This window comes from Lepus europaeus, chromosome 11 (assembly GCF_033115175.1).
Source record: "Lepus europaeus isolate LE1 chromosome 11, mLepTim1.pri, whole genome shotgun sequence".
Lineage (NCBI taxonomy): Eukaryota > Metazoa > Chordata > Mammalia > Lagomorpha > Leporidae > Lepus > Lepus europaeus.
Genome location: NC_084837.1, coordinates 26,146,715 through 26,216,216, shown reverse-complemented (window position 1 = coordinate 26,216,216; position 69,502 = coordinate 26,146,715). Strand labels below are relative to the sequence as shown.

General features: G+C 46.7%; 5 protein-coding genes and 1 non-coding gene across 9 annotated transcripts; 3 read left to right on the top strand and 3 right to left on the bottom strand.

The window, feature by feature from the left end:
* Positions 1-27,541: 27,541 nt before the first annotated feature.
* RPS29 (ribosomal protein S29) lies at positions 27,542-28,867 on the bottom strand. The gene is made up of 3 exons (XM_062205190.1): positions 28,758-28,867; positions 28,431-28,530; positions 27,542-27,658 (listed from the first exon to the last, which is right to left on the bottom strand). The coding sequence occupies exons 1-3, from the start codon at positions 28,817-28,819 to the stop codon at positions 27,650-27,652; spliced, it is 171 nt and encodes a 56-aa protein (XP_062061174.1). The 5' UTR covers positions 28,820-28,867; the 3' UTR covers positions 27,542-27,649.
* A 7,867-nt stretch (positions 28,868-36,734) lies between these two features.
* On the top strand, positions 36,735-48,902 carry LRR1 (leucine rich repeat protein 1). 3 transcript variants are annotated; one of them, XM_062205187.1, is made up of 4 exons: positions 36,735-36,992; positions 41,295-41,393; positions 44,219-44,940; positions 47,856-48,881. In XM_062205187.1, exons 1-4 carry the CDS (start codon positions 36,795-36,797, stop codon positions 48,094-48,096), a joined length of 1,260 nt encoding a protein of 419 aa, XP_062061171.1. In that variant the 5' UTR covers positions 36,735-36,794; the 3' UTR covers positions 48,097-48,881. The 3 variants fall into 3 exon arrangements, with proteins under 3 accessions (XP_062061171.1, XP_062061173.1, XP_062061172.1); XM_062205189.1 differs by lacking the exon at positions 44,219-44,940 and having other exon boundaries at positions 47,856-48,902; XM_062205188.1 differs by lacking the exon at positions 41,295-41,393 and having other exon boundaries at positions 47,856-48,884.
* A 1,757-nt stretch (positions 48,903-50,659) lies between these two features.
* LOC133770814 (small Cajal body-specific RNA 13) lies at positions 50,660-50,932 on the top strand. Its single transcript, XR_009867497.1, has one exon. It is a non-coding gene; the product is annotated as a small Cajal body-specific RNA 13 (non-coding RNA).
* Positions 50,933-52,982: 2,050 nt separating this feature from the next.
* Positions 52,983-54,285, bottom strand: RPL36AL (ribosomal protein L36a like). Its single transcript, XM_062205186.1, has 2 exons — positions 54,183-54,285; positions 52,983-53,434 (listed from the first exon to the last, which is right to left on the bottom strand). The coding sequence occupies exon 2, from the start codon at positions 53,405-53,407 to the stop codon at positions 53,087-53,089; it is 321 nt and encodes a 106-aa protein (XP_062061170.1). The 5' UTR covers positions 53,408-53,434; positions 54,183-54,285; the 3' UTR covers positions 52,983-53,086.
* An 88-nt stretch (positions 54,286-54,373) lies between these two features.
* Positions 54,374-56,916, top strand: MGAT2 (alpha-1,6-mannosyl-glycoprotein 2-beta-N-acetylglucosaminyltransferase). Its single transcript, XM_062205185.1, has one exon. It carries the CDS (start codon positions 54,867-54,869, stop codon positions 56,208-56,210), a length of 1,344 nt encoding a protein of 447 aa, XP_062061169.1. The 5' UTR covers positions 54,374-54,866; the 3' UTR covers positions 56,211-56,916.
* Positions 56,917-59,715: 2,799 nt separating this feature from the next.
* DNAAF2 (dynein axonemal assembly factor 2) lies at positions 59,716-66,790 on the bottom strand. 2 transcript variants are annotated; one of them, XM_062205180.1, is made up of 3 exons: positions 65,025-66,790; positions 61,647-61,790; positions 59,716-60,329 (listed from the first exon to the last, which is right to left on the bottom strand). In XM_062205180.1, exons 1-3 carry the CDS (start codon positions 66,771-66,773, stop codon positions 59,826-59,828), a joined length of 2,397 nt encoding a protein of 798 aa, XP_062061164.1. In that variant the 5' UTR covers positions 66,774-66,790; the 3' UTR covers positions 59,716-59,825. The 2 variants fall into 2 exon arrangements, with proteins under 2 accessions (XP_062061164.1, XP_062061165.1); XM_062205181.1 differs by lacking the exon at positions 61,647-61,790.
* Between the last annotated feature and the right edge of the window lie 2,712 nt (positions 66,791-69,502).

The following is a 69,502-nucleotide window of genomic DNA, read 5'->3' as shown; positions in this document are numbered from 1 at the left end:
AGTGTTATGCCGCATCAGGTAAATCATCGCCTGGGACACCTGTGCTGGTTCAAGTCCCGGCTGCTCTTCTTAAATTCAGCTCCCTGGGAAAGCAGCAAAGATGCCCCAAGGGCTTGGGCCCCTGCCACTCATGCGGCAGACCCAGACGAAGCTCCTGACTCCTGGCTTCGGCCTGGTCTAGTCCTGGTCACTGTGCCATTTGGAAAGTGAACCAGCAGATTGAAGATCTCTCTCCCTCCCTACCTCTCTCTCTCTCTCTCTCTTTCTCTCTCTCTGTAACTCTGCCTTTCAGAAAATTAATCTATTTAAAAAAAAAAAAAAAGCAAATGTACCTGGAGACAAGGATGTGTGAGGCAGAGGTGAGAACAAGGCCATAGGAGCAGATGAATTCATTTCATTAAACAAGTGTAGAGATAAGAAACCAGGGGAAAGAACAGAGCTGTAAGAAGCACAAATAATTAACAACCGAGGGAAGGAAATTCAAGTGGGGAAAAACTCGCACAGGAAATTGGTTCCCCAAGTGATGAAAGCGCCGAGAAGCTACATGGATGATGAGGCGACACAGAGAGCGGCACTGGCAGGAAATGATGGCCACTGCTGGGATTGATGAGGCCTAAGAAGGAAACACTGACCCCACAGCCAAGAAGCCAGGACGAACAGTGGGGAGACTGGAGCCAGGACAGAGGCTGCCTTCCCTGCACTGGAGTGACAGGACAAGGACACAGTCCACAGAACCTGGAACCATGGAGCAGGCTGAGCCACTGCCAGAAAAACTGCCAGCTCCTGCTAACAGTCAGATCCACCCAGAATGTGAGTTTGATACAGCAGATCAAGGAGGGAGTAGAGAATGATTCTGGGAGCAACCAGCAAATCAATACGTAGAAATCAGATCTGGGGCAATTTAAAGGGACTCGGAGAATAAGAAGCAGAGGCCACTTAGGGCACACATGTCAGCAGTGCTTGCGTTTCGATATTGCAGGGCAAGCTTTGATTGTTGGCGTTCTTCACTTTTTGTAAGATTTTTATTTATTTGAAAGGCAGAGTGACAGAGAGAGAAGGAAAGACAGAAAGAGAATGATATCTTCCTTACACTCATTCACTACCCTGTTGGCCACCACAGTTGGGGCTAGGCCAGACCAAAGCCAGGACCCAGGAACCCGACCCAAGTCTCCCATGTGGGTCCAGGGGCCCAAGTACTTGGACCATCATATGCAGCCTCCCGGACCATTAGCAGGGAGCTGCACTGGAAGTGGAGTAGCTGGGCCCCAATCAGTGCTCTGATATGGAAAGCAAGCATTGCAAGCAGTAGTTTAACCACTACAATCCTAAGTCTGGCTCCAGCATTCTTCTTATATTCTCAGGATTTCTGAGACACTACTTTCAAAAACCATCTGTTAAAAAGTTCCATTTGGGGGCCAGTGTTGTAATGTAATGGGTTAAGCCATTGCCTGCACCAGACGGATGCTGGTTCAAGTCCCATCTGCTCCACTTCTGATCCAGCTCCCTGCTAATGGCCTAGGAAAGCAGCAGAAGATGGTCCAAGTCGTTGGGTCCATGCACCTGCATGAGAGACATGGAAGAAACGCCTGGTTCCTGGCATTGACCTGGCCCTACATTCCAGCCATCTGGGAGTGAACCAGCAGATGGAAGATATATATAAAACTCTGCTTTCCAAATAAATAAAAAATATACCTTAAAAAAGAAAACACCTCCATTTCAAATTATTTTTCCCAAATGGAATAGCTTTTTCCAAAGTTTCTCCTTCCCCTCTTTCTGCTAAAATTTGTATCTTCTTCATAAACTTATAATTCCAGGCCTGGCCCTGTGGCATAGTGGGTAAAACCGCTGCCTACACTGCCAGCATCCCGTATGGGCAATGGTTCAACTCCCGGCTGCTCCACTTCCGATTCAGATCTCTGATATGGCCTGGGAAATCAGTAGAAGATGGCCCAAGTCCTTGGGCCCCTGCACCTACGTGGGAAGACCTGGAGGAAGCTCCTGGCTTTGGATTGGCACAGCTCTGGCCAATGAGGCCAACTGGGGAGTGAACCAGTGGATGGAAGACCTCTCTCTCTCTCTCTGCCTCTCTTTTTCTCTCAATGTAACTTTGCCTTTCAAATAAATAAATAAATCTTTAAACAACTGATAATTCCTTTTCTTCCAGAAATGTAATGAATATAATAAATAGCTGTATGATTCTCCTCAATAATGTCCCAAATTCTGCCCCTGTACAAGCGCTCTGGATAGAATTTTTAACTCTGTTTCAGTCAGGAATTCAGCGGCAGGATGCTGTTCGTGTTTTTACTTTGCAATCACAAACTGTAAGTCCATTCATTTGAGAAAAAGCCAGGCACTAATTTAAAATAACATCTGAGTAAAGCTGGGGCCACTCCGCTAGTGACTTGATAAGGTTTTCCATTTGAATTACCTCAAGTATAGATAGTCTATGCTTTCCAAGTTATCTGTTCCTAAACTAAGTGATTACTATTTTTAACCACATATTACATAGTCAGTGAAACAACCTGTGCTTGTTTTAAGAGAGAAAGACATTACAGAGAGACAGATTGACCTGGACCCAAAAACAAAGCAAAACAAAACAAAAAACCCTAGATCTGACCTTCAGTTTCCACATTGAACAAATGACAATAATCACTGGTGCCCCAACTACTTTACAGAGCTTTTGGAAGATCAAATAAGCCGTGTAGTGTTCCTTACAAAATGAAATGTAAAAATGGAACTGCCAAGCCAAAATGCCCAGGGTCCAAATCCAATTCCACCACTAATTGTGTGTCCTTGAACAAATGATGCAACTTCTTCTGTACCTAAATATCCTCGTGGTAAAATGGAAAGAGTTGGGAGCCCTCAGCACGGTTTGTAACGAATGAGCAGGAGTCTGGAAGCCTTGCTCCTTCCCTCCCTCCCTCCCCGGTGGGACATGGTGCAGTTTACGATCCAGAGTCCCACCGTGGATCCCACTGAGACCACATCTGAAGTCCCATCCCTGTGTAGCAGCCTCTTCTGGTACTCTCTATCGCGCTTCCCTTGCCAGCTTTTACTAAAAGTATTCTTAGTAAATCTCACGTGCAGTTGTTCCCTCCACCATCCACCATTTCCCTCTCTCTGGTTGCCCAAGGTCAATCTCAGTTTGAAAATATTAAATGGAAAATTCCAGAAAAAAATAACTTGTAAGTTTGAAATTGTACGCCGCTCTGAGTAGCAAAATGAAATCTCATGGCATCCCATTCTGTCTGAACAGACTGTTATTTGTCCCTCTGTACAGTGTTTCCACACAGTACCTGCCCAGGAGTCACTTAGCTGCCACTTTAGATATTAGATCCACCATTCCACTATCACACTGCTTGTGTTGTGCAGGGTGTCGGAATCAAGATGGGATTGTCCGTGTCAGGTCTAGCGAAAAAGAAAGCCAGGAGATCATGAAAGAACAGATTTTATACACGACTGCCTGTTAGTAACCATAATAGACTCTGCTGGAACCACAGCCTTACACAAAGGCACGGCCATGTTAGACGGAAGTGCTTCTGTCAGGATGTCTGTCCAACAACTCTGCTCAACCTCAGACTGACGTCACTCCTGGGTTAACAACTGTGACCAAACATCATAGTTGCGGAATATCCTATACAATCCTCTTCATTTTTTGCCTTTAAAAACCTACGCTTGGGACCAGCGCTGTGGCGTAGCATTTAAAGCTGCCACCTGCAGTGCCAGCATCCCATATGGGTGGCGGTTTGAGTCCCGGCTGCGCCACTTCCAATCCAGCTCTCTGCTATGGCCTGGGAAAGCAGAAGATGATGATCCAAGTCCTTGGGCCCCTGCACCCACATGGGAGACCTGGAAGAAGCTCCTGGCTCCTGGCTTCAGATCAGTGCAGCTCCAGCTGTTGCGGCCAATTAGGGAGTGAACCAGCAGGTGGAAGACCTCTCTCTCTCTCTGTCTCTCTGTCTCTCTCTCTCTTTCTCTCTCCCTTCCTCTCTCTCTCCCTCTGCCTTTCAAATAAATAAATAAATAAATCTTAAAAAAAAAAACCCTACTCTTGCCTCAAACTCTTTGCATACGCCCATAATTTGCACAGCATTCCCATTGCAATGCTATTCCCAAATAAAACTGGATTATGCTTCCATTTTAACCTCTTCATCTTTCTCCCAGTTGACAGTGGCCAAGCAAGCCTTAGGTAGCAGCCTAGTGCTGCATCACAACGCCAAAGTCATTCACCTCACATGATCTCAACAACAGGGACACTGGAGCATCTCACCGCATCACAAGAGGAGCGAGTATATCATAGCAAGGTATTTTGATAAAGGGGCAGAGACTACATTCACACCATTTTTTGAAGTATGTTGCTTTAATCATTCTGGTTTATTATGTTATTAATCTCTTATAATGTCTAATCTTCTAATCAAACTTCACACAGGTCTGTATGATGAGGGAAAAACAGTACAGTTTGGGTTCAGCACTTCGCTGGGCTTCAGGCAACTGCTGAGGGGCTTGGAACACTCCCTCCAGCAGATACCAATAGATTAGTGCACACTAATCTCTGTTGCAGACTCTGCCTGTTGATAACCCAAACTAAGTCAATAATCCAAACTACTCTTCCAGGCTGTTGATAATGGAGATAAAGCACCGAGCAAGGTATCTGGTACATGGTAATCGCTCACAAGGCTGAGCGGAAAATGGGCCAGAAACGTGATAGGATGATCACGATGATGATGCTACAAAACCCCTAGCGCGCGGTCCAGCATGTAAAGTGCTTGGATGTCACCAGTGCATCCTAACAAGTCAAACAAACTCCAACAACTCTCATCAGAACAGTCGGGGCAGTGAGAGCTCAGGGTGTACTGCTGCCCCCCAAATGGGAGAGACAGTCAGAGAGTCACAACTTCTATCAGAAGCCTCCACAGGAGCCAGCGTCAGAGTAGGAAACCTGACTCACTGCTAGAGGCTCGGAGTGGACAGGCATGAGAATTACAACTTCAGGGGGACCCAGGCTCTTCCAGGTTCTCTCAGGGAAGACTCAAGAAGTCTCCCCCAGCTTCACAGCAGAGGAGGGAAAAGTTACCATTCTGCAACCAGAGATTCTGTTCTGACCAAGGCCTGTCCTCAAGAGAAACCATTGCCATTGAAGCCTGACCTACTGGGATTTATCAAACTGAACTGAGCAGTGAAAGGGAACTATCCAACTCCAGCACACCCTAAGCATCTGTCTTCTACCATCTGGAGACCACCAGCAGGAACCTAGCAACACTGAAGCAGGGCAAAGTGCTGTCATTAAGGAAACTGTGAAAACTCAACTTATTCTCCTTGCTACAAACTTTTCTTTAAAATTTTTACTTGAAAGACAGAAAAGGATACAGATCCCCTATCTACCGGTTCACTTCCCAGACATCCACAACAGCCAAGGCTGGGCCAGACCAAAGCCAGGAACCCTAACCTCAATCCAGGTCTCATGTGGGTGACATGGAACCTGGTACTTGAGCCATCGTCACCTACTGCCTCTTGGGGTGCACATTAGCAGAAAGCTGGATCAGAAAGGGAGCCAGGATTTAAACCCAGGAACCCTGTCCCATATGGGATATGGGCATCCAAAATTGCATCCTTTGTTACCAAAAAAATTAATTCTTTACTTATTTTGAAAGTCAGAGTTATAGAGGGGGGAGGAGAGACAGAGAGATCTTCCGTCCACTGGTACACCCCTCAGATGGCTGCAACAGCCAGAGCTGGGTCAGACCAAAGCCAGAAACCAAAAGCTTCATCCGGGTCTCCGATGTGAGTGGCAGGGACCCAAACCCTTGGACCATCTTCCATTGCTTTTCCCAGGCCATTAGGAGGGAACTAGGTTGGAAGTGGAGCAGCCAGGACACAAATCCATGGCCATAGGGGATGCTGGTGTCTCAGACGGTGGCTTTACCCACCATGCCACAGTGGCCAGCCTCCCAAATAGCATCTTAGCTACTATGCCAAATGCCTGATCCAGCTTTTTTTTTCTTTTTGATCAATTTTTACTTTACTCTTTTGCTGCTAGAACAAAGAGTACCAGATCATTCAAACTCCATTCAGAGCTGCTTTTTCTGATCACCTGAATATAAATTAATGAGATGTTCCTGTGAATTCAGTCTTAACTGGGATCATTTCAATAGATTTTCCAAAGTCATTAGACATTAATTGAGTCCTCAGAAATTTTTCAAAATTTCAAAAAGTTCAACTTTTCCAAGATAAACACTATAGTTTCTTTCTCAAAGTTTTAATTATTTGGCGATGACTGTCCTCCTGGCATTACAATAGGAGCAAAGACTCTGCTATAAACTAAGACTTGAGTTCTGGTCTTGGTTTTACTTAACCTTAGTCACTGGACCTCAAATGAGATCTTGTTGATAGGCCGTTCACTGCACTGGGTTATATGCAAAGCCATGGCTTCGGCAGAAGTCAGCTCATGAAGAGCCCTGGCAGCTCTGCCAGCCAAGAGTTGTATCACTGGAAACGGAACTGCTCTGGAGTCAAAGGACACACCCGGATCTGAGCTGAAGACCTTGCTGGCTCTAAGCTGAAAAGCCCTTCACTCCGCTCAGCTTCCAAAGTAACCACCATTACAGAGGGGATGGCCAAGTGGGATCAGCAACATTGCAGGTAGACCTGTGAATTTCCTGTTAGAGATCCCACCACCTGACCAGCTCTCCTCCCAGGCCAGCTGGGTAATGCAAATTGGATGCCTTCCCCAAGGAGGTTCACATCTCCCTTATGATGTATCCCATGTGAAGAGAAAGACGGGTCTGGGCCTCATAACTGGGAAGGCCTTAAAGCCCACCTGATTATTATCAAACCCCTCCCATCAGTTTCTATTTGTCTCTTAATGAGAAAACTTGCTTGTGGTTTAGACAGCACCTTTCTTAGGTCCTCTAGTAATGACTCTGTCCTTTGTTCCAGACCCTGTCTAGCCCACCTGGGGCCTCATTCCTTTGTAATCACACCCTCTGCTCTTACATCAGTGCATCTACTCCTGACCTGTGATATTGATAGTCCTCTCCCTCCAACTTAACATTGCATGATTATCCAGAACTTTTTCTACAGATAAACTCCTCCTCTCTCCCTCTCCATGGAGCCCCCTCACCACTTGGGTAATGCCACTCCTAGCCTACTATTCTCACCCTGGCTTTTATACTACATTGTTTAAGTGTTTACAGGAAGTGATAATGGAATGAACCAAACCCTTTACCAACCAGGTGGTCAACCAAATGCTACTACAGGGATACACTCAGCCCCCCCACCCAGGACATCGTGACTTTAGGCATCGCCCCATGCCAGCAGAGAGTAATTTGTTGTCCCATATCAGCAGGGAGCAGCTCTAGTAGATAGATCAGCGTCCCTCCACCTCTCCTGGACTTTTGGGCCGATGTAATCCCATACAACACTTGCTTTATAAAAAACAAAAGGGGGGAATATTAGTAAAACGGTGCCATCTTCCTAAGCCCAGCCTGGCTTACATAAGTCAGGTGACCAAACGGCCCAACCACAAGTGTCAGCTCCACCCCCACCCTAACGGGATTTGTCGCTCCCACTCCCTTACCTCTGCAAAGCTATGTAAGACCTGTTCTCCCAGGACAGGGTGCTGTTCTCTCCTGCACAGGGAGGCAGCCTGTAGGGTTTCCCCCACCCAACAATAAACCTTAAAAAAAACTTGTTGAAACTTATTTCCTTATTTGTCCCACGGTGCTGATAACGTCACTCTTTGCAGCACCGAGGTCAGATGGAAAAGCCCTTAGCAAACCGTAACTTTCAGTTGCTGCACACCTGAAAAAGGGAAAAGCCTTTTTGGAGCCATGTTTTTCAAAAAAGGCTGCGTCTCAGCTGCTCCCCCTCCATCACTTTAGATCTTTTATTCATAAGAAATGTTTCTTCCCCACATCTGCTCTCCCTTTGATGATAACAATACAGGTATCCTTGTGCTTTTTCACCCTGCGCCCACCTCCTTCCCCTCTCGTGGTTCACGGTTGTTGCTGCCTTGTCTGAGGCTGCTCTCAGCCTCCCTCACACTCCCTCTTTGCTCTCCTTTACGGGGAGACACTGCCCCCAGCCAGAGCTCCAACCCTGTCCTTGAAGCAGCCACAATGCACTCACTGTGCTTTCACTTTCCACAAGGCCACAGCCCTGAGCAGCACAGAACAGCCTGTGGCCCAGGGGTAAATGGAGACTACATCCCGTTCCTCAAGCACCCACGCCCCATGTTCTACGTTCCAGAGCTCACCGCCTACCGTCTCCCAGGGACACAGTGCATGGATAAGAACATGGGTGTAAGTAGCCAATGGGTCACCTGGAAAAGAGAGCTTCCCTCTTGGAGCTTCACTTTTCCTGTGAGGATACTATTAACCCCCTCCCAAGGTTGCAGGTAGGTGTGGGATAGGACAGTGTCCGGTGTGCACTTAGGAAAGTGCCAGGGATCCGCTTGGGGCACTGCAGGTTAAGCCACTGCTGGCTAGGACCAGCCTGAGTCCCAGCTGTTCCACTTCCCATCTCAGAGAAGTTGAAGGCATAATGGTGGTTCCCAGAGCTCCGGGAGGCAAACAGGAAGAGAGGGATAGGAGATTGATTACTGGATGGTAAGTTATGAGTACACAGGTACAAGAAGCTCTCTGGTTCTGGTGCTCAGGAGGGTGACTACAGATACTGTAAAAATACCGCAAATGTCTCTATTTAAAAAACAAAGTGGGGGCCCGTGTTGTGGTGTAGTGGGTTAAGTCGCCACCTGCTATACTGGCATCCCATAGGGGTACTGATTCAAAACCCAGTTGCTCTACTTCCAATCCAGCTCCCTGCTCATTCACCTGGGAAAGCAGCAGAGGATGGCCCAAATGCTTGGGCCCCTGCACCCATGTGGGAGACCTGGAAGAAGCTCCTGACTCCTGGCTTCAACCTTGCTCAGCCCTGCCCATTGTGGCAACCAGGAAGTGAACCAGCAGATGGAAGATTCTCTCTCTGTCTCTCCTTCTCTCTCTGTGACTCTGGCCTTCAAATGAAAAATAAATCTTTAAAAAAAAAAAAAAAAAACCTGGAAGGTAGAATTTGGATATTTTCACCATAAATAAGGTTTGAAAATGAAGATATATTTATACTTAACGGGACACTGCACAATGTGTGTGTGCGTGCATACATATGTAAGAACATTACATGCTATCCCACACTTATGTACAATTTTATGTCTGTCAAAAATGTTTTAACAATAAAAAGAAACAAACGCAAACAGTGCTAAGCCATCTTTCTGAGGTGCATTTGGGTAAGAAGAAATCAAAAAGACTGGTGAAGTACAGGTGAGTCAACCAACTTTGAACTTCAAAGCCAAAGAGGGTTTGTGTTTCAAGTTAGCTTCCTCCAGCCATGTGGGTGTGTAGGTAGGCGGCTCTGGTAGTTAAGACACTGCGGGACTCTACTAAGGTTGTAGACCCTCATTGGCCAGCCCTGGAACTGTGCCACAGAAAACATACCCAGTGTGTGCTAGCGAGAATAATTCTACAGAGATTTTCTCCACACTTCTCAACTCACGTTGAAGGCACTGTTATGAACTGAATATCCCTCTCCCCCCCATCCATATGTTAAAGCCCCAGCCCCTAGTGTGAGAGCCCTAGCTCTCCAAAGTATATCTGAAAATAGGGACTATAAAGAGGTAATTAAGTTAAAGTAAGGTCCTAAGGGTGCGGTCCGAGTCCAGCAGGACTGGTGTCCTTATAAGACAGGAAAGAGACACCAGGAGGACAGGCACACGTAGAGGAAAGGTCGTGTGAGGGCAGAAGGCAACTGCCTGCGGGCCAGGAAGCGAGGCCTTACCGGAAACCAACCCTGCCAGCTCGCTGCGCCTCCAGAACTGTGCGGAAATACACATCCACTAAGCCGCTCTGTTTGTGACATTCTATTACGGTCCCCCAAGCAGACGGAGGTCTAGTTTACAACTGTCTCACACACACAAGAAACCCGGTAGAGAGGGGCATAGCGCCTGGACTGACCTTTGCAGAATTCTTTCCATGGGCTCCAGGATGGAGGATGAAAATCCATGTACACTCTCATGCCAGTAATTTTTATCAATCCCAACAGTTATTAAAATAGGTTAGGGGGCCCGCACCGTCTGTAGTGCCGGCACCCAATATGGGCGCTGGTTGGAGTCCAGGCTGCTCCACTTCCAACCCAGCTCTCTGCTATGGCCTGGGAAAGCAGAAGATGGCCCAAGTGCTTAGGCCCTTGCACCCACATGGGAGTCCTGGAAGAAGCTCCTGGCTCCTGGCTTCGGATTGGCTCAGCTCCAGCCGTTGCAGCCATTTGGGGAGTGACCCAGAGGATGGAAGACCTTTCTCTCTGACTCTCCCTCTCTTTGTCTGTAGTTCTGCCTAAACAGAAAAAAAAAAAAAAAAAAAAAGTGTACATCTAAACACAAAGATACATGAACAGAAGACAGCAGTAAAAATCACTGCCATGAACAAACTGTTAGGCACCAGGGACGGTGATTCTTAGAGGTATAAGAAAAAACCAAAGTGCTTTTCCTATTCTCACATACTCAGTATAACACTTCTGATCGCAGATGTGTGGGGACTTCTCCCATCCACACCAAGCAATCAATTCTTCAGCAGACACCAACTGAGCGTTTTATAATTTGACTGCATTGTGACAGTGTCTGCCTGGAGATGGTGTCAGACTCCACAGGCTAAGGGCTCCGTCCCACAAGGCTGCCCTGACTTCCGGCACTAGTTGCAAGCCCCAGGCTGCAACCTCTGTTACTCACTGACGGGCTGTAAGTCAGGGTTTCTACAACCTCCTCCTTGGGATCAATTAATTTGCTAGAGCAGCTCACAGAACTCAGGGAATCATTTTACTTGTGTTTACCCATTTATTATAAAGGGTATTACAAAGGAGACAGATGAATAGCCAGATGGAAGAGGCATACAGGGTAAGGTATAGGGGAGGAGGTGCAGAGCTTCCACGCACTCTCTGTGCGTGCTACCCACCAGACACTCTATGTGTTCAGCTGTTTGGAAGCTTCTGGACCCCAGTGATTCAAGGTTTTTATGGACGCTTCTTTACACAGGCATAATTGATTGAATCATGGGCAATTGAAGATCAGCTGAACCTTCAGCTCCTCTCCCCTCCTGAAGGGTTGTCTCATCATACAGTTGGTTTCCCTGGCAAGCCCACCTGCCACATACATCTGATGCTATCCAGATGCCCGCAGTCATCAATGACCTTTCTTATACACTATTAATATGCAAGAAGGTACTTACCACTTAAGTGATTCCAAGGGTGTCATGACCTGTGTGCCAGGGACTTGGAATACAGCCCAAACACATATTTCTTAAGATATCACATTATTGGGGCTGGCACTGTGGCACAGCAGGTAAAGACACCACCTGCAGTGCCAGCATCCCATGTGGGTGCAGTTCGAGTCCCAAGTGCTTGGGCCCCTGCACCAACATGGGAGATCTGGAAGAAACTCCCACCATTGTGGCCATTTGGGGAGTGAATCAGTGGATGGAAGACCTCTCTCCATCTCTCTGTAACTCAGCCTCTCAAATAAATAAATAAATCTTAAAAAAAAAAAAGATATCACATTATCACAGTAGTCAATCCTAACAATAACCCTAGAAACTGTATGGCTGGGATACTATTATAATACTAACTTTTGCTAACAAATAAGGAAAGGCTTAAAGAAATTCTACAACCTGGCCAAGGTCACAGCACTGAGAATTTGAAGCTTCATAGCCTGACACCAAAGCTCTAGGCACCTCCTGCCCTTTTATAGTCTCCCATGATTGCATAAGTTTTCAATCAAATACCTTAGGTACTTTCAAGGCATTTGCATTTTTTCAGATTATCATAACATAAAAAGGTAGAAGCATGCTTACCAGATGAAAACTATTAGGAGGAGAAACAAACACAACGGATAGCAATTTAAGTAACAAGCTGATCATCAGAAGGGCTTCGAAAAGATTCCTCATTCAGCCTGTTGACAAGTCCATATCCCTAACTATACCCCTGGCCCTCTTTGAAAGAATATTAACACATAAAGTTGGCAATGATTATCAAATCTCAGGCATACGGGAAGTTTTCCTAACTTTTTTAAACCTTATACTTGTTTCCTTTAAGCCTTCACAAAAAACTATCCCTTTCCTCCCATTAAGACAGGAAGCAAGAATTTCATTTTTTTAATTTGAAGAAAGGTTTAGCTGTTTCCTGCAGCTGCATATAAAGCCTTTTAACTGTGTGATTACTCTGCCATCTAGCTTCCTAAGCCCATATAGCTGTGTGTGAGATTCTCCGGGGGCTTATTAGGACTAAGCACTGTTGGGTCTAAAAGACATTGTTTTAGATCACTTCAACAAATGTTCAGTGATGCTACACAAACACACACACACACACACACACAGAGCAATAAAAGGAAGCATCCTACCTCCACCACAACAGGAAATAGTCCTCGTTTGAAAGGTCAATCCACAATGTTCTAAGAGACCCCTGAGCCAATTGAGAGTTCTTCCTATTAGATAAAGGTCAGATGAGCAGCATTCTTTCTTTTCAAGAATCTGGAAGGCAGTGGGGGTAGGAGAGTGGGAATGATGGGAAGAATCACTATATTCCTAAAGTTGTGCTTATGAAGTCTGTACTCAAGCCGGCGCCGCAGCTCACTAGGCTAATCCTCCGCCTGAGGCGCCAGCACACCAGATTCTAGTCCCGATTGGAGCGCCAGATTCTGTCCGGTTGCTCCTCTTCCAGGCCAGCTCTCTGCTATGGCCCCGGAAGGCAGTGGAGGATGGCCCAGGTCCTCAGGCCCTGCACCCGCATGGGAGACCAGGAGGAAGCACCTGGCTCCTGGCTTCGGATTGGCGCAGTGCGCCGACCACAGCGGCCGTTTAGGGGGTGAACCAATGGAAGGAAGATCTGTCTCTCTCTCTCTCTCTCACTGTCTAACTCTGCCTGCCAAAAAAAAAAAAAAAAAAATCTGTACTCATTAAATAAATGGTTTCTTGGGGAGAAAAAAGAATCTGGAAGGCAGATTTTGGACTTACATTGAGTGAGGTTAACATGAAGGCCAACTGATCACCTATTTAGCAGTTCGACCAGGTCTTATAAACTTAGCTGAAAAAAGGGAGCTTTTTCTGGAGAGTCTATGTATGTCCTATGAAAGGGAGTTTCTTTAATTTGCTACCCTTAAGTTACCAAGAATAGTATTTATTCTAGAAATTGTATTGTTCCAAGGCAATGGTAATACATCCCTCAGGAAATGAGGGGAAATCTCTACCATGGTCTAAACCTGTACTTGAGATTATTTTGAAACACTGTCCTTAAGTGGATTCAACCAATATTAAGAAATAAACATCCTCACCTCCTTCAGGCTAGTGGACCCTGGGACCAGCAGAGTGTGAACAGCAAGAGCACAAATAGAGACAGGCTAATCCTATACAGAATGGGACCTGCCTATTCCAGAGAAATTGCTCCTTCGTTATTAAAGGATTTGTACTCAGTTGTTCTGGAGTTCTTGGTATTCTGTGGTTTTCCGGAGTGGTCCCACAGCATGTGCGTGGCCACACACAAACACACACACACACACACATATTCACTTATGTCTTTCTGTTGAAGCATCCAATTCTAAAATGCTTTCCATTTTCAAATGCATAGGAATAATCATATCCTTCTTATTCCATCATCAGCTTTTTTAAAAAGATTTATTTATTTATTTGGAAGTCAGAACTACACAGAGAGAGGAGAAACAGAGAGAGAGAGAGGTTTTCCATCCGATGGTTCACCGCCCCTCAGCTGCATCGGCCAGAGCTGTGCTGATCCAAAGCCAGGAGCCAGGTGCCTCCTCCGAGTCTCCCATGGGGATGCATGGGCCCAAGGACTTGGGCCATCCTCCACTGCTCTTCCAGGCTACAGCAGAGAGCTGGATCAGAAGAGGAGCAGCCTGGTTTTGAACTGGCGCCCATATGGGATGCTGGCACTGCAGGCAGCAGCTAAAGCTGCTATCCCACAGTGCCGGCCCCCCATCATCAGCTTTTAATGATCAATTGTAATGCAAGAGGCCAGTGCTTCAGCTTACTAGGCTAATCCTCTGCCTGTGGCGCTGGCACCCCAAGTTCTAGTCCCGGTTGGGGCGCCGGTTCTGTCCCAGTTGCTCCTTTTCCAGTACAGCTCTCTGCTGTGGCCCGGGAAGGCAGTGGAGGATAGCCCAAGTATTTGGGCCCTGCACCCGCATGGGAGACCAGGGAGAAGCACCTGGCTCCTGGCTTCGGATCAGCGCAGTGCGCCGGCCGCAGTGCGCCGACCTTGGTGGCCATTTGGGGGGTGAGCCAACGGAAGGAAGACCTTTCTCTCTCTCTCACTGTCTAACTCTGCCTGTCAAAAAATTAAAATAAAAAATAAAGATGATCTTGCTTGGCATTTACAGAGCTATGATGCTACCATTATGACATTAACAATATTTTAAAAAAATTGTAATGCAAGAAAGAAATACAAAGTCATCAGATAAACAATGTGATTTGTCAGGAAAAAAACGTGGAGGACTTAGAATTGAACCCAAGAGTTGTCTGGGTGTTTTCAATGGAAAATATTAGTTGTTTATAATACTCCCTTCTTGATTATCTGGTTCTGCAGGCTTTTGTTGTTTTTGAGTTATTCACTAATTCTGTCAATAATTGGTAATAATGCAAAAAAAAAAAAAAAAAAGTCTTGTCTACAGACATGCAAGCAAACTCTGCCTACTGGAAAGACTGGGTTTCCCTCCACCAGTAATGCTAAAGAAAAAAAGTAGGCAACAATACTTAATCAGTCCTAGTGGTGCACACTGTAGGGGCACAGGGAGAAGAAGCAGCACTGTTGCAGTGGGAGTGTGCAGTAGGAAAGAGACAGAACTCAACTTCAGATATAGCATGGACAAGCCAAAGAGCCAGGTGGGAGGGAGTGGGTGGAAATCACTACGAGGAAACTCTGTGGGTAAGGGGATTCTGGCTAGCCTCCCCTAACACGGTTCATGCTGAAGGCACCATCAGGGAGATGGAGGAGGATGGAGAACTCTCAGCTATCAAAGTTCTTTGCTGATACTGGACCTTCAAGGAAGTACACAGATGGGCCTAGGAGAAGCTTCAGGACCCTGACCAAGTTTGGTCAAGCACAGAATCTCTGTAACACAAAAAGCCAGTTTTGCATCCATGTGTAAGTTCATTTCCTGCCTGTTGCTTCTGCTCTTTGAACTCTGCCTTTAAACTTGAAACATCTTACTGGTCTCTCATCAACGAATGGGCTGTATCTGTAAGAACTAACAAACAGCAGAGGAACTGAACATCAAATCATCTCAAAATTCTTTTTAGTACATTTTATTTTAATTTGGGAGAGAGTGAGACAGAGAGAGGGGGCTCTCGTATGCTGGTTCACTCCCCGAATGTCTGCAGTGCCTGCAGCTAGGCTGGGGCTGGACCGAGGATCCAGGAACACAATCCAGGTTTCCGTAAGAGTGCGAGGAACCTTCCTACTTGAACCATCATCGCTGCCTCCCAGGGTCTGCACTAGCAGGGAGCTGGATTCAGGATTCAAAACCCAGGCACTCCCATGTGGGATGCGGGTATCTCAATTGTTCAGTTACCCAACCACTCCTTTGAGATCCATCATGCCCTGCCCCATTCCTAAGGTCTAGACATCATCATCGTATTGGTATTCCCAAGCACTTTGCAACCTTCTTGTCACCACAGGAAAACAAAATACCAGCATTCTACCTCCATTTCCCTCCAAGGAGTTGAATTCAGGAGTATTCCTAACTCCCTGATAAACTCTGGGGGAATAATAAAGGGAAGACATCAAAACACAGGTAGATTTTGAGAAACTCTTGGGGAAACGAAAGGATGCTTTGAACTAGCGGTGGGGAGGTGGACAGAGACAGGTAGCAGCCCCACGCAGCTGCGGGGAACACAAGGAGGGAGAGAGCTGTCCGAGTCCTCTTCTTGCCTCCCAGTACCCAATACTCTGGGACATTCCAGCCTGCTTCCCTACCAGGACTGATTCACATCGGAATGCAAGCATCCTGAAAAGCAGAATCATGCAAGGAGCCGAGAAAAAAAGACTCAGCAGCCTTGGGAAAGTATCAACCGTTAAGACAACAGTAAGAGAAATCAGAAACCTCACCACATGGAGGAATTTGCCATTGGTGGCTACAGCTGTGCATGGCGTAGCTCTGGCTTTTGGCCTAGGTTTCCAGAAGATGATCTCTAAGCTCCTGGAATACCCAGATGCTAGCAGGGTCTTGGGCCAGCCAGAGAAGCACTACAATTCAGGGTGGGGGCTTTGGACCACACTACAATGTGAAAGGAGTAGGAGCGTTGTGTCCTCTGGTGTCCACTTGGCTTCCTCAAGGGCTGGAGACTGAGATCAGCCATGCAGTCAGTCAGGCCTACATCATGGTACCCCAACAAAGACTCTAAGCAGGCCGGCGCCGTGGCTCAACAGGCTAATCCTCCACCTTGCGGCGCCAGCACACCGGGTTCTAGTCCCGGTTGGGGCGCCAGATTCTATCCTGGTTGCCCCTCTTCCTGCCCAGCTCTCTGCTATGGCCCAGGAGTGCAGTGGAGGATGGCCCAAGTGCTTGGGCCCTGCACCCGCATGGGAGACCAGGAGAAGCACCTGGCTCCTGGCTTCGGATCAGCATGATGCACCGGCCACAGCGGCCATTGGAGGGTAAACCAACGGCAAAAAGGAAGACCTTTCTCTCTGTCTCTCTCTCTCTCACTATCCACTCTGCCTGTCAAAAAAAAAAAAAAAAAAAAAGACTCTAAGCTCCAGGCTCAAGTGAACCCCGCTGGCTGACAATATTCATGGGTGTTCTCACATGCCGATGCTGGGACGATCATGCTGTCTATGGTTCCAAGTGCAAAAAACATCAGAAGTTCTGTATGGTGTATTCTCCTGGACCATGTGCTTCTTTGTTTGGGTGATTTCAATCTGTACCCTTTCTCCAAAATAAACCATCACCCTGAGGGTAAGGATTGTCAATGAGTTCTGGGAGTCCTTCTAGTGAATTATTGAAACTGGGAATAGCTTTGGGAACTTCTGAACTTGCAGTTGGGTGTCAGAAATGGGAGAGATTGTTAGATTCCAGGAGATTTCTCCCCACTTCCCAGAAAAATCACGAATAGTCATCCCTTGATTAGATCATACCTCCCCTTTCATCAAACAACCTATATAACATTAAGTACAGTTCAGGCAGGGTGCCACTGCCCCCACCCCTTGCCCAACCTGGATGAGCCTGCACTCTGACTGTGCTGTGCATACCACTGTTTTCTCAATAAAACACTGAATGCATGCCAATCGCTATCTTACAACTCGCTCCTGAATTCTTTCTCACAGCCAAGTAAAGAACTGGGCTACTGGGCAGTGCTCACTGTCCAGCGCCCACTGTGGCTGAAGTCTCAGGCATCCTGACTCCCAGCCCACTGTTCCTCCTCCTCTCTTTACAGCATGAATGGTCCAAGGACTCCAGCTTGTAGCCAGCGTACAGGAGTATCCCATACACTGACTGTTCAGAAATGACTTTCCCCCTTATTGGCTCTTGTCTCCCAATTGTGTAGGGAAGTGGTAACAGCACCCTGGACACTCAGGCACTACACCTCCCAAAGAAAGGCCTGTCTTTAGGACTGGCCCTTGGCCCACTCTGGGAAGATAACCTCTGAGCCCTGCGAATATCATGCCTGATTTAAAAAAAAATTTTTTTCCTCTTCCTGAGGCTTTGGGCCATGCTGTGTCAGTGGGACCTCTGAGGAGCTGGGTCTGAATAGCTCAGGTCAGTGGGTACTACATGCCGATGTGACTGACCCCAGTCCAAACCTTGGTCCCCAAGACTTGGGTGAGCTTGCCTTGCTGACAATACTTAGCATTTGTTGTCACATAGCCCTGTTGGAAAATTGAGCAATATCCATGTAACTCCACCGGAGGGGACAACTGGAAGTTTCTACCCGACTTCTCAACAGCTGCACCCTATATGTCTTTTCTCGTTGCCAAACTTTACTGTTTTATGTGCTCAGAAAGCAGTACTCCCAAAGACAGGTAGTTTGAAATGCTGGGAGGCCTTAGAAGTTGCTTCAAAGTCGCTCTCTCTCTCTCTGAAATTCCCTCTTTTTTAAGATTTATTTATTTATTTGAAAGTCTGAGCTACAGAGAATAAGATCTTCTACCCACTGGTTCACTTTCCAGATGACTGCAATGGCCTTGGTTGAGCCAGGCCAAGGACAGGAACCAGGAACTTCACCTGGGCCTCCCATGTGAGTAGCATGGGCCCAAGCACTTGAGCCATCCTCCACTGCTCTTCCCAGGCTATCATCAGGGAGTTGGATCGAGAAGTGGAGCAGCTGGGGCAGAACCGGCACCCAAATGGGATGCCAGCATCACCAGTGGCCCCACCAGCTACACCACAACACCAGCCCCTGAAATTCCATTATTTGCATTAAGACCAGAACACAATTGCCTTCCTTTCCTGTCCTGAAATATCATTTTCTGTGAAAGAAAAGAGGACAGAGGATGGACTTAGTTAGATTTTATCTGTCTCTTGGGCTCATTCACATTCCAAAGAGAATCATTTCACAAGCTAATTGCTATCTCTAGATCCATTCATTCCCCTAACAATCATTTATTACTCCTCAAAATTACCCCCTTCCTTATCACCCTCTCCTCCCATCGGAAAAAGTATCTGGACTTCATTGGGTTATTGGGCTATCACACTCTTGTGATTCTCCCCTATATATATGCTGGGTGAATTTGTAAGGTACACATTAAAAAACCTGTGTACCTTTTCTCCTATTTAATCTGTTGTCAGTTCATTCCAGCAAATCTTCAGATGAAGCAAGGGGGTCCTTTCTCTTCACCTCTACACTGTAATAAGCTGTGAAACCTTACAATGGATCATCGGGCTTGAGGATGGTTTTAGGAATCCTGAACTTTTGTTCCTCCAAAAACCCTAAAATAAACACACTATGGAAACTGACCTTTCATCAATACAATTCCAAGCAAAGACATACTCAACAAATTTACCAATTCACACAAAAACAGAGGCTACTACATGGAACAAATATGAATTGCATTCCAAGTTTTGATGCACCCAAACCTTCTGCTCTGGATACATGGCCAATGAGTAGATGGCACCAAACCACTAACAAAGATTCATGACCCCACACCACCTACCCAGAGGAGGAGCCCTTCTCAGCCCATGGTCTTGGGGGAAGTCACCACCTCTCCAGAGTGTTGTATGATTCTCGGGTGTTTTCCCTAGATGGGAGAGCTGACAATTTGTGGTTGGTGTTATTTTCTGTTCGCCACTTTCCTAACCCACTGGGCTAAGGCTGCATGCGCGTGGAGAGCTTTGGCAGCCGTCCAACAGGGTGTGGTCTCTCAACATGGGGTGCTTGGCCTTCGCCTTGCCCTTTGCCCTAGCAGTGCCTGTTTCATAATCATTATGACACGAATTAATGTTCAGAAGTGACTCAGTCAACAGACGTGGAAGTGCAAAAGATAGGTCTCTTTATTGTCCTTATTTGATGTCTTTTTATTCAGAAATGTACATAAAGGTACAATTCAGGCCGGCGCTGTGGCTTAACAGGCTAATCCTCCACCTTGCGGCACCGGCACACCAGGTTCTAGTCCTGGTCGGGGTGCCGGATTCTATTCCGGTTGCCCCTCTTCCAGGCCAGCTCTCTGCTATGGCCCGGGAAGGCAGTGGAGGATGGCCCAAGTGCTTGGGCTCTACACCCCATGGGAGACCAGAAGAAGCACCTGGCTCCTGGCTTCGGATCAGCACAATGAGCCGGCCGCAACAGCCATTGGAGGGTGAACCAACGGCAAAAAGGAAGACCTTTCTCTCTGTCTCTCTCTCTCACTTTCCACTCTGCCTAAATGATTGCATTTTTCTTTTCACTATTTAACTGGTATATTTTTCTGTTTGTGGGAATTACTTAGGATCTTGTGGCATGACAAAACAAAATTTTTTTTTCCAATAAAATGGAATTCTTTTCATTTAATAGGCTTAAACTTAGTGATATGGTTGTCAAGAACAAAGTAACAAGGTGTCATTAACAAGGAGTAAATATAAGTCATTAACAAGGAGTAAATTTATTAGAATATGTACAATGAAAGGCCCAAACAAGAAGCAGGTGTCATGCTTTGTTCTCTTTGTACTAAGAGAGCTATAAAGCTCTCTAACACTCAGGAGTTGTATAGCAAAGGCTCCTGCCTACATAGAAAAATGTTCAAGGAAGCAGTGCAGTGGTGTGGTAGGCTAGGCCTCTGCCTGTGGTGCCTGCATCCCATATGGTCAACGGTTCAAGTCCCGCCTACTCCTCTTCTGATCCAGCTCTCTGCTATGGCCTGGTTGGGGGGGAGGGAGCATTGCTGAGGCCCAAGTGGTTGGACTCCTGCCACCGACATGTGAGATCTGGACGAAGCTCCTCACTCCTGGCTTCAGCCTGACCCAACCCCAGCCTTTGCAGTTGTCTGAGGAGTGAACCAGCAGATAGAAGATCAATCTCTCTCTCTCTCTCTCTCTCTCTCTCTAACTCTGACTTTCAAGTAAATAAATAAATCTTAAAAATAAAAAACTTAGGGGCTGGTGCTGTGGTGCAGTGGGTTAATGCCCCAGCCTGAAGCGCCAGCATCCCATATGGGCGCCGGTTCTAGCCCCAGCTGTTCCACTTCCAATCCAGCTCTCTGCCATGGCCTGGAATAGCAGTAGAAGATGGTGCAAGTTCTTGGGCACCTGCACCCATGTGGGAGACCTGGAAGAAGCTCCTGGCTCCTGGCTTTGGATCGGCGCAGCTCCGGCCATTGTGGTCATCTGGGGAGTGAACCATCGGATGGAAGACCTCTCTCTCTCTCTCTGCCTCTCCTCTCTCTCTGTGTAACTCTGACTCTCAAGTAAAAAATAAATAAATCTTTAAATAAAAATAAAAAACCTAAACAAATATAAAATCCTAATACACAATTTCCTACCTGAAGACTTCTCTCGTGCAAGATCCAAAAAATAACCACTCAGATATTCAGTAGTAGTATTTTTTCCAAGAACTACGAGTACTTTCTGTCCCAACAACAGATGGCTAACAAAGGAAGATGGAGAAATGAGAGAAGTTAAAAGCCGCATCCCCCAAATATAGCCTCCAGTTTCCTATCAGGGATACAAAAGACACCTTCTCACCATGAACCCTGACTGAACGTCAACTTAAACCACCCTTGGCAAAGGACTGGTCACAACCTCAGGAGCTGGAAATATTTCACTGAACTTAGCCTGAGACCAAATCCTGCAATGGTAAAGATGGTCTTCTTTCTCTTATTTTTCCAGAAACCTTTTATTTAAGGAATACAAACTTCATGCATTTCATAAATAAAGCTGGGGGGGGGGGGCGGCGTTCTGGTGCAGTAGGTTCATCCTCCGCCTGTGGCACCAGCATCCCATATGGGTGCTGGTTCTAGTCCTGGTTACTCCTCTTCCGGTCCAGCTCTCTGCTGTGGCCCAGGAAGGCAGTGGAGGATGGATGGCCCAAGTGCTTGGGCCCCTGCACCTGCATGGGAGACCAGGAGGAAGTAACTGGCTCCTGGCTTCAGATTGGTGTAGTTCCAGCCGTTGCAGCCATTTGGGGAGTGAACCAATGGAAGAAAGACCTTTCTCTCTGTCTCTCTCACACACTGTCTGTAACTCTACCTCTCAAATAAATAAAATCTTTTAAAAAATAAAATAAATAAAGCTTGAGGAACATAGTGATTCTTCCAACCATACCCGTCCTCCCACCCTCTTCCTCCTCCCACTCCTATTCCCATTTTTATTTCTTCTGTAACCTTCATATTCTTAGTCAACAACCCTTTGATCTCCCAAGTATCTCAGCACTCTTGGGGAGACCATCTCTCTCATCTCTCTCTCTCTCTCTCTCTCTCTCTCCTGCAGTTCTAAAGATGAACTACTTTTCACAAACTCTATCCTTTGTTGCTCACCAAATGAATACATCATCTGTGCTAGAGGTCCACACTTAATATGCATGAATGTTAGTAAGAGCTAATTACCATCAAAGGCACAGCAGATGCACAAACAGCATCATGAAACAGGATTTGTGGGTTTGAGAAATAAGAACACAACGTGAACCAGACTCAATCTATGAAACTCAACTAAACAGACTATGGGGAAATGGCTTCCATTTCTTTTTATCCTTCTATTGACTTGCCTGTGATGCCGTGAATGTTTATCACTTTGTCAACTAGCCCTTTAATATGTAATCTTGTTATTATATAGAAAATACGAGAAAAACCCCCATTAGCATTAATATAATGACATATTACTCTTTATGGGCAACTGTTAGGGATTTTAGTAACCTACACATCTTTGGTTCCCTAGGTAAAAGCTTATTGATTTTTCCAGCACTTATTGTATCTGATGTTTGGCAATGGCGTCTCGGTCCACACAGGGGAGCTGTTTACACGGTAAGCATAATTATTATTGGGTTGTACAACGTGCATGAGCCTACTGGTACTTACACTCTTACAACATTATTAACCTAAGCCATTTTTTCATTGCTGCAGCAGGTAAGATCATAGACACCTACAGCGATTCCACCGTGAACCCAGGCCACACACAGTAAGAAATTAGTCATCTCCTGAGGGTGGCCTGTCCTAAAACACACTCCCGGAGATCAATGGGACCCTGCATTACTGTTGACAGAACCACTGTAACAAGCCGGCGCCGCAGCTCACTGGGCTAATCCTCCGCCTGCACCACCGGCACCCCGGTTTCTAGTCCCGGTCGGGGCGCCGGATTCTATCCCGGTTGCCCCTCTTCCAGGCCAGCTCTCTGCTGTGGCCCAGGAGGGCAGTGGAGGATGGCCCAAGTGCTCGGGCCCTGCACCCCATGGGAGACCAGGAGAAGCACCTGGCTCCTGGCTTCAGATTGGCGCAGTGCGCAGGCCACAACGCATCGGCCATAGCAGGCACTTGGGGGGTGAACCAATGGAAAAAGACCTTTCTCTCTCTAACGCTGCCTGTCAAAAAAAAAAAAAAAAAAGAACCACTGTAGCACACAAGCAGAAAGAAGCCATCAGCTGCCTCTCCCTCTTCCTCCAGTTCCTTCCAACTCCTCCCCTTCCTCCAGACCTTAGCAACTCCAGCCACAGTCTCTGTGGAAATGTCGAGGGGGGCTGGGTTCAGCTTGTCTCCAACACAAGAATGCAAGGACAAGATACAGGTAAAGATCAGCAAAAAACAAGATTTTTTTCTCACAAAGTGCTACTACACACACCGTCATGAAGGAGTGAGACTATGCTTGGGAGAGCTACTCTCCTCGAGCTTCAGATCCACATTTTTATATGATCCGGAGGCATAGGGGGTGGTGTCTGGGGTGGGGCTTATTAAATATTCAAAGCAGTGGAGTTTGAGGCAGAGCTTAAGGGTGTCCATGTCCTGTCCTTTTTTGGGAAATGGAAATGTCACGGTGTCAGACGCATCCTGGGAGCAGGTGTCTCAGCCATGGTGATTTTATTGTAATGACCTTATAAGGAGCTAAGTCATTGCAGGGACACAGCTGGCAGCCACGTTGGTTATTTTAGTGGTGGGACTATAAACCACAAAACTTCTAAAGCTTCTGTTTTCTGTTGCAAGGAAGTGGTGAGGGAGTTTGGGTGGTGCTAGCGGGGCTGCAGCACAGGTGAGGCTGCAGGGAGGGGCTGGCAACCCCCCTGCCTACATCAGAAGCGCACTGCCTTTCCCAGGTTAGTGATGCTAGTGAGGCCCCGTGAATGTTTTACACCAAACCTTCAGGGGCAGCCTGCCAGGTCTGCTGAGCTGACCAACACCAAAAGCACTGGCTGGGAAGATTCACCCACAAAGGAATGGGAGGGGGCTGAGGAACAGGAATCTAGGAAGCTGACAGAGTCTGTGCTCAAGGGGAAAGAGGATGTTGGTCATTTTGGCCCAGAGCACGGTGTCCCACATGTCTTTTGGGCTCCTGGGACAGAAACCACTGGAGGTCAACACAGCCTGGAGAGTCACGGGCTCTCCATCTTTGAGCAATGGTTCTCAGACCAGAGGCAGGCAGAGATCTCCTCCTCAGCAGAGAGGCATCTGGAGGCTTCAGGCCCTACACAAACAGTGCAGGGGGCAGGCCTTACGGTACTGAGGTACTAAAGGCTTTCAACACATCTGTCAGGGAACCCAGCATTGGTGTCCAGCGATCAGAAGGTTCAGTTTAGAATCCACTTCAGAGGAAGCTGCAGTTGATCCACATGATAGGCTGAATTTAAAAAGGATTTTCAGTAAACAAAGAAAGGCAGTGCTGGCTTTAAATTATTTTCGAATTAATCAAATGACACTAAATGATAATCAGCCCATCTATATTGTTTGTCATATCCAGTCTCAATTCTTCTAAGTCTGAGACAGAAGACACCTGGAACCAGTACCAATGATAATCTAGTCCTTAACTGTAATCCCCACACACACACAAATATACTCAACATTTCAATAAACTGAGCCTTTCATGATCTAGATTAACCCACGAGAAACATCCAGGGGCTCAGCCTTCTCTTTTTCCTATTATCAATTTGTGTGGATATTGAGGAAGTTCAAACACCTTGCTACGCCCTTCTAATCGTACCAACAGAAGTTTGTTTTGCCTATCCAAAAGCGCTCATTGCCAAGGCACTGATGATTAGTTTCCAAGAACTATGTCCTAAAGTGCTTTAAAACTGTTGCTGTCTGAAGGTCAGGATTTCTGGTCTTTCTGTAATGCTAAAAGAAAACCCACAAAAACTGAAGAAGCAATATTGCTCAAAATAAAATCATTACCAGATGCTTATTCATTCATTCATCCAATAAATGCCTGCCCTGTGAAATATTATGTCAGACACTGTCAGGGGCTAGGTGAAGAGTATTCATTCAGAGAACACCAGAGATCACTCTAAAACACATCTTAGAACAGCTGAAATAATCAGGAATGGTTATTCTGAAAATTAGCATCTTCTAGGAAAACATGGAAGAACTGCTACCTATTTAACCCATTTCTTGCGGGGAAGAGATTAAACTTGTTTTGCACAGAATCACAGATTTAGTATCAGTGGGTAGCAATAGAAATCAGCAAAGGGAAGTCACAATGACACTGAGAAATAACTTACTATCCAATTGGTCTAAAAACAGAATATGCAGTTTGGGCAAGGAACAGAGACCCAGCCAGCAACACTGGTACCAGGAAATTATAGTGTGGTCACTGGATACCCTATCCTACATGAATCCTAATCTGACACCGCTCTAGTTCACCCAAAGGCAATCACCACAAGCACTTTTTTACAGCTCTCAAAAGAATCACCTTGGAGAGCATTGTTGTGATACAAGCTACCACCTACACATCCCATATGACCAGCAGTTCAACTCTAAGGTGCTACACTTCTGATCCAGCTCCCTGCTCATTTATCTGAGAAAAACATTAGACGGTTTATGAGCTTGGGCCCCTGCCAGCAACATGGGAGACCCAGGTCCCAGCCCTGGCTATTACAGTCATTTAGGAGTGAGCCAACAAATGGAACATCTGTCTCTCCCTCTTTCAAATCTTAAAAGAAACAAAAACAAAAACCACCTTCCAAGGGTATACCTCCCAGTTAAGTTCCTTCCATTAGGCCTACCTCCTAACCACCTTGATTTAACCGAGTCCCCACCCTCCCAGCACTATTAATTCAAATCAAGACCCCCGAAACTGAGGATCTACAATTAATATACAAGGCATCTTATCCTGTGCTGTGGCAAATATGAAAGGAAACACAGCTTGATACCAGGGACAGTGGGACCAGTGTTATCCTTTAACCTTAGGGTGTGTCGTGAGGGCATAAGCACTGATGTCAAACCAAGTTCCCACCTAGTTTTGTCACTTTGGGAGACTTAGGGGAAATTAATCTCTAAGCCGGTTTCCTCAGCTACATACTGCGGATAACATCCAGCGAAAAGTACTCAGAGTTGAAGCAATGAACCTAAAGCTCTCAGTCTAATGTGATACATAAAAAACTTAAAACAGAATCGTTACCTGGTCATTAGTCAAGGCTAGTAGTAGAGAAGCCAGGCCACCCCATCTGCAGCTTTCCCACTCACTACCATCACACACACACAGGGTCAGGATGGCTTGCAAAGTGCTTCCCTCCCACAAACTCCCTAAGGGATCGCTCATGTCTCAGGAGTGAACAGTTCATCACATTGGCCCAGGCTCCTCCAAGATTCTCACGACCAAGTCAAACAGTTTATCATATAATCCTGATACTCAGGGTAATAATGGCTTCACTATGAAACTCCTGAAACTTAGGCATCTGTATCCCAACCTTCCAAGCACTCCTAACGTAACAGAAGAGCAACACTTGGAATCGCATTATCAAATTCAGGTAACAGAGCCGCTATCGTTAAGTTGCAGTTTCTTACTCCAGCTTCCCTCTCTTACCTTCCTTTCCATCCAATGCAAATTGTCGGGATCAATTCTCCCTTTACCAGAACACAACTGGTGACTCCCAGCTCAAGATTGCCTACTTGGCTTCTAGTACACCAATTTCATGGCTTTCCTCCTTCCACGGAATTTGTTCCCAAATGGTTCCACCCAGGAGGTACTTGGTAATCTCTGCCTAACAAGCTCTTAACCCAGACAGACATGGCTTTCTTCTGGCTTATCCAGCACCTATTTTGAAGTCGTTGAGGTTAACTTTATGCACTAGAGACTCCCTAAGCCTGGAACATCAGGAATTCAAACATTCTTTTCTTAAGAGTCTTGTCTATGAGTGAAAGAACAATACTTCTCAAACATGGATACTTACACCACCTAGATCTTTTTCTTCAGATACCAATTTAGTAGGGATGGGCCCAAGATTCAGCATTCCTAATTGGATCCCAGGTGATGACACTGTGACAAGTCCAACGTCTTTCTAATCATTCAAAACTCATTTCATATTAAACATACACCACCAATGTCAAAGCCACCACACTACAGCTATCTTTCACCTTTTACTAACCTCCCCAGGTAAACACTATCTAGACTGTGACTTAATCTGCACCCACCTACCACTCCAAGTGTCCCAAAAAACTGCTTTCCTCAGAAAATACACAACTGCACTCACATACAGCAGGAATCCTAAACAATGAACACACTTTTCAATGCACTAAAAAATTGCCACCGAGAAAAAATAAGTCAACTATTTTTAAAACAAATGCATTAAGAACACCCAAGTTTCAGGGTCAGGTGTCTGGTCTGGTGGTTAAGATGTCGGCATCCCCTAGCCAAGGGCTGAGTTTAGTACAGCTCTACTACCTACCCCAGCTTCCCATTGACACATACCCTGGGATGCAACAGGCCAACTAGCTAGGTTCCAGGACTGATCTCTCGGCTTTGGTATGCCCAAGTCCTGCCTGTTGTGCACACTTAGGGAGCAAACTGGCAGACAGGAGGACTTGTACTCTCAACTAAACAGAAATTTAAAAATACATAAAAAGGAGTTTTTTCCGTACAATTAACTTGCAGTCACTGAAACAGTCATCAACTGAAGTTCTTTATTTTATGTACAGAGAGCTTGCATGACGTTCCAAGAGTTAGTATGACTTCCGATAGCACTGATGTCTTGGAGGATCCATTCAAGGAAATGACTTAGTCCAACTGAAAAAAAGAAAGCAAACAAAGTGAATTATTTAAATGTTTTAAATATCAACTTGACTCTCATAAAAGGCGGCCAATTTAAGACTGTTTAAACCCAAACTGTCTACCATCAAGATTTAAATAGCTTAAGATGATACAAGGAATAAAAAGTCTACTAAATACTCTATGCATGTCCAATGAAGATTTCATCAAGGAGCCAGCAAGAACAGATGAGCATAGGTTAAATATTCTAAATCTGAAAATAACGAAATCCCAAATAGATTTCTGAGAGCTACCATAAAGCCAAACAGACATCCACACCTGATTTCACATGACAAGATCACAAAAATATTGAATTAAACAAGTCTTCAAGCCACGTGTACCACACAAAGAACTTCAGGTACAGCTTTAGGTCCTACCCGTTAAACAGCACATACACGTGGGAACTGCAAACAGGTCTGGTCCCAAGCGTTTAGACTAAGATTCTCAACTCGTGCTTAAGGGACTTTCAGGACCAATAAAGGCGTCTAGAAATACTCAAAGTCAGTACAGTAGACGACGCCACAAACGTTCTGAGTTCAACACACACATCTGACCAGATATAAAATCGAACTTCCAAAGTAAAATCTTAGTGGCTGCTCTGAAAGCAACACATGGCTCCTAGGACTGGCAGAGCTGGGTCAAGAACTGTCCCCAGGGCCCCCACCCTTCGCGGCCGCGACAGCCCGGCTCCAACGCCCACACTGAGGGGCCGCCGCCAGCACCCCCGCTCCCACACGCGGCCCGTGCCTACCTTAATGAAGCCGATGTCCTTCGCGTACTGACGGAAACACTGGCGGCACATGTTCAGCCCGTATTTCCGGATCAGACCGTGCCGGTTTGAGCAGACACGGCTGTGAAAAAAAAAAATGAGAGAGAGAGAGATGACAGGTCTAGCGAGCCGCAAAAGCGATCCCGCCCTCCGAGCGCCGGCCGGAGCCCACCCGAGGCCTGAAATGGCGGAAGGCGCAGCTCCCATTCGGCCTCCCCCGCGCGCCGCCGGCGACCTCCCCCAGTAAGGGTTCTTGGCCCGCTCGCATCCCACGGCAACCCTTCCCGAGTGTCACAGCCTACGTCTCACCAAGAGCGGGAACCCTGGCCGAATTTTCGCGGGTGGCTCCAGTAGAGCTGCTGGTGGCCCATCTTGCTTTCACGAGCGCAACGAGGCAAAAGGAAGGAGCGACCGCACGCATGCGCTCTTTCAACCTTTGGGCGACACCGCTTACCCAGAATGCAGTGCTGGAAGATGACGCGTGCGCAGTGGAGCAACACTGGCTGGGTGAGCGGCGAACTGTCTGAGAGGCTCTGAGTCGCTGGGGTTGGTGACGTCACCGGGCCTCAGCCTTTAGTATGCTCTCGGCGCTGCAGGCGCTCGCCGGGCGCGGTGGCGCGCGCCTGTAGTCCCAGCTACTCGGGAGGCTGAGGCCGGAGGATCGCTTGAGTCCAGGAGTTCTGGGCTGTCGTGCGCTATGCCGATCGGGTGTCCGCACTAAGTTCGGCATCAATATGGTGACCTCCCGGGAGCGGGGGACCACCAGGTTGCCTAAGGAGGGGTGAACCGGCCCAGGTCGGAAACGGAGCAGGTCAAAACTCCCGTGCTGATCAGTAGTGGGATCGCGCCTGTGAATAGCCACTGCACTCCAGCCTGGGCAACATAGCGAGACCCTGTCTCTTTTGACTTCCTCGGAAGTCAATTTTGAGAAAATGAATGATTTTATTCTATTGATTGAACCTTTGGCGTACCTTTAATTAAAATTTTACGCCTAAAAAGAGGACTTTTACCTTGACTCCGCACTGACACCTACTGGGACAGACTGACAAAACAGCTTAAAATCAGCTGTAATAATCAGACTGAACAGTAGGAGTGTCTTTCTGTTCAACAGAACCGGTTGCGATTGTTTTTTACATTAACACACTCCCCCAGGAAATACACTTACACCATTCCAGAAAAAAAAGAATGCAAGTCTCCTTAGTCCTTGTTGTACGTGTTTTCTCTAAATATAACTGAATTTAATGGGAGAACAAGAACTGTGCATGGCTTGAACCAGATAGCTTGATACTAAAAGAACTATGGCACAAAAAGCAGATCTCTAAGATGTCAAAGTTCCACGTAGTCATAAATAAGGTTTCTGGAAACCTAACATTGTACACGGCTTTGAAATCAAACCTTTAACTACAAGTATAAAATGCAGCACAGGGCACAACAGTTCAAGAAACTTTTATGCGTAAACCTTTATATTAGGTTTCTGTGTACATACATAATACAACACTTCTTAAAGTTTGTTTCAGGATTCTAATGGGTTTCTCCTACCCAATCTTTAAGTTAGGCACTGTATTATATGATGAAAGGGAGAGGAATTTTAAAACCAGATATGACTTGAGTTGTGCCCTCAAAACTTGCAAATCTGTTGTAGAAAGCAGAATTCTCTCAAAGAACTCTTCCAGTTTAAACTTTTGTGCCTCGATGACATGCATACAACTAAATATGCAAGATGTTCTATGACCAAGAGCAGATGTTATGATTTAGGAGAGGAGCAGAGAAATTCCACCTTGGAGTACATGTGGGGCCTTTGAGACAGACATGAAAGAATGGAATTTCTGCAGGCAGCGCTTTATGGAAGGGAACACTGGCAAAAAGCTTGTTCTGGAAAGGCGTGGGGGTTGTGAACAACCTGGCGAGAAGATGCGCAGAGGCCTATTGACAGGCAAACCTATAAAGGTATTTTATTCTAAAGCCCCATTGTGGAGGGCTCCCATGCCTAGCTTCTACAACTTTCCCAGAAATGTAAATCGATTGCTGATATAGGATTTCCAAAGTCCATCTTTACCAAAAAAATGGCTAGGAGTAGACACTGACCTAGCAGTTAAGACATCAGTTAAAACACCAGCACCCCGTGTTACACTACCTGAATTTAAGTTCTGGCTCCCTTCCTGACTCCAGAAGACTGCCGACACACACCTTGGGAAGCAACAGGTGGTGGATTGCAAGGGAGACCTGGGTTGAGTTTCCGGCTCCCAGATTCAGCCTGGAAGCCCCAGCCATTGCAGGTATTTGAAGAATGAACCAGCAGGGGAGAGCTCTGTTTCTCTCTCTGTCTCTCTCCCTCTCAAATAAATAAATATTTTAAAGAAACAAGCCTTTTAAGACAGTCCCCAGCATCATACCAGCAGCCACCCAGCAGTTACGTGGGAATAAGGAGCCTTGGACAGAAGTCACATTCCCTCAGCTGCTACCAGGATCCTTTTGAAAAAAATAATTTTTTTTAAAGAAAATCTGACATTTTCCCACTTAAAGGCTTCTCAGACCTTTCAGTTGCTGTTTAACTATTAAAAGATAATTTTTCCTAAATAAATTCCCTCAATGTGATGGTTAATTTTATGACGTAACCTTGCTTGGATTGAGGAATACCTGGGAGCCTGGAAAACTGTGATTTGGGGTGTGTCTGAGTATAGCTGCATCCTCAGCTTCTTGGTTCTGAGGCCCTCAGACTTGGACTGAGCCATGCCATCCGCCTCCGGGGCCTCCACCCTGCAGCTGATCTGTCAGGTGCATAATCACGTAAACCAATTCCCCTAACAACACCCTTTCATGTATCTACATATATATCTTACTGATTCTGCCTCTGCAGGGACCCCTGGATGATATAAAAATACTTTCAATACTCTGATGTGTGATCCTTTGAACCTAAGGTAGTAAGAGGGAAAGAAAGACAAGAAGCAATTTATTACATTTGGACGATCTTAAACTATCTTCGTTTTTTAAGTAGTAGTTAAAAAATGTTCATTCTGGTGTATATGTTGTTGTCCTTGATAGATATTGCAAACTAGATCTCATCATACTTCTTCTTGGTTTTAGGATAAAATGACAGACACCATCTATCTCAACCAATGGAATTACCAATTTTTCAATAAGAAAGCTGACAACAAAGCATTAAAAGTTCATTTTAACCCAGTGTTTGTTATAAAGATCTTTTAGCTTAATCCCATACTCTTCTTAAAATTTCCTGGTTCTTGTCTATACTTATACTTGGCTTTTAAATGCTTCTTCAGGAACACTGCTATTGTTTGGATATGAGCTAATTGTGTTTGCCCCAATCCCCAAAGCATCCATGGAAAAGAGGCTTGGTCCCCAGAGTGGCAGTGTTCGCACCTGCTGTGGATCCTTCAGGAGGCAGAATTTGGTGGGAGATTCTTAGGTAGTTTTCACAAGGGTTGTTATAAAGCCCCATCCTGTCTCCCTCTCTGCTTCCTGCCTCAAGAATGTGACACAAGATGTGACTGCTGGTCTGATCACATTTCTGCCATTATCATCTACAGCTTGCCATCCACCAGGGGGCTCTCTCACCAGGACTCAGCCAATGCAAGTATCATGCCCTTGAATTCCACAAAATTGAGCTAAACAAGCCTCTTTAGTTCATAAGTAGCATGTGACAGGTATTTCATTACAGTGACAAAAAGCTGACAAATACAAATACATTTTTCCTATTATAATATTTATTGGGTTTGAGTTTCTCTCTTTTTTAATTCAGTAAAGTACAAAGAAAAAATACACTTTAATCTCCTTGCCCAGATATTTATTTTTGAAAAAATGAAATTAATACACTTACATAATTAAAACATTCTAACAAAAGAATACATACCACATCACATTTTTTAATTTAAGCACATTGGAATGATCTCTTTTAAGACTATTTTTCAGAGGTGCAGGTATGTGGAAAAAAAAGACTATTTTTCAAAGTATCTTCCATTTTCTTTCTTAAATTGTTATTACAATCATCTGGATCACAAAGACCTGCATCTTGAATTACCTTCAGTTTCAAAACTTTTAGGGATAGAATCATATCTCTTCTTTAAATCATAAAAAAAAAAAATCTATTTTTGCCAAAGAGCTCTCAGCTACATGTTTTGCATGCCCAGCTATTACAATGTGTACATCAGTCCAATACACTACTTCTTCCCAGTTTATGACAGTTCATTAGTGATTTAATTGACCTTTTTCAAATATTTATTTATTTATTTAAAAGGAGAGTTATAGAGAGATGCACAGAGAGAGGTCTTCCATCCACTGGTTTACTCCCTAGATGGTCACAATGGCCAGAGCTGCCCTTATCCAAAGCCAGGAGCCAGGAGCTTCTTCCGGGTCTCCCACGCAGCTGCAGGGGCCCAAGGACTAGGGCTATCTTCCATTGCTTTCCCAGGCCACAGCAGAGAGTTGGATCAGAAGTGGAGCAGCTGGGACTCAAACCGGTGGCCATAGGGGATGCTGGCACCACAGGTGGCAGCTTTACCCACTACACCACAGCACCAGCTCGACCCTTTTTTAAAAGTCCAATGATGAAGTATCAGTGTGTGCATGTGTATCCATTTCCATTTAAAACAAATGCTAATAGTTTAACTACACACTTGAAAATAAAACACACATATGCATACATTAAATATACTTTTTAAAGTCTTAGAATGTCTAACTCCAGACCCCTGTATCCATACTCTCCCTGCCCAGATCAAGTCATCCATTCTAGGGAAAATCTCCTTTTTCTTCTGAGAGGCAGACACAGAAAGAGACAGAGGGGTTTTGTCTCTCTCCTCTCTCTGTCTGCTTTTCAAATAAATAATTCTTAAGAAAAAAAATAAAGAAGAAAGAGAGAGAGAGCACACACTCCCACCCAATGTTCTTCAAATGCTCCCAACCTTTGGGGCTGGGGCCAGAGGAAGGAGCCACAGGTCAATCCAGGTTTCCCACATAGTTGGCAGGAATTCAATCCCACGTTCTATCACTGCTGCTTCCCAGGGTCTGCATTAGCAAGAAGCGAAAAACAGAAGCTGGGCCCGAGAATCAAACCCAGACACTCCAATATGGGACTCAGACGTCTTCGCTGGTACCTCAAATACTGGGTCACACATTTACTCCTGGGGAATATCTTAAAGAAACAATCTGGGGCCCAACTGTGTGGTGTAGTGGGCAAAGCTGCCATCTGCAGTGCAGGTATCCCATATGGGTGCTGGTTTGAATCCTGGCTGCTCCACTTGCGACCCAGCTCTCTGCTGTGGCCTGGGAAGACAGAGGAAGATGGCCCAAGTCCTTGGGCCCCTGCACCCATATGGGAGACCGGAAGAAGCTCCTGGCTCCTGGCTTTGGATCAGCCCAACTCCACCATTGCGACCATCTGGGGAGTGAACCAGTAGATGGAGGACCTCTCTCTTTCTCTCTGCCTCTCTCTAGCTCTGACTTTCACATAAATAAATCTTAAAAAGAAAGAAAGAGAATATAGCAATATTTGGAATAGGGTAACTTAAAACCTCTCTTGCTGTGCCACCCAAACATTCTGGATGAAATATGACGGATTTATGGGTCAGTGTTGTGGCAGGTTAAGCCACCACCTGCACGTGGGTGCCAGTTTTTATCCCAGTTGCTCAACTTCTGATCCAGCTCCCTCCTAATTTCCCGGGAAAAGCAACTGAAGATGGCCTCTGTGTTGGGCCGCTGGTACCCATGCAGGAGATCCAGATGAAGATCCTGGCTCCTGGCTCCTGGCTCCTGGCTTTGGCCTGGCCCAGTCCTGCTGCAGACATCTGGGGACTGAACCAGAGGATGGAAGATCTCTCCCTCTTTCTCTCTCCCTCTCTCTGTAATTCTGCCTTTCAAATAAATAAATAATATTTTTAAAAAGGCCAGCACCGTGGCTCAACAGGCTAATCCTCCGCCTTGTGGCGCCAGCACACCGGGTTCTAATCCCGATTGCCCCTCTTCCAGGCCAGCTCTCTGCTATGGCCTGGGAAGGCAGTGGAGGATGGCCCAAGTCCTTGGGCCCTGCACCCGCATGGGAGACCAGGAGAAGCACCTGGCTCCTGGCTTCGGATCAGTGCCATGTGCCGTCCACGGCGGCCATTGGAGGGTGAACCAATGGCAAAAAGGAACACCTTTCTCTCTGTCTCTCTCTCATTATCCACTCTGCCTGTCAAAAATATATATATATTTTTAAAAAAGAAATATAATACGTTTTAAATTATTATAGAGTTGACCTTCCAAGAAAGGAGGATCCCAACGCCCACGTCCTAAGCAGGGCCTTCGTGCAGCCAGGACACAACCTGGGTTCTGCCCCTGCTCCTGTGAGTCCTTTCCCCTTAAATTCTACATGCTTGGTTCCAAAACCAGCTTGAGCTAAGTGAGGATGCGAGTGTAAAGGACAAATTTTACCAGTGCCCTGGTAAAGAGAAAAGCGGGAGAGCTGTTCAAAGGTTTCTTTGTTTCAGTCTACTAAGAACAAAGCATCTGGATACACTCTAGCATGTCAGCTCCAAGTATTTCAACAGTTAAAACCACCTAGCTGACCAAGAAAAAGGGGGTAAGTGGCACAAGATCTCAAACACTGATGTCTATTTTTAAGTCTACTTAATAAAATAACCTTATTTAAAATATCGTGGGGGGGGGTCGGCGCTTGGCAGAGTGGGTAAGGCCGCCGCCTGCAGTGTCAGCATGCCATGTGGGTGCCAGTTTGAGTCCTGGCTGCTGCTTCACTTCCAACCCAGCTCTCTGCTATGCCCTGAGAAGTAGCTGGCCCAAGTCCTTGGGCCCCTGCACCCGCATACGAGGCCTGGAAGCTCCTGGCCTTGGATCCACACAGCTCCTGCTGTTGCGGCCATCTGGGGATGGAAGGCTCTCTCTCTCTGCTTCTCTGTAACTTTGTCTTTCAAATAAATAAATAAATGTTTTTAAAAATAAAATGTATCTTGGGAATCACAACTCGTTTTTGAAAATTTTATAATTAGGGAGAAACATTTGGGGCAGTGCAAACCATTGTTTCATGCTAAAATCATCAGTGAATTGTTATGTAGCTGTCATATATTTAGATGAACATTTATTTACTGAACCCACGGCTCAAAAACCTAATAACACCAAAGAAAGCTTTAAGGCTTTTGGGGGGTATTCTTGATATTTTTGCATGTCTATTTAAAACTACATTGTTTTTACAAGATTTAAGATTTCCCTCGCTCTCAGCTAAATCTAGAAGTCCAACGTATGTTTAAACTGTTGCTAGTACTTTAGGCTGGTGTTTTATTATTTTCTTCTATGTTCTTTCACCCTCAAATAACAGAAGTAACTCCTAGAGTTTCACAGTTTCTGAAAACTGTAGCCTTTCTCTGTAGTCATGAGATTAACGGTTGCTAAGTGCTGACTGATGTCAACACTACTATATGTACATGCAAGAACACTAAACAGAGGGGGAGTAACTTATTATTTTAATCACTAAGTTTTTTAGGACGCAAAATCAACGCGTAACACTTCAGTACAACACGTTGTATGTAAACAGAGACACGCACTTAAGGATGAATCATTCTCTCACGGCTGAACTGAGAACTGGTATCGATACACCAGTTTATAAATTATTTCAGACAGGGCCAATACCCCCAACCCCAACCCCATAAGGCAAGGGACGGGCTGGCCGCGCAGAGCGTTAAGGAGCCGAGACCACGACCCTGAGAATCAGCCCGGGGGTCGCGGGGGGCCCAGACACACAGCCGAGCGCCCCGGGGGCCACGCGCGGCCCGGTCAGTGTCTCCATCCCAGCCACCTGTCGCGGCAAAGTACCAGTTTGTTCCACGGGAACTCAGAGCCAGAAGGCCGGGCCGTCTGCGACCGGAAACGCCCCGCCCTCGCCGGTTCCTGGGGCACCTGTAACGTCCCAAGGGATACAGAGGGAGCCCTGTCTTCCGTCAGGAAACTCAGGGGCCCGAAGCGTGACACCTAAAAACCGCACGAATCTGCCCCAAACCGTTAACAGGCGCTCCCGGCCCCCACGCGCCGCCGCGGGGAAAGGACCTTGGGCCCCCGCCAAGTGCCGGTTTCCAAGGGTGCAAGCCCGGCTGTCAGGCTTCGGAGCCCCCCACGCCCCTGAGGAAGACTCGGTCCCGCAAGGGAGCACGGAAGCCGCCGGCCGCGCGGGACTCGGGGGGCCACGCGCCGGAGAGAGCCCGGGACGCGGGTGCGCCCGGCGGACAGGCGCCGCCGCGGGCAGCCCGCGCGCTCGAGGACCCCGGCGGCGGCGGCGGCGGCGGCGCGGGGTGGCGGGAAGGAGGAAGTTTGAAAGTCGTGGGGCCGAGTGGTCTCTGCTGGGGCGAGATGAGGCTGCACTGCGACGTGGAGGTGGTCAGCCGCCACTTGCCGGCCTTGGGCATGAGGAACCGGGGCAAGGGCGTCCGAGCCGTGTTGAGTGTCTGTCAGCAGCCGCGGCCCCGGGCTGGGGGCGAGCCGGGCGACCGCCCCCGAGCCTGCCTGCTCATCTCCACCCTGAAGGACAAGCGCGGGACCCGCTATGAGGTGCGTGGAGGGGGCAGCAGGCGCCGTGGTCAGCCAGGCGATCGGAGCGAGAGGCGGCCGCCCCCGAGCCCCGCGGCTGGGGTCTGCCTTGGGGGGGGCTTCCAGGGCTCTGGCCCCGAGTCGCGCCACCCTGGGACCCCGAAGGAAGAGAGCTTGGGGGAGTGCAGCTTTTCGTGAGTTTTCGGGTTCGTTTCTGCCGCGCGGGATCCCAAGTGTTGCCGTGCAGCCGCCCCGCCCCTTAAAGCCTGTGAATTTCAGCCTGCGTGGGTCAGCTGTGAGTGAAGCAGCTGTCGCTGTTGGGGGACCCGCGAGCTAACTGCACTTAGCCTGTGTGCGTTCTGTTTGTCACGGAGTCTTTTCCCCAGTTTGTTTCTCACAGGAGCCCATGGGGTCAGTAGCCCAGCTTAGTTGAGCAGCGAAACGGCGATGCTTTGGGTTGCATCTTGACTTTTTTTTTTTTTTTCTTTTTTCAAGCTATTGGTTATTGTCCTTTTATTTCTCCCTTTAAAAATATTGCCGTGATTTCTTAGGTCTACAGCATTTGGTGCTTGCAGAGCAACAGTAAATTCTCTAGAGGCTATTGGAAGTTTACAAAGAATTTTTAAGAGCAGATTTATAAAATTCCTTTTCCTCCATATCCAGCCATTGTGTGGTTTTGTGAAAACGACTGGAATACTTTTGCATCCCCAGATACAGCCACGAGGGGGCACTTCACCGCCCGCCCTTGTATCCAGCTCCTGACTGGATTGAAAGGGTTTCTGAGATGATTTCTTTTACAGGGTTAGATTCCACACTGAACATTTGTAGTTGAGGAAATGGACTGTTACTGTGTCGTTGAAAGCCATCTAATTTTATTTATTTATTTATTTATTTATTTTTAAAGATTTATGTACTGGGGCCAGCGCTGTGGCAGAGCAGGTTAAGCCACCACCTGCAGTTACTGGCATCTTATTTGAGTCCTGGCTGCTCCACTTCCGATCCAACTCCCTGCCAATACACCTGGGAAAAGCAGTGGAAGATGGCCCAAGTGCTTGGGCCCCAGCCCCCACATGGGAGACCCAGAAAAAACTCCTGGTTCCTGGCTTCAGACTGGCCCAGCCCTGACTGTTGTAGTCATTTGGGGAGTAAACCAGCAGATAGAAGATCTCTCTCTGTAACTCTTTCAAATAAATAAATAAATAAATCTTTAAAAGAAAAAAAAAAAAAAAAAGAAACCCAGTTTACTTACGCCATCCTTGCTGCCTCCCAGTGTCTGCCTTCTCAGGAATGCTGGCATCAGGACCCAGAGCTGAGATTTGAACCCAGGCGCTCTGATGTGGGACACAGGTTTCTTAACTGCTAGATTAAATGTCTGCTTCCCTAGTGGGGATTCTGAAGATTGACCTGCTTACCTGAAAGGCAGTGTGACAGAGATCCTCCATCCGCTTCTCCACTTCCTGAATGGACACAACAGCTGGGGCTGTGCCAGGCTGAAACGAGGAGCTGGGAACTCCTTCCAGGCCCCCAACATGGGTGATGGGAACCCAAGCACTTGGACCATCATCCACCTCTTCCCCGGCACAGGATCAAGGAGTAGCCGGGACTTGAACCGGGAATCTGGTGTGGGATGCAGCCCTCCCAGGCAGCACCTTAACCCACTGTGTCTCAACACCACCTCCCCTAGTGGAGATTTTAATCAAAATTTGGTAGTAAACCTTGAAGGTTTAGTCACAATACTCAGGACATCGTGGATGCTAAATGAATTTAGGTGGCACTAGGGTGGACCCTGAAGAATGGGTGTTCATGCTAAGTGAAGGAAATACTTAGGGGTTCTTTCTTGTTATACCCTCTGCTTCGCTGCTTCATGAGTTTAACTACCAGCCGTCTGACTGTGACTCCTAAATCTGTATGTTAGATAGTCCTCACCCTTAACTTTGAGCTAGAATTTATTGTCTACTGGAAATGTCTTAAGTTTTTATTTTTTTTTTATTTTTTATTTTTTTTATTTTTGACAGGCAGAGTGGACAGCAGAGGGAGACAGAGAGAAAGGTCTTCCTTTTGCCGTTGGTTCACCCTCCAATGGCCGCCGCGGTAGGCGCGCTGCGGCCGGCGCACCGCGCTGTTCCAATGGCAGGAGCCAGGTGCTTCTCCTGGTCTCCCATGGGGTGCAGGGCCCAAGGACTTGGGCCATCCTCCACTGCACTCCCTGGCCACAGCAGAGAGCTGGCCTGGAAGAGGGGCAACCGGGACAGGATCGGTGCCCCGACCGGGGCTAGAACCTGGTGTGCTGGCGCCGCAAGGCGGAGGATTAGCCTACTGAGCCGCGGCGCCAGCCAAGTTTTTATTTATTTGAAAGAGACATCTACAAATATCTTACATTTCCAGATGCTTGCACCAGCCAGGCTGGACTAGGCCAAAGACAGGAGCCTAGAACCCAATCCAGGTCTCCTCTGTAGGTCACAGAGACCCAAGCACTTGAGCCACTCCCTGCTGCCTCCCAGGGTTTGCATCAGCAGGAAACAGGACTCATACTAAGGCATTCTGATATGGGATGTGGGTGTTCCAGGTGGCATTGCAACTGCTGCACCAAACTGGGAATCTAATTGGATTGTTGCAACATTTCAAATTCATAATACCTGGAAATTAATTTTTCTTGCCACACCCAAACCTGCTTTTCTGACAGTATTCTACATCCACATCCAGAAACCTTAAAGCCCTTGTGTTCCCACATGCGATATGGTATTGAACCCTTTTAAATTGACTTTCTAAATATGTTTCAGATTTGTGTATTTCCTTCCATTTCACCTGAGGTCTAAGCCACACCCTTCCTGGCTTGTCTCTTAAGGGATCTCTGATTCTCTTGTCCTGCTCTCCGGCCCATCCTCACTTTCCCCCAGAGTTCGTGCTTTATTCCATGCAGTTAAGGGAAATGTGTTTTAAGAACATTTATCGGGGCCAGAACTGTGGCACAGCAGTTGAAAGCCCTGGCCTGAAGTGCCGGCATCCCATAAGGGCGCCGGTTCTAGTCCTGGCTGCTCCTCTTCTGATCCAGCTCTCTGCTATAGCCTGGGAAAGCAGTAGAAGATGGCCCAAGTCCTTGGGCCCCTGCATCCATGTGGGAGACCCAGAGGAAGCTTCTGTCTCCTGACTTCGGATCAGCTCAGCTCTGGCCATTGTGGCCATTTGGGGAGTGAACCAGCAAATGAAAAACCTGGCTCTCTCTGTCTCTACCTCTCTCTGTAATTCTTTCAAATAAATAAAAATAAATCTTAAAAAAAAAAAAAAAAAAAAAACCAGAGAAGGAGAGACACAGAGAGAGAGAGCTGCCACTTGCTCATTCACTCCCCAAATGGCTGCAACAGCCAGGACTGGGCCAGGCCAAAGCCAGGAGCCAGGTTCCACATGGGTGCAGGGGCCCAAGCACTGCTTTCCCAGGCACATTACTGGGGAGCTGGATTGGAAGTGGAGCAGCCAAGACTCCATTTGGCACCCATATAGGAATGCAGGCTGTGCTTTAACATGCTGAGCCACAGCACCAAGCCCCACATCTCTTCCATCCACTGGTTCACTCTTCAAATGCCCACAAAATAGCTGGGGCTGCGTCAGGCTGAATCTTAAGTGCCTGAAATTCAGGTCAGGTCTCCCATGTGGATGGCAGAGACTCAACTGCTGAGCTGTCACCAGCTGTCTCTCAGGGTACACATCAACAGGAAGCTGGAATCGGAAGTCAGGCCAAGACTTGAACCCAGGAACTCCAAAATGGCGTGCAGGTGTCTCAAATGGCTTTTTAGCCGCTGCACCAAATGCCTACCCCAAGAAGATTTTTTTTTTAATATTTTTTATTTCCATCTACTTGAGAGGCAGAGTGACAGAGGTCTTCCACCTGCTGGTTCGCTCCCCAAAGGCCTGCAACAATCAGGGTTGGGCCAGGCTGAAGCCTGAGGCTTAAACTCAGTCCAGGTCTCTCCCACGTGTGTGGCAGGGACCCCAACTATTTGAGCCATCACCTGCTGCCTTCTAGAGTGTACATTATGAGGAAGCTGAAATCAAAAGTGGAGCTGGGGACTTCAAACCCAAGTACTCTATTATGGTATGCAGGTGTCCCAAGCCATGTCTTCATTGCTGCACCAAATGCCAGGCTCACACAAAAATGTTAAAACTTGAAAGCCTAAAACACCCCACTTAAAGGACTGAGCACCAGACCCAAGCCTGACAAAGTGACTGGCACATTCTAGTTGCTATAAATGTTATTGCATAACACTTCCTAGTTTTGTCCCTTTTTTTTTTTTTTTTTTTTTTTTTTTTCTCGTTGATTTCAAGCAGCTGAAGGAGAACATTGAGCAATTCTTCACCAAATTTGTGGATGAGGGGAAAGCAACTGTTCGGATGAAGGAGCCTCCTGTGGATATCTGTCTAAGTAAGGTATGGGATTAGAACCATTAATAGGTAAGGTGCTTAGCTGTGTTTTCTTTAAAGAAGTCTGAGCATAGTGATAACATGTACAGCTTACTGGGCCTGGGCTGTTGCAGGTGTGTTGAGGATGTGACGGCACAAGAGACAGCCTCTTAAATTTGCTGTGTGCCTTGTAAAGGGCAGAGTCTGTCTAAGTAAGGCGCTCAGGATAGTGAGAGAAAGTAGGTTTGCTTCTGTGCCCGAGATGGAATCTTAACGGTGTTTGATTGAAACTATAAAGCAAGCAGCACAGGTCTACATTTTGCCAGCTAAACCTCAGATTCCAATTTGATGGAAAGGAAAGGAATAAAATGCATCTTTTCAAAAAATTTTTAAATGTATTTACTTTTCTTCTTCCCACTTATTTGAAAGGCAGAAAGACAGAGGCGGAAGTTTTCCATCTGCTGGTTCCATGCTTGCAACAGCCAGGGCTGGGCCAGTCTGAAGCCAGGAGCCTGGGCCCATCTAGGTTCTCACATGGGTGGCAGGGACCCAACTCTATCACCTGTTGCCCATCAGGGTCCACATTAGCAGGCAGCAGAACCTGGACTCGAACCCAGGCACTCCAGTAGGGAATCTAAGTATCCCAAGTGATGTCTTAACTGCTGGGCCACTTACCTCTAGAATTAATTTTCTTTTTTTAAAGATTTATTTGTAAAGAGAATAACACAGAAAAAGCAGTCTTCCAGCCTCTAACTCACTCCCCAAATGGTCACAATATCTGGGGCTGGGACAGGGTGAAGTCAGAAGTGGAGAGCTCCACCCAGGTCTCCCACATGTGTGGCCCAGGCCCCAGCAGTTGGGCCATCATCCACCATCTTCCCAGGTAGATTAGCAGGAAGTTGGATAAAAAGCCATGCACTTCCAATGTAGGATATCATTTTCCCAAGCAGTGGCTTTAACCTATTGTGCCAGTAATACCAGCCCCTTGTCTTGTAATTTAAAAAAAAAAAAAAAAAAAAGATTTATTTATTTATTTTGAGAGCCAGTTACAGGGAGAGAAGGGAGAGACAGAGGGGGAGTGAGATCTTCTGTCTGCTGGTTCGTTCCCCAGATAAGGCAATGCCAGGAGCCAGGAGCTTCATCAGGTCTCCCACATGGGTGTCAGGATCCCAAGCACTTGGCCATCTTCTGCTGCCTTTCCCAGGCCATTAACAGTCTGTTGTCATCCTGTATTTCTAGTCCTTTCCTGTTCTCCTCAGCCCTCACATTCCAACAAAACAAGATCACTCGTCCTTCACTATAATTTTAGATAGCTCCAAAAGCGTCTTAAGATGCTAGCTGTTTTTATAGAAGACTTAATTTAAATGCCATTTTATCAGTGGTTTCTCCATCTCACTGGGGACAGTCTCTCTTGCTTTATGTGCTCCTTTCGAGAGGGATGTCACTTTGTATGACTCTAGTCTTTGTAAGTGGCACCCTGGCTAGTTTGCAGTGCATGGCTTCCAGCATGGCCTATCCCAGAGGCAGTTAAGGTTCTGGTCAGTTCTTTCTAAACTCAAGTCTCACGTGGAACCTGTCTTATTTTATACTTTTATGCTTCTGCCTTTGAACAATTTTTATTCCCCTTTATAGAACAGTTTTATTTAGAATGTATATTCTAAGCATACTCAATGTAATTTTCTAAGGTATATTTATTTATTTGAAAGTCAGAGTTAGAGAGGCAGAGAGAGAGAAAGTTTTCCATCCACTGGTTCACTTCCCAGTTGGCTGCAGTGGCTGGAGCTGGGCGGATCTGAAACCAGGAGCTTCTTCTAGGTCTCCCACACAGGTGTAGGGGCCCAAGTCTATCTTCTACTGCTTTCCCAAGCCATAGCAGACTGCAGAAGCGGAGCAGCCAGGACCTGAACCCATGCCATTATGGGATGCTGGCACTGCCGGTGGTGGCCTTACTGCTACACCACAGCAACGGTTCCAGTTATTTACTGCCTTTCAAGTAAATAACTAAATGTTTTTTTAAAAAGTTTTTTGAAAAAAAAAGGCAGTTGCCCAGAAAGAAAGAGCAAGAGACAGAGAGGGAAAGAGAGAGATGGGGCTGGCATTGTGGCACAGTGGGTTAAGCCACAATGCAGACATCCCATACAAATGCCAGTTGGAGTCCCGGCTGCTCTGCTTCCAGTCCAGCTCCCTGCTAATGTCCTGGGAAAGCAACAGAAGACGACTCAAGTGCTTGAGTTCCTGCCACCCATGTAGGAGACCTGGATGGAGTTCCAGACTCCTGGATTCAGCCTGACCCTGCCCTGGCCATTGTAGCCATTTGGGGAGTGAACCAGTGGATGGAAGATCTCTGTCTCTCCCTCACCTCCCAAACTTTGCCTTTCAAGTAAAAAAATAAATAAAATCTTTAAAAAAGAGAGATCTTCCATCCATTGATTCATACCTCAAATGGCCACAACAGTAGGGCTGGGCCAAGCTGAAGTCAGGAACCAGGAACTGCATCTGGGTCTCCCGTGTGATTACAGGAGCCCAAGCAGTTGGCCATTCTCTGCTGCATTTTCAGGCACATTATCAGGGAGCTGGATCAGAAGTGAAGCAACCGGGACTCAAACTGGCACTGTCTTGGGATGCCAGCATTGCAGGCAGTGGCTTAACCTCTGCCTCACAACACTGGCTTCTCAAAAACGTCTAAGTTGAAATGTCCAAATTCTAAAACATTTCTGATTTATAGGCAATTTCAATAAGTGATTGTATCACCTTCACATACATCACTCCAGAATTCCTTATGGGAAGAATTAGCATATATGTATTATCTAATGTGGAATTTGCAGTTGTACAACTTACTTTTATTCATTCAGGCCAACTCCAGCAGTTTAAAGCAGTTCCTTTCAACTGTGAGACTGGCTCATAGAGGCTGTGAAGTTAATGCACAACTTTCAACGCTCACTCCAGTGAAGACTTCAGAATTCGAAAAATTTAAAACTAAAATGGTTATCACATCCAAAAAGGACTATCCTTTAAGCAAGAACTTTCCGTATTCTCTGGAACATCTTCAGACTTCTTATTGTGGGCTTGTCAGAGTTGATATGCGTATGCTTTGCCTAAAAAACCTTCGGAAATTAGACTTGAGTCACAACCGTATAAAAAAGCTTCCAGCTACGATTGGAGACCTCATACACCTTCAAGAACTTAACCTGAATGACAATCACTTGGAGTCATTTAGTGTAGACTTATGTCAGTCTACACTCCAGAAGTCTCTTCGAAGCTTGGATCTCAGTAAGAATAAAATCAGGGCACTCCCTGTGCAGTTTTGCCAGCTCCGAGAGCTTACGGATTTAAAACTGGATGATAATGAATTGATTCAGTTTCCTTTCAAGATAGGACAACTAACAAACCTTCGATTTTTGTCAGCAGCTCGAAATAAGCTTCCATTTTTACCCAGTGAATTTAAAAATTTATCCCTTGAGTACTTAGATCTTTTTGGAAATACTTTTGAACAACCCAAAGTCCTTCCAGTTATAAAGCTGCAAGTGCCATTAACTTTGTTAGAGTCTTCTGCACGGACCATACTTTGTACTAGGTAAGATTTTAATGCCAACCTAGGTTTCTCATCAAACTATTCCTTATCATAGCTCACACACTCCATTCAACTCACTGCCCTGGTGTCATTCCAGAAAGGTCTCACCTGTCCACCCCATCTAAAGGATTATTCCCTACCTACCTACATTGTTTGATTTTTTTTTTTTTTTTTTTGTCATAGGATCTATTACTTGAGCTTATAAATTTTTGAGCATTTGTTTACTTGCTGTCAGTTTTCCCCACTAAAATGAAAGATCCATGTCGGCATGGACTTTGTTTTATTCTCCACTATTTCTATAGAGTCTAACATGTAGTATACTTTTCCTGGCATAAATCAGCCACTTAATATGTACTTGAATAGGGATAGGTATTGTGGTATTGTGGCAGGTTAAGCCCCTACTTGGGGCTCCCATGTTGTATATCAGAGTGCTGGTTTGAGTCCCGGCTGCTTAGCTTCTCATCCAGCAGATGATGGCTTGAACACTTGAGTCCCTGCCACACATGAGACACTCAGAATTCTGGGCTCCTGCCTTTGACTTGGCCCAGCCCCACCTGTAGTGGCCATTTGAGGAGTGAACCAACAGATGGAAGATGACTCTTTATCTTTGTCTTTCCCTTTCATCACTCTGCCTTTCAAACAAACAAACAAATCAATCTTAAAAAAAAATGATGTTAAATGAATGAATGCATTTGAATGAATGCATTGCTTTTTGAAGTGCAGTACCCTGATCTGCATCATAAGCATCACCTAGGAACTTGTCAGAGATGCAAGTTCTTGGGCTACACCTCAGACCTACTAAGTCATGACACGGGTATAGCTGTGTGTTTCATTTTTAAAGATTGGTTTTATTTATTTGGAAGGCAAAGTGACAGAGAAAGAAAGATCTTTTATCTATTGGTTCACTCCCTAAATGCCTGCAATGAAGCCAAAGTTTGTAACTGCATCAGGGTCTGTCACATGGTTGGCAGGGGACCAGATACTTGGGCCTTCACCTGCTGCTTTCCCAGGTGCATTAGCAGGAACTGGGTTGGAAATGGGACATCCAGGATGCAAACTGGCACTCCAGTATGGGATGCTTGTGTTACAGGTGGTGGCTTAACCCAGTGCATCACAATGCCAGCTCTTCTAGCTGTGGTTTAATAAGTCCTTTTTTTTTTTTTTTTTTTTGACAGGCAGAGTGGATAGTGAGAGAAAGAGAGAGAGAGACAGAGAGAAAGGTCTTCCTTTTTGCCATTGGTTCACCCTCCAATGGCCGCTGCGGCCGGCTCATCAAGCTGATCCGAAGCCAGGAGCCAGGTGCTTCTCCTGGTCTCCCATGCGGGTGCAGGGCCCAAGGACTTGGGCCATCCTCCACTGCACTCCCTGGCCACAGCAGAGAGCTGGCCTGGAAGAGGGGCAACCGGGATAGAATCCGGCGCCCCAACCGGGACTGGAACCCGGTGTGCCGGCGCCACAAGGCAGAGGATTAGCCTGTTAAGCCACGGCGCTGGCCGGTTTAATAAGTCCTGATTCTGATGCACCCTAAAGTTTGAGAACTCCAATCTGCCATAGTGGTCAAGTGTGTAGTCTCTGGAGTCAGACTTGGTTTTGATCCCTAGCCTTAGTCCTTTGTGTGACATTAGCAAGTTATTCAACCTTTTTGATTCAGTTTTCTCATCTGTGAAACAAACAATACCTACTTTACAGAGTTGTGAAAATAATTGAGCTAATCTAAGTTCAAAGCATTAGGTAGATACTAGGGTTCAGTAGCTGCTGATTCTCTCTGGTGTTGAACACTGACCATGGTTGTTTTCAGTGACACTCTGAACTCCAGTTATTCCTTTTGTTCATGTTTTTTGCATGTAGGTATAGAAGCTAAGGTGTGATCCAAATGGTAGGAATATCATATATATGTTTATATATATTTTAAGATTTATTTATTTGAAAGGCAGAGTTATAGAGAGAGAGAGCTTCCATCTATTGATTCACTCCCCAAATGTCCACAACAGCTACGGCTGGGCTAGACCAAACCCAGAAGCTTCTTCTGGGTGCAGGGGCCCAAGCACTTAGACCATCTTCTACTGCTTCCCCAGGCACATTAGGAGGGAGCTGGATCAGAAGTTGAGCGGCCAGGGCTTGAATCAGTGTCCACATGGGATGCCATCATCACAGGCGGCGGCTTAACCCACATCACCACAACACCAGCCCCATAGAGGAGCTTGTAAATAATATGCTAGATATATAGAGGCCAGTGGGTTAAGCTGCCACCTGCAATGCCAGCATCCCACATGGGCACCAATTTGGGTCTCAGCTCCTCTATTTCTGATAGAGCTCCCTGCTCAAGTACCTGGGAAAGGTGGCCCAAGTCCTCGAGTTCCTGCACCCACATCGGAGACTGGATAAAGCTCGTGACTCCTGGCTTCAACCAAGCTCAGTCCTGGCCATTGAGGCCACTGGGAAATGAACCAGCAGATGGAAGATCTTTCTCCCTTTCTGTGTCTCTGTAACTCTGTTTTTCAAATAAATAAATGTTTATAAAAAGAGAGCAAGGAGAAATACAGATTCCTAAAGTTAACCTCAGTCCCACTGTTTCAGAATCTCTAGGTTGCTTATTATTTGTTAGGTATTTGAAGTATACATAAAGGAAAGATGACTTTTTCATTTCTGTTTAGTGGGTTATCCTATTAAGTGGCCATGCTGAAAGATATTTTATTGAATGGCATATAGACCATCTTTTAAGTGCACAATATGCCATATGCTGTTTTTAAGTATATTTTCCCCATTCTTACCAGATAAAACAATATGACAAGTCATTAAGTGATCATTTTATTTTTCCATCATTGTAATTCAGTGTCCTTATGATTCCTGTCCTGATACTTGAAGTTATGAATCTAGTAACATATTATAAAATATTTTTAAACATTTTTTTCCAATAGGATTCCATATGGCTCTCATATCATTCCTTTCCATCTTTGCCAAGATTTGGATACTGCAAAAACCTGTGTTTGTGGAAACTTCTGTCTGCGCTCCTTCATTCAAGGGACTACTACCATGAACCTACACACTGTTGCTCACACTGTGGTCTTAGTAGATAATATGGGTGGTACTGAAGCACCTATTATCTCTTACTTCTGTTCTTTAGCCTGTTATGTAAATTCATCTGATATGTTAAAGTAACAAATAACACCACAAAAAAGTTCATTCACTTACAGATTATGTAGGGATTCATTCATTATTTAACAGTGTCAAATTGGAGAAAGGGAAGCTTTTTGTATACTTGCTTGAGAGGAGGACTATGTCACTCTACCATTTTAAGTCATTTGGTTCTGAACTTTTAATTTCATTAAAGCAAAATTTACTTTTATTGTGGGGTTAAGTTTTGTTTTTGTGTTTTAAACATTTATCTGTTTGAGAGGCAGAGTTATAGACAGAGTTCTCTGATCCACTGGTTCACTCCCCAAATGACCGCAAAAGCTGGAGCTGGGTCAATCCAAAGCCTGGAGCCAGGAGCTTTTTCTGGGTCTCCCACGTGGGTGCAGGGGCCCAAGGACTTGGGCCATCTTCCACTGCTTTCCCGGACCATAGCAGAGAGCTGGATCAGAAGAGGAGCAGCCGGGACCAGAACTGGCACCCACATGGGATGCTTGCACTTCAGGCCAGGGCTTTAACCCTCTGTGCCACAGCGCCGGCCCCACAATACACCATTTATAAGACGTTCTAAGTTACAATGAATACTTACTATGAAACTAGTCTATATAAGATTGAACATCCTTAACTTAACAATCTTAAGTCCAAAATGCTCCAAACTCTGAAACTTTTTGAATGCAGATAGGACATCACAAATAAAAAATTCCACAACTAACTTAGTGTGACAGGTTACAGTTAAAATGCAGGACCACTAAAAATAATGCATAAAATTACCTCCAGGGGCCGGCATTGTGGCTTAGTAAGTGAAGCCACCACCTGCAGTGCCAGCATCCCCTGTGGATGCTGGTTCGAATCCCAGCTACTCCACTTCCAATCCAGCTCTCTGCTACGGCCTGGGAAAGCAGTAGAAGATGGCCTAAGTCCTCGGGCCCCTGCACTCGCATGAGAAGACCCAGAAGAAACTCCTGGCTCCTGGCTTCGGATTGGCCCAACTCTGGCCATTGCTGCCGTTTGGAGAGTAAACCAGCGGATGGAAGACCTCTCTGTCTCTCTGCCTCTGCCTCTCTCTTTAACTCTGCCTTTCAAATAAAAATCTTTAAAAAAAAAAATCACCAGGGACAGCACATTTGCCCTAGCACTTAAGATACCTATTGGATTCCCATATTGGAGTCTGGGTTTGAATCCTGGATCTACTCTTGATTTCACCTTCCTGCTGATGTGCACCCTGAGAGGAAGTAGTGACAGCTCAATAGTTGGATCCCTGCCAACCATATAGGAGACCTAGATTGAGTTCCATCTCCCAGCTCTAGCCTAGCCCAGCCAGCTGTGGCCACAGCAGACTTTTGGGGAATGAGCCAGAGGATGGGAGCTCACTCTTGCTTGTTCTCAAATATAATTTTTAAGATTTATTTATATGAAAGAGTTACACAGAGAAGGAGAGGCAGAGAGAGAGGTCTTCCATCCACTGATTCACTGCCCAGTTGGCTGCAACGGCCAGAGCTGTGCTGATCCGAAGCCAGGAGCCAGGAGCTTCTTCCGGGTCTCCCACGTGGGTGCAGGGGCCCAAGGACTTGGGCCATCTTCCACTGCTTTCCCAGACCATAGCAGAGAGCTGGATTGGAGGTGGAGCACCCAGGACTTGAACTGGTGCCCATAGGGGATGCCAGCGCTGCAGGTGGCATTTTTACCCGCTACAGCACAGTTGCAGCCCCAAATAAATTAAAAATTACCTTCAGGGGGCTGGCATTGTGGTGCAGCAAGTTGAGCCACTGCCTGTGATGGCAGTACCCCATATGAGCACCTATTCGAGGCCCAGCTGCTCTACTTCTGATCCAGCTGCCTGCCAATGTGACCGGGAAAGCAACAGAAGATGGCCCAAGTGGTTGGGTTCCTGCTACCCTCATGGGAGACCTGGTTGGACCTCTAGGCTCCTGGCTTCAGCCTGGCCCAGCCCTGGTCATTGCAGGCATTTGGGGAGTGAATCAGAGGATGAAAGATATCTCTGTCTCCCTCTCTAACTCTTCCTTTCAAATAAATAATCTTGGTTTTTAAAGATTGATTTATTTGAAAGGCAGCATTATAAAGAGAGGAAGAAGGCTTCCGTCCACTGGTTCACTCCTGCAACGGCTGGAACTGGGCTGATTCGAAGCCAGGAGCCAGAAGCTTCTTCCTGGTCTGCCACACGGGTGTAGGGCCCAAGGACTTGGGACATCTTCTACTGCTTTCCAGGCCACAGCAGAGAGCTGGATCAGAAGTGGTGCAGCCAGGTCTGGAACCAGCACCCTTATGGGATGCCGGCACTGCAGGTGGCAGCTTTACCGCTACACCACAGCACCAGCCCCTTTCAAATAAGTAATTTTTTCAAAAAATTAACCTTCAGGCTACATGGATAAGTTGTATATGAAACATAAATTAATTTTGTGTTTTGACTTGGGTTCCATCCCTGAGATAACTTGTTAAATGCAGATATTCCAAAATCTGAAAAAGTCCAAAATAAAATACTAGTCCCAAGCACTTGGGATAAGAAGAGCTCAACCTGTATTGTTAAGCATTCCTTATTTTATCATATTCCTTTCTTTAAAAAATTATTTGACACCTGCAGCCTGGCGCCACGTAGGGTTGGAGGTCCCCAACACTCACCAGACTTGCAGACACAGCATACTCCAGAGGAAGCTGAGGCATGGCTGCCCCAGAGCCAGGGGCTCCATGTGCAGTTTTCCTCTGATAGCTCCTGGCTGCTGTTGCCACAGGGATGATGGCTATGCCTTGTCATTATTGATCCACCAACAGGAAGAGAAGCTTTGCAGTCAAGATACTGTTTGGCAGACAGAGTGGTTTCTGTTGGACACTAAGTACTGCTATAAATGAAAAAAATAAAAAAAAAATTATTTGAAAGGCAGAGTTAGAGGAAGAAATGGAGAGATCTTCCATCCTCTGGCTCACTCCCTAAATGGCTGCAATGGCTGGACCTGGGTCAGGCCAAAGCGAGGAGGCAGGAGCTTCTTCCAGGTCTCCCATGTACGTGGTAGAGGCCTAAGCACTTCAGCCATTTTTTGATGCTTTCTTAGGCACATAAGCAGGGAGTTTTATCAAAAGTGAAGCAGCCTACTTACTGTCAGCTCCCTGATAATGTGTCTGGGAAAGCAGTGGAAGGTGGCCCAAGTACTCATGGGAGACCTGAAGCTCCTGGCTCCTGGCTTTGGACCAACCCGGCTCTGGCCATTGTGGCCATTTGGGGAGTGAATCAGGGTATGGAAGCTATGTCTCTTCCTCTCTCTGCAGACTCTTTCAAATAAATAAATCAATCTTAAAAAAAAAAGTCAGTGCTTCCTGTTCATTCTCTTCATTACCACTGCTCTACTTCAAATCAGACTTTCTACTAGACTACTCAGCATCAGCTTGTTTTGGGGAACAAAGGAAAGACTCAGTTTCTGGAGAAAAGCCTCCTTGGTGTTGGTATGTCATTGCTGTTTTGTGCTTGGAGGTAGGTTCTCCAAGAAAACTCTTTCAGAATAACCACATCTATTGTCCTAAAAATGTTTGAGAATGTTTCTTGTCTTCTCAAAATTCAAATATTTGTGAATAAATTGTTTTAAATGTTAGAACAGTTATGCTTTCCAAAAGTTTTGGGTGTGTGGCCTAGCGGTCATGATGGCTGCATTCTGCATCGGAGTGTCTGCGTTCGATTCCTGGATTCCTGGCTCCAGCTTCGTGCCAGTTAAGACCCTGGGAGGCAATGGTAATGACTCAAGTATGCACAGTCAACCAGGTTCTGGAAATATAAAATGGAAAATTCCAAAATTCAAACTTTACATTGCATGCTGTTCTGATAGCATGATGAAATCTGCCATTTGGGGCTGGCACATCATAAAATTGCCAGCATCACTACTATTGCACTTTAGTGTTTTTTTTTTTTTTTAGCATTTTATTTGAAAGGCAGTTACAGAGTGACTTCCCCTACATAGGTTAAGCCTCTGGGATCCCACATGGGTGCCAGTTTGAGTCCCAGATGCTCCTCTTTCAATCCACTGATGGCCTGGGAAAGCCGTGGGAGACCCAGAAAAAGACCCTGGCTCCTGGCTTTCAGTCAGCTCATTTCAGCTCAGCTCTGGCCATTGTGACCATCTGGGGAGCAAACTAGTGGATGGAAGACCTCTGTCTTTCCCTGTCTGTAACTCTGCCTCTCAAATAAATCTTTTAAAAAATCTTGCCATTCTGCTGAGAATGTAAAACCATTGGTCACCTTATAGACATGCTACCGGATCAACTATCACATTATCAGTGTGGTGTGTCACCCTTGCACCAGGGGCCACTGCTGTGGAGTAGCTAGTAAAGCTGCCAGTGCAGCACCAGCATCCCATATGGACACTGGTTTGAGTCCCAGCTGCTCCACTTCTGATCCAACTCTGCTATGGCCTGGGAAAGCAGTAGATGGCCCAAGTCCTTGAGTCTCTGCACCCGCATGGGAGACCTGGAAGAAGCTCCTGCATCCCAATCTGACCATTTGGGGAGTGAACCAGCAGGTGGAGAACCTCTCTCTAACTCTGCCTTTCAAATAAATAAATCTTAAGTGATGCTGGCAATTTTATAATAGCACATTGTTATTACTGTTCTTACTCTTACAAATTAAACTTATAGTTATACATAGAGGAAAAAACAGTATATATAGATACCATCTACAGGAAGTCTTTTTTAACATCTCCAGTTTATAAGGAGAGATTACTATGTATTTGAAACTAGCAGGAAGGCAATGTTCAAAATGCCAGGTTTTTCCCCTATTTTCTATAATGAGGTTATAAGGTTTGAGGATTCCTGTAAATACAAACTTTCAATTCTTAGGAAAACGAATTCATTGTTATCAATTAACACTAAACACGTGAGTCCATATACTAGCCAAAAAATACAAAAGACTTAGGTATGAATATCACTGTATTTATTTTCCTACAGGTTAATTTTTATAAAGCCTCAACATATTTGCCCCAAAATTAAGAGCCAACAAAAGAAAAGAAAATCCCCAAGTTTAGAACTGGATCACTTGGCCCTTTCTCTTCTTATCTCCACCCAGTTCAAAATGCTTGCATCTCTTAATGGCCAGCATCCTCTTGGATCTGCAGTTGGGCTCAACACATTCAAGCCGTAGCACAATCTTCTTCGTGGTTTTAGCTTTCTTCCGGAAAATTGGCTTTGTCTGCCCACCATAGCCACTTTGCTTCCGATCATAGCGCCTCTTCCCCTGGGCATACAGGGAATCCTTGCCCTTCTTATACTGGGTCACTTTGTGAGGCTGATGCTTGCCACACTTCTTACAGAAAGTCCTTCGGGTTTTAGGTACGTTGACCATTTTTTTCTTTTTTCAGTACGATGAAAACTGTAGTCACAGATGTAAAACAAAGTAGCAGGCATTAGACATTTTTCGAAGTCAAAGTGCTATACAAAATAAGCTATTTATAGGAATGCAGCACTACCTAAGTGATTTAGAACCGCACCAGGCCCTCATGCGCCGCACCGTCACGTGCACACCTCTATGGAAGGCTTTTAAGCGACTGCGGCATTTACAGAACAAGACTCGCTAAAAAGGCAAGCGCAGGAGGCCCAATACGGTCACTTCTCTACACAAAGTGGCTTCCCTTGACGCTTAAGTTTCCTTAACTGTGGCCCAAAAAGAAAAAGCGTGGCGGTGGTGCGATCTAACCTTCCACAGAGGGAGATGCTGAGACGTGAAGTTTCTTCGTTACTTCCTGCCCCACACCCACCTGCTCCATTTTCTAGCTCCCGGCTATAGCTACTCAGCACGCGACGTAGCAGGCTACGGCTACGACCCGCGCCCCGTTCCTTCTCCGAGAAGCGCACCAGTCTGGCTTCACACTTCCTCCCCGAAGCCCGGGCCCCGTCAGCAGCCCCGAAAGCTGACGTGTCCTTCACAAGCCGGCGTGCCTTGCGGCCCGGGAGCCGCCATGCCGGAGCGCCTTTCCCAGACGGCCACGGCGGCTCTTGACATCGACTAACCCAAGGCAGCAGGTGTTGCCCTCCCTTTTGCACGACGCCCTTATCCACCCCCCGGATTCTGAGCGACGGCGGCTCTCGTTCAAACGGCTACAGCCTGGTTCTCAGCTTACCGGGAAACCCAGCGACCGCACTCCTCGCCTCGCGCCGCTCGCCCCTCACAGGAAAGGGAGGGAGGAGGCGGAAGTAGGAACTGATTCTGAGCGACAGTGCCGCGAGCCAATAGGCAGCCGGCCACGGCGGCCGGGCGCCTCGGGACGCGTCTGGGAAGCGCCAACCAGCGGCCTAAGGGGGCGGGCCGGAGGGGTGTGGGCCCGAGGGCCGCGGCGTTCCGCGGGCAAGTCGCGGATTGTCAGAACGGTCGTCGCCGAACTGGGGCGAGGTTGCGTCGCTCGGTGCTGCCGGTCCGGGGCTCGCCTAAGAATGAGAGCGCAAAGGACGCAGGGCCGCTGGAGGCGCAGGTAACGGAGCTGGGGCGCGGTGGGTCTGCTTCCGGGACCCGTGGTGCTGAATGGAGGGGACTGAGGCGACGCCAAGCCGCGGCTCCTAGCCGCGGGGCCGCCGCTTGAGCTGCAGCTGCCAGGCGAGGATGTGTGGAGCCCGAGCGGCGTGAGGCAGCTGAGAGCCTTCGGGTCCCAGGACCCCTGGGGCCCGATATGAGTTAGCGCGGGCCGCCGCGGGGGCCAGTTCCTGCCGCTGCAGGCCAGAGCGACGGCCGCCGCCCGCCCGCCCCCTCCGTGCAGAAGCCGCTAGCTCCTTTCCGCGCCCGCCTGCCCTCTCTCCCGGTCCTGAAGACCATGAGGTTCCGCATCTACAAGCGGAAGGTGCTAATCTTGACGCTCGTGGTGGCCGCCTGCGGCTTCGTCCTTTGGAGCAGCAATGGGCGACAAAGGAAGAACGAGGCCCTTGCCCCGCCGCTGCTGGACGCCGAGCCTGCGCGGGCTGCGGGCGGCCGTGGCGGGGACCATCCCGCCGTGTCCGTGGGCATCCGCAGGGTCTCCAACGAGTCGGCGGCTCCGCTGGTGCCGGCGGCCGCGCAGCCCGAGGCGGACAACCAGACGCTGCGCTACCGGTCCCTGGTGTACCAGCTGAACTTTGATCAGACGCTGAGGAATGTCGATAAGGCTGGCTCCTGGGCCCCCCGGGAGCTGGTGCTGGTGGTCCAGGTGCATAACCGACCCGAATACCTCAGACTGCTGCTGGACTCACTTCGCAAAGCCCAGGGCATTGAAGATGTCCTGGTCATCTTCAGCCACGACTTCTGGTCCCCAGAGATCAATCAGCTAATCGCCGGAGTGGATTTCTGTCCGGTTCTGCAGGTGTTCTTTCCTTTCAGCATTCAGTTGTACCCCAACGAGTTTCCGGGCAGTGACCCCAGAGACTGCCCCAGAGACTTGCAGAAGAACGCAGCTTTGAAGTTGGGGTGCATTAATGCTGAGTACCCTGACTCATTTGGTCATTATAGAGAGGCCAAGTTCTCCCAGACCAAGCATCACTGGTGGTGGAAGCTGCATTTTGTGTGGGAAAGGGTCAAAGTTCTACAGGATTATGCTGGCCTTATCCTTTTCCTAGAAGAGGATCACTACTTAGCCCCAGATTTTTATCATGTCTTCAAAAAGATGTGGAAGCTGAAACAGCAGGAGTGTCCTGAGTGTGATGTTCTCTCCCTGGGGACCTATACCGCCAGCCGGAGTTTCCACGGCATTGCTCACAAGGTAGATGTGAAAACTTGGAAATCCACAGAGCACAATATGGGTCTAGCCTTAACCCGCAATGCATACCAGAAGCTGATCGAGTGCACAGACACTTTCTGTACCTACGATGATTATAACTGGGACTGGACCCTTCAATATTTGACTGTATCTTGTCTTCCAAAACTCTGGAGAGTGCTGGTTCCTCAGGTTCCCAGGGTTTTTCACGCTGGAGACTGTGGTATGCATCACAAGAAAACCTGTAGGCCATCCACCCAGAGTGCCCAGATTGAGTCACTCTTAAATAGTAACAAACAGTACATGTTTCCAGAAACTCTAATTATCAGTGAGAAGTCTCCTGCAGTATCCATTGCCTCACCTAGAAAAAATGGAGGGTGGGGAGATATTAGGGACCACGAACTCTGTAAAAGTTATAGAAGACTGCAGTGAAAAAAAATCACAATTATAATGGCAAAAGTGACAGTCTTCTATTTTTGATATTTGTCCAAACAGTATATACAGTTGAATAAAAGGGTTTAGGAACTGGTTTCTGCTTTAATACAAAAAAAGAATTCTTGTAAAAGGTGTCCAAATATATAGTATTCTTTTTGTTGTGTCTGATTAAGATTTAAAACAAGTTTTCACTTTGGGAGTTGGGTTTTAAAGCTCAAATCTGTATTGCTAAAGATTATGATTATTGTTGATACGAGGGGAAATTTTATTTAAATTGCATCTATTAATCTTTTTATCTGAAACTTTGTACACTTTTCCACTTTGAAAACTTATTTTACGTACAGCAAAATTTATTTAAAACTCATAGCAGTAAAAAGTATTATAATTAAATCATTAGAGTATTAATGGAACAAGCCGTTTCACTCTTGACACAGTTATTAGGAAAGGGATTGCTTCACTGGTTCATAATTCAGAAGTTTATTTTTTTTAAACACCTTGGCAGAAAGTCATTTGCAGTATTATGGATTCATCTATTGTGTTAAGATTTGCCTGTGCTTTGGAACCTTCACAGAACACACTTTGTTTGGAATGTATTTGAGTGATAAGAAAGTTTAAACATTGTTTTCACCTCAATATAGAAATACAATGGTCTTTTTTTTTTCATTAGTGCTACCAAAATAAAGTACTCATTTTTGCATAAAAAGGTCCCTAATCATTTTGCAGAATAAGTTGTTCACTCTTTATACAGAAATTTAGCAAAGACATTCTAGAAATACTGAAAGTTAAAATTACATTTAATATTTGCTAACTGTACCTGGTAGAAATGAGTTAGAAATAAAACTCGGCTTATGACAGTACATTCCCTTCAGAAGAAACTGGCTTTCAAATTAGCCAGGCATAGATAATGAACAATCAGAAGCTGCTGTGTAAGGGAAATACAGCCTAAATTGTTTCTGAAGGCCAGAAATGATACCAACTTCAGTGGTGCCAAATGAAACTTGTTCTAGTTCCAGATTTAACTTTAAACATACTTTTTAAAAGGACAGATACAATAAATAATAGGAAATAGGTTTAACATTTAACCAAAGATTACTCAAACTAATTTCCATAAAGGTATTACTATGTCATTTTAACCTAAGAAAACTTAAATGGTCTCAAAATGACTGCATAAATTTCAAATTCATAGTGTTTGAAAACTGCGTATGTTCATGTAAGGCAAGGTAAATAATTCTCTTCATGAGCTACATTCTACCTTCAAAGTCTGTCTGATGGTCGATTTGCCTGGGGATTGTAAATGTACGTCAGGATGAATCACCAGGCTTTCTACCAGTTTTAGTACTTTGACCTAATGTCAACAGTTCAAAGGACTAAGCTAAAGCCAGAGTCTGTATTAGCTGAGTTTAGAACAGAAATACATCAGCTCAGGGCCCTGGGGGTACTGATTCATCCACAAGTATTTCCTTTTCTACATTTTCTTTAATGCTGTCCTAAAAACTTGTGAGAAAGTGTTAGAATTTTCTCTTCTTCTTTTTTTTTTTTTTAAAAGATTTATTTATTTGAAAGAGTTACACAGAGAGAAGAGGCAGAGAGAGAGAGAGAGAGGTCTTCCATCCACTGGTTCACTCCCCAATTGGCTGCAATGGCCGCAGCTGCACTGATCCAAAGCCTTCCAGGTCTCCCACATGGGTGCAGGGGCCCAAGAACTTGGGCCATCTTCCACTGCTTTCCCAGGCCATAGCAGAGAGCTGGATCAGAAGTGGAGCAGCCATGTCTTGAACCGGCGCCCATGTGGGATGCCGGCACTTCAGGCTAGGGCATTAACTTGCTGTGCCACAGTGCCAGCCCCAAGATTTTCTCTTTTTATTTTTTAAATTAATTTATTTATTTATGACAGGCAGAGAAAGGTCTTCCTTTGCCGTTGGTTCACCCTCCAATGGCCGCCGCGGCCGGTGCGCTGTGGCTGGCGCACCACGCTGTTCCGAAGGCAGGAGCCAGGTGCTTCTCCTGGTCTCCCATGGGGTGCAGGGCCCAAGCACTTGGGCCATCCTCCACTGCACTCCCGGGCCATAGCAGAGAGCTGGCCTGGAAGAGGGGCAGCCGGGACAGAATCCGGCGCCCCGACCAGGACTAGAACCTGGTGTGCTGGCGCTGCAAGGCAGAGGATTAGCCTGTTGAGCCACAGCTGGCCTGATTTTCTCTTTTTAAAAGACATTTGGAAGGCAGAGTTAGAGAGATGGATGGATCCCCTAAATGTCCGCAATGGCTGCAGCTGGGTTGATCTGGAGCCAGCAGCTTCTTCCAGGTCTCCCAAATGAGTGCAGGGTTCCAACCACTTGGCCCATCTTCTGCCTTCCCAGGTACATCAGCAGGGAGTTAAGGGAGCTAGATCGGGAAGTGAAGCAGGTGCCCATATGGGATGCAGTAGAAGATGGCCCAAGTCCTTGGGCCTATGCACCCACTGGGAGACCGGGAAGAAGTTCCTCATTCCTGGCTTCAGATCGGCGTAGCTCCGGCCGTTGCAGCCATCTCTGGAGTGATCCAGCGGATGGAAGACCTCTCTCTCTAACTCATCTTCTACTGCTTTCCCAGGCCACAACAGAGAGCTGGATTGGAAGTGGAGCATCTGAGAGTGGGTATATGGGAAAAGTAAAATGTAGCTGAGGCAAAAAACCTGAATTTCATGTAGTTTATCTGCAGTTGTTTACATGGTTCATATTGGTTAGTGAAGTTCTTTCCCCTCCAGAGGGCCAGCATTGGAGCACAGTAAGTTAAGGCCGCTGCTTGCTAAGCACACATTCCATGGTAGTGCCGGCTCCAGTACAGGCAGCTCTGCCTTCCACCCAGCTTCCTACCACCCGTGTGGGAGATCAGGATGGAGTCTTAGCTCCTGGCTTTGGCCAGCCCCATCTCAGACCTGGTTGTTGGGACCACTGTGAACAGAAGGTTTCTTTCTCTGTTGATCATTTAAGTTAAGAAAAAAGCTGCTTTAGTTGAAGCATAAATAGTGAGACTTAAAAACAATTAGTTTCTACCCCCTCACAAGGATACTAATATTTCTAGTTATTGCATTCTTGAGAAGTACTTCATGTGACAAGTTAGTATTTTGAAACTTTGAAAAAATAATGGGGCCGGCACTGTGGGTAAAGCTGCCACCTGCAATGCCGGCATTCCCGGCTGCTCCACTTTCGATCCAGCTCTCTGCTACGGCCTGGGAAAGCAGTAGAAGATGGCCCAAGTGCTTGGACCCCTGCACCCGCGTGGGAGATCCAGAAGCAGCTCCTGGCTCCTGGCTTCGGATTGGCAGAGCTCTAACCATTGCAGCCAATTAGGGAGTGAACCAGTGGATGGAAGACCTTTCTCTGCCTGTCCTTCTCTTTGTAACTCTTTAAAATAAATAAATCTTTTAAAAAAAAATACACATTTCCAGACAAATCACAAAATTTATCTCCATAATTAAGGAAACAAACTCTAGAGGCAAAAAGACATATCTCCAATTTCCCCATCAGAGTAAAAGTTTTAATTTTATATTTTGTTGAATATCTTTGGTTTTAATGATTAAAAGATCCCCAGATTTTTTTACTCTTAACATTCAAATCCCAAAATTATATATAATTAGTCCAAGTCATATAGCAAGGAATTCTGAAAACTGAATGCACAGTGAGTCACATGATCTTTAATAACCTGCACACTACCATCCTGCATATTGGTTTCCTTTATGCTGTCAAAATCTGGTATATTGTGAACTGCTGTTGTGGTCAGTAACGAAGATAGATGATCTTCACGGAATTCTTTCTCTTCATTTATTACTGATTCTTTTAAAGTATCTTTTTCTTCAGCTGAGTAAGTAGCACTCATTTCTTTGAAAACTTGAGGTTCCATTTTTGACTCAGGTTTCTGAGATTTTTCAAATAGCATCTGAGAAACATCAAGAGACTCCTGTTCAGTTGCAGTTGAACCACAACTATCTATTTCTAGTGCTTTAGCTGCTATTGATGAGTCCGAATCAGTTGTACAAGTGATAAGATGGTCTATATTTTCCTTTTCAGTTAGATGACTTCCTTCATTGACTTTGTCTTCCTTTCCTTGAAGCTTATCAGAGTTACTACATTCTTGTACCTGTGTCATGAGAGAGAAAGAACAAATTAATTCTTCGCAAGAAGAGAAAATTAAATGTATCCCCTGGAAATAAGGGTTTTTAAAAACCTTTGCAGACCTACACGTACCTTTCCAGGCTTCCCCCTGAAGTCATCCTCCAGATGCTACCCTTTTTACAGAGTTATTTACTTGAAAGTTACAGAGAGAGAGGGAGAGACAAAGCTTCCATCTGCTGGTTTACTCCCAGATGGCCACAATGGTCTTGGCTGAAGCCAGGAACTTCTCGATCTCCCTTGTGGGTAGCAGGGGCTCAAGCACCTGGATCATCTGTGGCTGCTTTCTCAGGCCATCAGCAGAGAGCTGGACTGGAAGTGGAGCAGCCAGGACACAAACTGGCATCCATATAGGAAGACGGCAGGGCAGGCTGTGGCTTTACTCGCCAGCCCTGCCGTTATTTTTTAATAATGCAAACCTGGCATTAGTTTTCTGATTAAATCTTTTCTCTAATTCCTCATCTCCTTCAATATAAATAATCCAAGTTTTTTTTATAAAGGCCTACAAAACTCTTTAACAGACATTCTTTTATAAGGGCATTGTTGAATTTCTTTAATTTCTGTGATTAGAGCCACTGTTCTCCCATTTATGTATCAGTCATTTGTTGTAGTTAGTAAATTATTGTGTCCAGTATTGAAGACAAAATGATCAAACTGGGGCCGGTGCTGTGGTGCAGTGGGTTAAGCCACTGCTTGCAATGCTAGCATCCCATGAGTGCCAGATGGCCCAAGTACTTGGGAAACCCAGATGGAGTTCCAAGCTCCTGGTTTCAGCTTGGCCCAGCCTTTGCCACTGCAGCCATTTGGGGAGTGAATTGGCTGATGGAAGATCAGTCTCTCTCTGTAACTTTGCTTTTCAAATAAATAAATAAAGATTAAGAAAACACCTTCCCCCCACACCCCCCGCCAAAAAAAAAAAAGCAATCCAACCAAACTGAAACTGCCTCATAGGTCAGTCTTGACATAAATGTACCCATGAAGAATGAACGAACTGACATAATTCTCAAGGTTTGAGAATGGCAAAAGATTTAGCATTTACCCCTGGATGAATATTCAAACTTACCAAATGTTAGTTTTTTTGTTCCTCATTGGAAGGTTATTTTTGAATGAAATGAGGTAATGTGGAAATGAGAACATTTAGTAAATACACAGACAAAAGTCTAAATAAACATCACTCTTCCCTGCCATTAAATATCATTTCCTTTAAAGTTATGACATTAAGAAATCAAAATTTGTTTAATGATATCTTTAGTCACTCCTTTATAAAGCCCACTGAAATCCTTACCTTTGCATGAATTTGAATCTTTTTATCATTAACTTGAAGGACTTCAATTAATGGTGGGTTTGGTGGCACTGTCTGTCTCACTGGACAGCTCAGAACCTCTTCAAGAAACTCATCAACATTTTCTTCGTTGACAAACAACCTTTCCTAAAAATAAAAAAAGATACCCTTCCTTAAAAGTTGGACTCAATGCAGTGTGCCTAAAAACAATTCACAAAAACTCTCATAAAGTTATGGGTTATACTTTTTAAAATATTTTAAGTTATTTCCATGTGTTGTTTTGGAGAAAGAAAATTTAGCATCGTACAGAGCAGTAGGGGTTGTACCAAGTGTACCTAAAAAGAAAAACCCTTAGTACTTTTTCTAGGTCTATTACATCTGAGGTATGTTTTTTCTTCCAGAAAATACTACATACAAATGATATTTGTTTTTCCTTTTTTCTCTCTTAATATTTCTTAAGAGTAACATCACTTATAAGGAAATAAATGGAATCCCAACTATAAATGTATTTCAGTTCTAGAGCACTTCCTGAGTCAGCTAAGAAATACACATAACAGGATCTACTCAGATTTTGTGTGACCAGCTTACCTCTTAGTTCTCAGGTAAGGGCCAACTGTAATTTATTTAGAAAAAGTGAAGAACTGAGATAATCCACTGTGACACTAACATATATATATATAAGAATCAGGTAGATGCTGACATGGAAAGATTTCAAAACTGTTAGAAAATGCAAGTATCATTCTTTCACCTGAATCCCAAACACAAAGCATTCTGTTTATATTCATGACAAATGAGTAAGTATATTAGGTGTTAATCATATTTAAAATTACTTAAAATCAGCTCATTATTGCTCCAAATAATCTTCCTTTACACCTTTTATACACAACTATTATAATTACAAAATAAACACAGCTAATTATTTGGTCCAAAGGGGGAAAAAAAACAAAGACAAGTTTCAAGTCTTCTTCTGTTCAACAGTATTTGAACTTGTAAGCACCTACCAACCAAACAAAAGTGAACCTCGCTTTGGATTGGTGCAGCTCCAGCCATTGCAGCCATCCGGGGAGTGACCCAGCAGATGGAAGACCTCTCTCTCTCTCTACCTCTCTCTGTAACTCTGTCTTTCAAATAAATAAAATAAATCTTTTTTTTTTTTTTTAAATGAACCTTTAGAACAGAAAAACACCTCTATAGCTTTTCCACTGTCCATACCTTGGGAAAATATACTTAGCCCTGTCTCACTGCCAGAAGCACACCAACTTATTAACTTTTAGTAAATCGAAATCTGTAATGGAAATGGTTATGGTTAAAAGATCTGTATATAGGCCTGCGCCGCGGCCCAGTAGGCTAATCATCTGCCTTGCGGCGCTGGCGGGTTCTAGTCCCGGTCGGGGCGCTGGATTCTGTCCCGGTTGCCCCTCTTCCAGGCCAGCTCTCTGCTATGGCCCGGGGAGTACAGTGGAGGATGGCCCAAGTGCTTGGGCCCTGCACCCCATGGGTGACCAGGAGAAGCACCTGGCTCCTGGCTTCAGATCAGCGCCATGCGCTGCCCGCGGCAGCCATTGGAAGGTGAACCAACGGCAAAGGAAGACCTTTCTCTCTCTCTCTGTCCATTCTGCCTGTCAAAAAAAAAAAAAAAAAAAGATCTGTATATACTTACCTTGTCATTCTAATAACTGATTTCAGTTTTACAGTAAAATAACACGTGGTCCCTGAGGCTCTGGGAGAATTCCCAGTGAATATTGAAGGCTTAAATAAACATTTAGTATTATTTTTTGTGCATAAAGCAAATTTGACCTTGAATAACTTGGCGGTTATTTTCATGTAATGCACATGATGATATATTCATTATATATACCTCACTATAATGCTTTTTGAAAATTTGCTTTAATATTCACATATGGTCCAGTAACATGGAAAGCAAAAGAATACAACATCATAATTCCACCAACCCTAGCAAATACTATAACTACATAATTATTAATTTCAGACTTCAAAGATAAAAAAGTCCTATTTTGCTCTAGTTTCTTCACCTAAATGTTAGCAGACTAGAAAATCTTATTGAAATAAATTATAAAACAGAAACTGCTTGTCCATAAAGTTTTCTTCCCACACTGAGAGTTACTTTTACACTTATTAAAACAATGACAGGAAAACGACTGCCCTTTCCTAAATTTCCTCCTTCTGATAACAGAAACGCATTCAATTTTGTATTTCATAGTCTCACAAAGTAGCTTACTTAGCCTATTTTACTATTTTTGGAGGGTTTCAAATTAATCACTTTTCAAAGAGACACCCAGCTCATAAAATACAGGTGTAACCAACTAGCAAATTTCTAGAAAAACAACAGGAAAAAGTGAAAGTTTCAGTATAAAGCCATGGTCAAAAATTTTTATTATAGAATGTGTGTAATTAGTGTTGTTTCTGGAACATGACTCTAGAATATGTTAAAAGCAGTTAACAATCTACATGTAACTTCCATACAAAGCTATCAACTGTTCACTTATGATTTTAAACTCTTTAGAACTTCAAATTTTAAGTAGGTTTTTTCAATATTTGCCAATACTTGTGCTGAATCTAAAATTCAAGAACCTCAGGAGCCTAAGAAGTACAGAACTACCAGAGAACACACGACGTCATTCCTTCCCAGTTACTCTGAGTTGCTCTGCTGAGTGAGCCGGGCAGCGCTCGGCCCAGTTCTAAAAGCCTTGCCCGGGAAGAGGGCGGCTGGCGGAGGGGATGTCGAGCTCCACAGTGACCCGACTTCGTTCATTACCGGCCGAGTGTTCGCTGACCAGCAGGGCCCAGAGGATGATCACAACCGACAGACGAAGAAGCAACCCTACCCAAATGGGCGGCGGCAGGGAAGCAACAGCACGCACTCCAGCACGCACTCGGGACGGAGATGGGATTTAGAGTCACAACTTCGTTTTCCCACCTAAAAGCTGTGTGACACTGGCGGAGGTCCGTGATCTCTCTGGACGTCAGCTGCTGTTATTACTGACTTCTAAGTTGGGGAAAAAAAGTGCTTTAAGAACTTCCAAGGTGGTCATAAACGCCTGGGAAAATACGACTAGAGTCACAGCCCTTCTCCCCAGAAGCAGGCACCCTCCGCTGCTGGCCACCCCTGCCCTCCGCTTCGCAGGCCGGGGGCCCAGGAGGGCAGTGGGGACACGTCGAGAACCGGAAATCCATGCGCCACTTCTTAAAAAATGCTGACTGTGCACTATCTTTCAACGTGCATACCAATTTCTAGTATTTACAGAAAAATTAAGGGTGGCTTTAATGTGTTTAGAATACACTGGGAGGGTGCCTAACAGGACACTTGTAAAAAGTGGCATGAAATATTTCAAACCTTAAGACTCCAAAAAGAACCGTTACCTCCAAAGATGCGTCGTTTAAGCCGTAAAACCACTGCTTCCAGTGTCCATAGCTCCCCGGAGATTTGGCCAGCTCTATCACGGCATTGTCTGAGGAAATGCTAACCACGGGCTCTCGGGTGCTCAGCTTGTTCTCCGGCGCGAACCGCAGCAGGAGGGAGTACGCCGAGCCCTGCGCGGAGAAGCACACGCGGTACCGGAGCGGGCTCACAGCCCCGCGAAGGCTGTGCGGCTGGATGCGCGGCACGCCAATCAGCAGGGTCAGGGTCTCCTCATCCTGGTGACACCGCAAGGGGGGACACGCAGGTCCCCTCCTCTCGGGGCAGGGACCACCGCCCATGGCCGGGTCCCCGGGCTCGCGCCGGCGCACGGGAGGCTGCCCGCCGAGGCCCAGCGCTGAGGGACCACAGGGGTCCCCGTCCCCAGGAGGCGGCGGCGCCCCCGCCACCCCGTCACAGTCCCGCTCCTCTCCAGCGCCAGCCGGCGGGGGTGCCGCCTCGGGGGCGCCTGTGGCGGGGACCGTAACGGCCGCGGCTCGGCCGCAACCCGGGGCCCCGTCCCCCGCGAGACCCCCAGCCAGTCCCGCCTCCTCCTCTTCCTCCTCTTCCTCCTCGTCGTCGCGAGCCGAGGCGCGGGTCGCGTCGTCAGTTCCGGCCCGGCCGGGGCTCCCTTCCGGCGCGGCGGTGGCGGCCGGCACCACGGGCAGCGTGACCACCAGCTGCCGCCGCGCCTTGTGGAACTGCGCGTGGCCGCGGCTGTCGTCCACCGGGTACGGGAGCGAGAGCCGCAGCCGGTAGTCAGGCTTCCGCGAGTCCAGGCACAGCAGCTTGCCCGTCACCTCCAGCGCCGCCTGCTCGGCCGAGCGCAACAGCGGCAGCTCGATGGTGACCACCAGCTCGCGCGGCACGGGGCTCGGGGCCGAGTCCCGGGAGCAGCGGTAGTCCTGGAGGTCCACGTGGTGGCGCTGCACCACGCGGTGGCGCGGCTCGGTGGGCGCGGGCGGCGGGGCCGGCTCCGGCGGGGACGGCGCCCGGGGCCGAGGGCCGGCGGGGCTTCCCGAAGCGGCCGGGTAGCTGTAGGGGTAGGGGAAGGCCAGGAGGGGGTCGTCCGGCTCCCCCTCGGGCCGGGCCGGGGCGCCGCCGGGCAGCGGCGTGCGCAGGACGGCGGCCTCCGGGGTCCCCTTGTACTTGACCCTCAGGGTCTTGGCGTTCCTGCGGTCCAGCCTGACGCCGCACTGCTGCTCCACGGCCTGCAGGGCCGTGTCGTCCAGCATGTGGCGGAAGCGCTCGTGGCGCCGCGCCAGCGCCAGCGCGTCGGGGTGGAAGACCACGTCGTAGACGGTGTAGCGGCCGCCGCCGCGCCCCGCGTACTCGCGGGCCGGCGCCAGGCTGTAGGGCAGGACCCAGTGGCTGCCGCGCGCCCCGCGGTCGGAGCCGGGCCGGCAGCTGGGCGCGCCCACCAGCGCGTTGGCGCACACGTTCACGAAGCAGCGCCGCGTCCCGTCCAGGCTGGTGTGCAGCACGTGGCCCGGCTCCGGGTGCACGAACCGCACGTCCACGCCGCGCTCCCGCTCCAGCGCGGTGATCTCCGCCTCGTAGAGCCGCCGGTTCTCCGGGTCGCTGAGCTGCTGGGCGTACTCGGAGAACATGCGCCGGAACTCGGGGTCCTGGAAGGCGGAGGTGAGCCTCTGGACCTCCTCTCCGCTCAGCTCCAAGTCCTCCAGCCGCGCGGAGGCTGCCCCTGTGGCCATGCTGCTGCCCCGCGGCTCCTCACCCTCCGGGCCGAGCCAGATGAGGGCCCGCTCGGGCAGATGCGCCGCCGAGCGCGGTGCGCGGAGCGGTGGGCAGCGGCTGTAACGGCTGGAGGTCGCGCGTGGCTGTTGCCATGGCGACAGCTCCGCCGCCCGGGGGAGGGGCAGGAGTCGGCATGGCGCCAAGGACAGGCCCGCAGGAGCCGCTGGTGTCGTCACACCCGCCCGCCACCCTCCTGGCTGTGTTCTGGAGTCCTGGCCGCAGTGCATTTTCTTCTGCAGGCCGTGATTTCCAGCACTATGTGCGTTGTCCCACTCATAACGCTGTAAGATGAACTTCCCATGTAATTATAAATAACTCCCTAAACATTACTTACTCCGTAGGTGATAGGTAGTTTCCTATGAAAATAGCAGGTTTTTTTTAAATTGTGTTTCCTCAGAGTGGGAGTAGGCTTTAAATGCCTACGCTTTTGTGTTGACTCAGATAACCTCAGAGTATTTGACTTAGTCCTGGCAGAGTGTGTTCAAGGCAATACCATTTAGTCTTTTTTTTTTTTTTTAATGTTCATTTACTTGAAAGAGTTACACAGAAAGAGGAGAGGCAAAGAGAGTTTTCCATTCCATGGTTCACTCTCCAATTGGCCGCAACGGCCAGAGCTGCACCGATCTGAAGCCAGGAGCCTCCTCCGGGTCTCCCACGTGGGTGCAGGGGTCCAGGGACTTGGGCCATCTTCTACTGCTTTCCCAGGCCATAGCAGAGCTGGATCATAAGTGGAGCAGCTGGGTCTCGAACCGGTGCCCATATGGGATGCCGGCACTGCAGGCCATGGTGTTAACCCGCTGCGCCGGCCCCAATAGCATTTACCCTAAAGGTTTAGGAAGAATCTACAGTGGAAACAATGGAGCTAATTTTACTGCTGCTATACGATGGAATTTTATGCATTCAAAGGGATCTCATAGAAGTATATTTATTGACTGGGGTAGTTATTTAATAATTAGTAGTCAATCTAGTGATCATCTGTTTTCAGCAGTATTTAGCACAGCCAGTGCTGCCGCTCCCCCAGTGAGATCTCCCCAGGCTCCTCTCCTGCCTCCTCAGCGCTCGCTCTTACTCTGCTCTGCCGTCTGCCTCTGTTCAGTTTCCGGTGCTCCATCTACATTCTCCCCTTTACATTGTTTACACTCACGAATACCAAACTTCTGCTTCAGGTCCTTCTTTCTAGATTTGTTTTTTATTTATTTGAAAGAATTACAGAGAGAGGTAGAGACAGGGATATTCCATCTGCGGGTTCACTTCCCCAAATGGCTCCAATGGATAGGGCTGTGCCAGACCAAAACTAGGAGCCAGAGGCTTCTTCTGGGTCTCCCACCTTGGGGCAGGAGTCCAAGTGCTTGGGCCTCTTCTGCTTTCCCAGGCACATCAGGGAGCTGGATCAGAAGTGGAGCAGCCAGGAATGTACCAGATGCTAATACGGGATGCCAGCACTGCCACGGTGGCTTAACCTGCTACGCCACAGCGCCGACCCCATACTTCAGGTTCTGGATTTCAGACTCCTGTACCCAGCTGCCCATTTGACATCTCATTGAATAATTACTCCTTCCTTGTCTCTCACACTCAAAACGACCAAAACCAGAACTCCTGACTTCACTCCTTTTCCAAATTACTGTCTTGTATATGATCCCTTGGCAGCATTCAAAGCAGGAGACTGTCCTGGGCTTCAAACCAATTTTTCTCTTGGCTTACAGAATGCCAAGCTCTCCTGCTCCGGCTTTTTTGCAGTTCTGCCAGTTCTCTAAGTGTTCGGCTCACTCAAGGCTCTGTCCAGCACCCTCTCATCTAATCACTTCCTTTTAAGATGTTATCTGAGCCCACACCTTTAAATGCCATCCATGTCCAGTTAAGTCCTTTTGTTAGATAATTATTTCACATTTCCTGCACTTACTATCTAGGTTATCACTAAGTCAGTGTTCCCCACACTGCAACAGACCATAAAATCATTGTCCCTTGAGGATGTGAAGCAGCTGGCCCACGTAGGAAGAGCTATTACTGCTGGAAGTCTAAAAATATGCATAACGCATATATTTTTATATGAAGATTATTTATCAGATTTATTCATTTGGAAGGCAGAGTTAAAGAGGCAGAGAGAGATCTGACCCAGCCTCTGCTGTTGCAGCCATTTGAGGAGTGAAACAGCAGATGAAAGATCTGTTTTTATCTCTCCCTCCCTGTAATTCTGCCTTTGGAATACATAAGTCAATCTTTTTTAAAAAGAAAAAAAAAATGGCAAAACAATGCATAAGGGGCAAATGTATAAGAGGCAAAACTTAAATAAATCTGCTTAAAACCAGGCTATCCTGGGGCCAGGGCTGTGCTATAGCAGGTAAAGTTGCCACCTGCAGTGCCGGCATCCCATATGGGTGCCATTTCAAGTCTCTGCTGCTCTACTTCTGATCCAGCTCTCTGCTATGGCCTGGGAAAGCAGTAGAAGAAGGCCCAAGTCCTTGGGCCCCTGGATGCACATAGGAGACCCGGAAGAAGCTCCTGACTCCTCGCTTCGGATAGGCGCAGCTGCGACCAATTGGGGAGTGAACCATCTGATGGAAGACTCTCTCTCTCTCTCTCTCTCTCTCTCTCTCTCTCTCTCTCTCTCTCTCTCTCTGCCTCTCCTCTCTGTGTAACTCTTTCAAATAAATAAATCCTTTAAAAAAAAAAAAAAAAAAAACAGGCT

Bases quoted from the DNA above. Each gene is read 5' to 3' on its own strand.
- MGAT2 (XM_062205185.1), top strand. From the start codon at position 54,867: ATGAGGTTCCGCATCTACAAGCGGAAGGTGCTAATCTTGACGCTCGTG.
- RPL36AL (XM_062205186.1), bottom strand. From the start codon at position 53,407: ATGGTCAACGTACCTAAAACCCGAAGGACTTTCTGTAAGAAGTGTGGC.
- DNAAF2 (XM_062205180.1), bottom strand. From the start codon at position 66,773: ATGGCCACAGGGGCAGCCTCCGCGCGGCTGGAGGACTTGGAGCTGAGC. The intron at 61,791-65,024 runs GTAACGGTTCTT...TTTTATTTTTAG, and splicing joins TAAACGACGCATCTTTGGAG to GAAAGGTTGTTTGTCAACGA. The intron at 60,330-61,646 runs GTAAGGATTTCA...CTCATGACACAG, and splicing joins AGATTCAAATTCATGCAAAG to GTACAAGAATGTAGTAACTC.
- RPS29 (XM_062205190.1), bottom strand. From the start codon at position 28,819: ATGGGCCACCAGCAGCTCTACTGGAGCCACCCGCGAAAATTCGGCCAG. The intron at 28,531-28,757 runs GTGAGACGTAGG...TTTTTTTCACAG, and splicing joins GGCCAGGGTTCCCGCTCTTG to CCGTGTCTGCTCAAACCGGC.
- LRR1 (XM_062205187.1), top strand. From the start codon at position 36,795: ATGAGGCTGCACTGCGACGTGGAGGTGGTCAGCCGCCACTTGCCGGCC. The intron at 41,394-44,218 runs GTATGGGATTAG...TTATTCATTCAG, and splicing joins TGGATATCTGTCTAAGTAAG to GCCAACTCCAGCAGTTTAAA. The intron at 44,941-47,855 runs GTAAGATTTTAA...TTTTTCCAATAG, and splicing joins CGGACCATACTTTGTACTAG to GATTCCATATGGCTCTCATA.